The following is a 72089-nucleotide window of genomic DNA, read 5'->3' as shown; positions in this document are numbered from 1 at the left end:
CATTATAACCAAATTCCAGAATTCTCATGTACAGAAGAAAATATTGCACATACCCAGAAATAAATAATTCAAGTACAGTGGAACCATGGTCAGGATAACAGCTTCTACATTAAAGGACTAAAGTGCTTGGAATATGATCTTCCAGAGAGCAATACAGCTAGAATTACAAACAAACATCACCCATTCAGCAAAACTGAGTATAACACTTCAGGAGAAAAGGTAGAAATTCAATGAAATAGAAGCTTTTCAATTTTTGTGATGAAAATAGCATACTTTAATTTTTAAAAATCTGATTTTCAAATACAGGACTCAGAAGAGGCATAAGGAGGTAATCAGGAAAGTGATGTCATAAGGGACTTAGTAAGATTTACCCATTTACATTCCTACATGGGAGGATGATAATTATAACTCATTACAATTTTCTTATTATTGTGGTAGTTCAAGTAGTATATATAGACAGAGGGCACAGCTGTGAGTTGAATATGAAGTGATAATATCTAAAATAATGAAATTAAGGGATGAGAGATGAATGTACTAGAAGAAAGGAAAAGAGAAAAGTGGAATGGTATAAATTATGTGCCATAAAAAGAGGCCAAGAAAAGCTTTTACAGTGGAAGGGAATAGGGGAAGGAAAGGGTGAGACAGTGAACCTTACCCTCATCAGAAGTCACTAAAAGAAGAAATAACATAAACACTCAATATGGGTAAACAAAATGTCTATATTACCTTGCAGGAAAGTAGGAGAGGAATGGGATGTAGAAAGGGGGGAGGGTGATAAAAAAGAAGGCATAATAGGGAAAGGAATAGGAAAGCAGAATGAAAGAAGAGAGAGAATAGAATAAATGGGAAGATGCAGTGAGCAGTAGTAACTGTAAAAAGTAATTTGAAGTAAATTTCTTTAATAAGGCTTCATTTCTTTTTTTTTATTAAAGCTTTTTATTTACACAACCTATGTATGGGTAATTTTTCAACACTGACCCATGCAAAACCTTCAGTTCCAATTTTTCCCTTCCTTCTCCCCACCCCCTCCCCCAGATGGCAGATAGTCTAATACATATTAAATATGTTAAAATATATGTTAAACCCAATACACACACACACACACACATACATACACAGTTATCTTGCTGCACAAAAAAAAATTGGATCAAGAAGAAAAAACCTGAGAAAGAAAACAAAATGGAAGCAAACAACAACAGGAAGAGTGAAAATGCTATGCTGTGATTCACACTCAGTTCCCACAGTCCTCTCTCTGGGTGTAGGTGGCTCTCTTCATCACTGAATAAGTGGAACTAGTTTGAATCATCTCATTGTTGAAGAGAGTCGTGTCCATCAGAATTGATCATCATATAGTCTTGTTGTTGAAGTATATAATAATCTCCTGATTCTGCTCATTTCACTTAGTATCAGTTCATGTAAGTCTCTTCAGGCCTCTCTGAAATCATCCTGCTGGTCATTTCTTCCAGAACAATAATATTCCATAACATTCATATACCACAATTTACCCAACCATTCTCCAATTGATGGGCATCCACTCAATTTCCAGTTTTTAGCCACTACAAAGAGGGCTGCCACAAACATTTTTGCACATGTGGGTCCCTTTCCCTCCTTTAAGGTCTCTTTGGATATACATGACCAGCAGGATAATTTCACAGTTCCACCAACAATGTATCAGTGTCCCAGTTTTCCCACATCCCCTCCAACATTCATTTTCCTGTCATCTTAGCCAATCTGAGAGATGTGTAGTAGTATCTGAGAGTTGTCTTAATTTGCATTTCTCTGATTAATAGTGATTTCAAGCATCTTTTCATATTACTACAAATAGTTTCAATTTCATCATCTGAAAATTGTTCATATTCTTTGAACATTTATCAATTGGAGAATGGCTTGAATTTTTATAAATTTGAGTCAGTTCTTTATACATTTTAGAAATTAGGCCTTTATTAGAACTCTTGAATATAAAAAATGTTTTCCCAGTTTATTGCTTCCCTTCTAATCTTGTCTGCATTAGTTTTGTTTGTGCAAAAACTTTTTAACTTAATATAATCAAAATTATTTATTTTGTGATCAATAATGATTTCTAGTTCTTTGGTTACAAATTCCTTTCTCTTCCACAAATCTGAGAGGTTTTTTTCTGATTTCTTTATAATATTATTCTTTCTGTCTACAACATGAACCCATTTCAATCTTAACTTGGTATGTAGTATTATGTGTGGGTCAATGCCTAGTTTCTGCTATACTAGTTTCCAATTTTCCCAGTTTTTGTCAAATAGTGAATTCTTATCCCAAAAGCTGGGACCTTTAGGTTTGTCAAAAACTAGATTGCTATAGTTACTGATTATTTTGTCCTGTGAACCTAACCTATTTTACTGATCAACTACTCTATTTCTTAGCCAGTACCAAATGGTTTTGATGACTGTTGCTTTATAATATAGTTTTAGATCTGATACCGCTAAGGCTTCATTTCTTAAACATAAAGAGAATCAAATCAAATTTATAAAAAATAAGAGTCATGCCTCAATTGATAATATGATCTATTCCCAAAGAACTATAAAATCACACTTAACCTTTAGCCTTACAAAATCATTATTAAGCATGAATCCCAAAAGAGATTTTAAAAAAGAAAAAGAAAGACCTATATGTGCAAAAATATTCATAGCAGCTCTCTTCTAAAGGCAAAAAAAAAAAATTTAAGGAAACCAAGGGAATATCCATCAATTGAGCAATGGCTGAATAAAGTAAACTATGTGATTTTGATGGAATATTATTGTTCTGTGAGAAATGATGAGCAGAATGCTTTCAGAAAAACTTGAAAAATCCTCCATAAACTCAAATAAAGTAAAATGTACTATATACAAAGTAAAAGCAAGATTCTGGGATGATCAGCTGTTATTGACTGCTATTTTTTTTAGCAATACAATGATCCATAACTACTCTGAAGGACTTATGATGAAAAATCCTGTCCATACACAGAGAAAGAACTGATTATATCTGAAAGCACACCCCATTTTTATTTTATTTTTTTCCTGAGGGCTTTAAAGGGGGGGAAATCTATTTTTTGTTTTAAAACATGACTTTTATGTAAAGGTTTTTGTATAATTTTACATATGCTTTCTTAATAGGGACTATGACTAAGGATAATGGAGAGAATTTGGAACTCAAGGTTTTAAAAACAAATTTTAAAATGTTTTAAATGTAATTGTGGAAAAATAAAATTTGTTAAACTTGATTTTTAAAATAAACTTGTCTAAGAAAAAATGATATAGTGGTAAATAAATAAATTTCTTTCAGGACATAGACTTATGTGCTCCTCTGTTATTTATTCAAATTAATTCTTAGTGTCAGGTAATGAGCTTTACTATAAATAACACTTTAAATTGCTTCCTGCTCTAGAACACATGGATGAACCTACAAGTCAGCATTTGACATCAAGAGGTGTCTGCACAATAGATATAGCAGCAACATTCCTGGGACAGTTTCATCTATGAAATCTTCTATGAAATTCTATTATCTAAAATTGGATCAAACATAGTAGCACCCATAAAAATCATCTGATCATTTTTACAAGGTATTTTTTTTTACATTTTTACAGGTAAAGAAGTTAATACCCAAGAAAATTAATCTATTTGCTAACATCAGATGGCTTTCCTATGGAGGAAATGGATCTCTCATTGCAATGTTTTGTGCTTTATCCTCTTGGTTTGGGGCTTTTTAAATGGAAGTCAGGATATTGTAGTCTTTTTTTATATAGAAGCTCCCAGGGATCCTTGTTCACCAGACTCAGGACAAAGCCAAAATCTGCCTAAATGTTAAAAGCACATGCTTTTTAAGTATATATGTGTATGTGTATGTATATGTATATTTTATATATGTACATGCACACACTCATGGGAACAGGTTTTTTGAGAATAAGAAAGAACTTTTTTTTTTAAGAATAATTTAATAATTTTAAATTTTATTGCAGGCTATACTTTAATATTTTTCATTATAACAGAATCATTGTTGTTTAATCCAGTCATACATGTTGTTTATACACATGATGAGAAAGTCATTTTCTCAACTTCACTTGCAATCACATCTTAGTATCAGATCCTTTACATAACTATTACAAGCATTGAAGAAGAAGAGTGAATACGGAATAATTCTAACCTATCTCGGAGCTGCTATACCAATCTCTTCTCATATCTTGTATTTTTCATGTCTAAGTAATTGTGTCTCAGGATTCTCATTATTTATTTTTCTAACCCTTCATTCTCCAATCATGAAGGAAAAGATATCACTTGGCATGAGAAAGAGAGAAAAGGAGAGACAGTAGGTTCTCTTCTACTCTCATTTTTTCAAGTTTGGGCTCTTCTACTGGTGTGACAAGTAGAAAAAAAGAAACCCCTATTATTGCTCCTCCCTTTCCCCCAACAAATAGTAGATGCAAAGTTGTGTTTCCCCAGATCTAAGCAATGTCTTGACCTAATTCAGCTTTTCCTCTGTAAATATTAATGATGAAATTCAACAATTAAAATAAAATTAAGAACCTGTAAGATTCATCTGGTAGATACTGGTGGTCTCAATGATAGATCATGACATTATTCTTGTGTTCAAAAGGCTTATAATCTCCTCTAAGGTATGTAGCATAATGTTTGTATAGCTATAATACAAGGTATGTTAAGACAAAGACTGAGGTAAAGGTAAAAGAGAAAATAGACAAAAAAATTTCTTTTATGGTCTTTACTCCAGAGGCAAGTGTCATGACTGTAGAGCTTATATTCTCCTGGCCAAGACCCAGGGAATTACTGGTGGGTGATTTAACCTTCATCAAAAAAGTATTTTGATCAGTCACAATAAAATTAAATTATTATGTGAAGTTTGCTAACAATTTGTGCCTGAATATGCAGATGTGAAAGATATACTTGAAAACTTCTCTTCTATTATGAATTTTCACCTGGATATTTATTTTCCTTGTTAGCAATTATGTCTAAGTGAGTGGTCTCTGAAATTTGCTAATTGCACAGACCAATTAAAAAATTGTCAAACATGCTTGCCTAATGTATTTATATTTACATATTTTTTCATTGCAAATGTTATAGAGAGTATCCCAAAAATTCAATTGTAATTTTAGGCATTAAACTTTCAGCACTTTATGTACTACATAATATATGTAATAAATAATAAGCATTAAAATATACACAGAAAAATTTTAAGGAATCAGTTAAACATAGAATGACAACTATTTAAAGTTATTTGACTTTATTATATTTATTAATGGTACATTGATTTTGAGTTACTAACATTGAGAGTTACATGTTAATGGTTATATTTACATGATTACATAAATGGTATGTTTTTACTCTCACTAAAGTATTAATAGTTATAAGATCCACATACTTAAATGTACTTCATTATTTTTTTTAAAATTCTTATAAAACACTTTGTGAAACAGAGATTTAAATAAACATAAAACAAGGTAATTTGCATATAATATACATTTGCATAAAAAAGGAGTAAATAGTCTCTAAAATTGTTCTAATACCATTTGAACAGAAACAAATGTCATTCAGTTGTGATCATCAGAAAGACATCATGGAAGTGTGATACAGAAGCTATTTCTTGAAAAGGAGTAAAGTTGTTCCATATTTTCAATAAGTTTTTCCAGTGATCAGTTCTACTGGTTGAGCTTACATGAAGTTTGCAGTTACCAGGATTCACTCAGGATCTTAACATAACTATCAATCATCATTACATTTTCCAAGGGGAAAATTCTTCAAAGTTCTTCAAAAATCTTGGGTACATATTTCACAATGCAGGGTCTTGCTTTGCCAAGTAGATCTAGAATATCATGTGTTTATCACAATCTGATAGTGGCCCATTGACCTCACTGTTTCAGAAAATAATTTGGGAAAGAGCATCTCTACAATATCTCCTCAGAAAAACTGTGGCAAATAATTCATTGTGTCCCAAATCAAGGAATTTTCATTTGTTATTGTTTCACAAAAGTAAAGCTTTCTAATCTGTGCTTTGCTAAAAAGAATGTATGAATTCTTGACATCTTGGTTCCAATTCAAAGTTTCCTCTACTTCTTTTAGGCTCATTATTAGTTTACATGTGACCTGTAGGAGTTTCTTTTTTTTTTTCAGACGTAGGTATCTTATTCTTTTATAAAAATAGATTTCTCCTCTTTTGACCACTAATCACCTCCTCCCCCATAATCACATCCCCCAAAAGAGTCACATCCTCCAAAGTAATCACCTCCACAATAATCAACGCTTCCACAAGCATCACCACCTCCCCAGGAATCACCTCCTATACAATTATCACCTCCTCCCCAGGAATCATCTTCTCCAAAGGCATCACCTTCTTTCCCGGTAATAACATTTAGGCAAACATCATGATTTCTCCAGTAATCACCCCTTCTCACAACACGATGAATTACTCTTGAATTGTACTTTCGATTAGTGTTACTTGGAGTCTTACAACATAAAGCACAACACAATAAAAGGCAAAAAGTGAACATAACAAGACTACCAACAATTGCTATAATAAAAATAGGACCTATGTTCTTCATTATGTAAATCTTTCCAAATTCAAAGCAGCATAAATAAAGACAGCATAGTTTTGCCCACTTCTCCAATTAGGTGCCACAGTTTTTCTTCCTTCCTGCTATTGCTCTTTCTCGAAGTTCTCATAGTCACTTGTCCCTGGACATCATTGTTCATGAACAATATGTTTCCATTTCTTGCAATTTCTGTTATTTCACATTACTCAGAGATTATTGCCTTTGACAGAAAAATCTGAAAAACAAAACTTTAGAAATCATGTAGAAATTAGATTTGGGGAGGAAAACTTTATCAGAGAAAGATTTGTTTCCTGAGGATCTGAATTCACAAATTTCTTTAAAAGTTATTTTGGGGGAGGGAGGGCAGCGCCAAGATGGTGGAGGGTAGACATGTCTTTATCTAAGCTCCTCATACTGTCCCTCAGATCAACACAAGATCAATTTTCTGAACTGGTTGTAGAGTAACAGAATCACACATATTTGGAGTGTAACAAATTTTAAGAAGATACTGTGGAAGAACTTCAGAAAAGAATTCTTTCAGTCTGTCAAGGTAGGAGGCAGCCAAATGCAAATGTAGTGAAGTGAGCATTGCAGCATCCACAGGAGGAATCTAAAGGGAGGCTCTTAGGCTACACTTTCTTGGCTAATGGATCAGCAAATTAGCTGTGAGACATGCAAAGCAAATACAAAAGGCAAATAGTGAGCCTCTGAACCCCAGAAAAATTCCATAACATACCTGAATAGAAAAAAATAGAAGATTGTGCATGAAGACAAATTCATCAGGTAAAACTTGCTATTCTTTTAAAAAATATAATAAAGCATCATATAACTTTCTTTTCTTTCCCTCCTTCCAATTTCACCCTACAGGTGACTATCATTGGACACAAATATACGTGTGGCGTACATATGTGTAAAATCATTCAATACATGCTTCTATTTATCCGTTCTTTCTCTGATGGTAGATACTTCTTTCATAGGTCCTTTATAAGTTAATTTAGGTATTTATAATAGTCAAAATAGCTTTGTGACTGAAAGTAGTTCTAAAAACAATATTGTTATTGTAAATGATGTTCTGTTAGTTCTGCTCATTTTGTTCTTCATCATTTCATGCAATTATTTTCACATTTTTCTAAAATCATTAAGTTCATGATTTCTTACAATACAATACTATTGCATCATTATCATATACTACAACTTGTTCAACCATTATCTAATTAGTAAGAATCCCTTCAGTTTCCAGTTCTTTGCCACCACAGAAAAAACTGTAATAAATATTTTAAAATATAAAGATTCTTTTCCTTCCCCCCAACCATCTTAGGAAAGAAACCTAGTTGTGATATTGCTTGGTCAAATTTTAATAATCCTTTGGGTATAATTCCATATTGTTTCCTAAAATGGTTACAATAGTTCACAGATCCATGAACAATGAATTTGTGTTCCACGTTTTCCACACTACCTTCAATATGTCACTTTTCCCTTCTACCACTTTAGACAATCTGATAGGTATAAAATGATATATCAAGGTTGCTTTAATTTACATTTTTCTAATCAATATGATTTAGAGCAGTTTTCATATAACTATAAATTGCTTTGCTTTTTTCATCAAAAAACTGCCTATTGATATCCTTTGATCATTTACCAATTGGAGAATGACTTCTATTTTTATAGATTTGTCTAAGACTGTTATATATTTAAGATATGATGCATTAATCTGAGAAACTGTCTATAAATTCCACCCCCCAGTTTTCTGATTTCCTTCTGATCTTTACTACCTTGGTTTTATTTGTACAAAACCTTTTTAATTTAATAATTTAATTAATAATACTTAATTTAATTTAATAGTCAAAATTATCCATTTTACACCTCTCACTGCTCCTATTTCTAGTTTATTTATTAACTGTTCACCTATGCAAAAGTCCAATCATTTTCTTATAAAATCTGTCTTTATATCTAGGTTATGTATCCATATTGATATTAGCTTGGTAAATATTGTTCTAAGCCAGACTGGTTTCTGATATTCCCAATAATCTTTACCAAATAATTAAATTTCATCTTCAAAACTTGTGTTCAACACAAGTTTACTGTAATCATTTATATCTATGGCCATTAATTAAATTGATTTACAGTTTTCTTTCTTTGTTTTTACAATTCCTGACATATATCAGTATCATAGCTGTTTCATAAAAAGCATTTGTGGGTCTCTTCTTTGTCTATTATTCCAAATAATTATTTACTATTGGAATTAGTCTTTAAATTGGAATTGGTTTTTAAATGTTTAATAGAATTGACTTGTGATTTGATCTGCTTCTAGTGCTTTTTGTTAGGAATCTTTTTTATGATCTTCTCAATGCATTTTTCCTAAAATAAATCCCTTAAGAAATCCTATTTTCTTTTCTACAAACCTACACAATTTATATTTTTGCTAATATTCTTACATCTCAGTTAAATTGCTACATTTATTGGCATATGATTAGGCAAAATAACTTCATATAATTTCTTTGATTGGTATATTCACTTATTTTAATACTAGTGATTTGATTTTATTCTCCTTTTTAAAAAAAATCTTATTAACTAATGATTCCTCTATTTTATTTTTTTTTCCATCATGGTAACTCCTACTTTTATTTATTAATTTAATAATTTTATTACACTCAATTTTATTAATCTTACCTTTAATTTTTAGGATTTCCAAGTTAGTGTTTAATTGGGGATTTTTAATGTGTTCTTTTTCTAGTATTTTTAATTGCATACTTAATTAATTGATTAGCTCTTTCTCTTTTTTATTGATGTAAGCGTTCGAAGAAATGAATTTTCCTCTGGTGCTTTATTTGTATCCTATAAACTTTGATATGTTGTTTCATTATTGCTATTCTGTTTCATGAAATTATTATTTCTATGATTGGTTCTTTAACCAACTCATCCTTTAAGATTAGAATATTTAGTCTCCAATTTGTTTTTATTTTATTCTTCCATAGTTCCTCATTTAAAATGATTATGTGTTTATTGTGATCTGAAAAGGATGCATTTACTATTTCTGCTTTTAATTATAAAATTTTTATATCCTAATATCTGTTCAACATTAGTAAAAATTCTATGAGCTGCTGAGAAAAATGTGCATTGCCTTCAATTCCCATTCAATTCTCTCCAGATATCTAACTTATCTGGCTTATGTAAAATTCTATTTACTTCTTTGAGCTCTTATTTATTTATTTTTGTTTAGATTTATCTAGTTGAGAGGGAAAGGTAGAAATCAGCCACTATTATAATACTACTATTTATTTCCCCTATAGTTCACTTAACTTTTCTTTTAAAACTTAATGCCACCAATCAGACTCCCAAAAAACTACTTTGATGAATTAGAAAAAATAACAACAAAGTTCATATGGAAAAACAAAAGGTCAAGAATTTCAAGGGAATTAATGAAAAAAAAATCAAATGAAGGTGGCCTAGCTGTACCAGATCTAAAATTATATTATAAAGCAGCAGTTACTAAAACCATCTGGTATTGGCTAAGAAATAGACTAGTTGATCAATGGAATAAGTTAGGTTCAAAGGACAAAACAGCCAATAACTTTAATAATATAGTGTTTGACAAACCCAAAGACACCAGTTTCTGGGATAAGAATGCATTATTTGACAAAAATTGCTGGGAAAATTGGAAATCAGTATGGCAGAAACTAGGCATTGACCCACACTTAACACCGTACACCAAGATAAGGTCAAAATGGGTTCATGACCTAGGCATAAAGAATGAGATTATAAATAAATTGGAAGAGCATAGGATAGTTTACCTGTCAGACCTGTGGAAGAGGGAGGAATTTATGACCAAAGAAGAACTAGAGATCACTATTGACCACAACATAGAAAATTTTGATTATATCAAATTGAAAAGTTTTTGTACAAACAAAACAAATGCAAACAAGATTAGAAGGGAAACAATAAACTGGGAAAACATTTTTACAATCAAAGGTTCTGATAAAGGCCTCATTTCCAAAATATATAGAGAACTGACCCTAATCTATAAGAAATCAAACCATTCTCCAATTGATAAATGGTCAAAGGATATGAACAGACAATTCTCAGACAAAGAAATTGAAACTATTTATAGACATATGAAAATATGCTCCAAATCATTATTAATCAGAGAAATGCAAATTAAGACAACTCTGAGATACCACTACACACCTGTCAGATTGGCTAGAATGACAGGGAAAGATAATGGGGAATGTTGGAGGGGATGTGGGAAAACAGGGACACTGATACATTGTTGGTGGAATTGTGAACACATCCAGCCATTCTGGAGAGCACTTTGCAACTATGCTCAAAAAGTTATCAAGCTGTGCATACCCTTTGATCCAGCAGTGTTTCTACTGGGCTTATACCCCAAAGAGATACTAAAGAAAGGAAAGGGACCTGTATGTGCCAAAATGTTTGTAGCAGCCCTGTTTGTAGTGGCTAGAAGCTGGAAAATGAAAGGATGTCCATCAATTGGAGAATGGTTGAGTAAATTGTGGTATATGAACGTTATGGAATATTATTGTTCTGTAAGGAACGACCAGCAGGATGAATACAGAGAGGACTGGCGAGACTTACATGAACTGATGCTGAGTGAAATGAGCAGAACCAGGAGATCATTATATACCTCAACAACGATACTGTTTGAGGATGTATTCTGATGGAAGTGGACCTCTTTGATAAAGAGAGCCTTAATTGATCAAAGATGGACAGAAGCAGCTACACCTAGAGAAAGAACACTGGAAATGAATATAAACTAATTGCATTTATGTTTTTCCTCCCGGGTTATTTATACCTTCTGAATTCAATTCTCTCTGTGCAACAAGAAAACTGTTTGGTTCTGCACACATATATTGTATCTAGGATATACTGCAACCCATTCAACATGTAAAGGACTCTTGCCATCTGGGGGAAGGGGTGGAGGGAGGGAGGGGAAAAATCGGAACAGAAATGAATGCAAGGGATAATGCTGTAAAAAATTACCCTGGCATGCGTTCTATCAATAAAAAATTATTTTAAAAAAATGAAAAAAAAATGAAAACTTAATGCCATAGTACTTGATGCATATAATTTTAATATGCTTCATTTCAAATCATACATTTTATCATAGAATAAGTAAATTATCTTGTGTATCTCTTTTAATTAAAACATGTTTTAACTTTAATTTTGTCTGAGATCATGACAGTCACGTCTGCTTTTTTGCATCAGGTGAAGCATAAGAAATTCTATTCCAGTACTTTATTTTTACTCTTTATGCTTCTCTCCTTGTGAAATGTGTTTCCTGTAAACAGCATATTGTCAACTTGATTTTTAATCTATTTTGCTATTTGTTTCCATTTTACGGATGAGTTCATCCCATTCACATTCAAAGTTATGAATACTCCATCCTATTTTTCTTACCATTGTCCTTCTCAGTTTCTTCTTTTATCCTATCATTAACCATACATCTATTTTAGTTCTAATGATTACCTCCCTATTCTATGCCCTTTTAAAGAATTCTTCCTTATTCTTTCCCCTTACCCTTCTATTCCTTATCCCTACCCACCCCTCCTAGAATCCCTTTCTTCCTACCCTTCTAAAAGTTAATTCAAACACCATTCTAAATTTCTTTCCCTTATACAGGTTCCTGATCCTTATGTATTTATAAACTGAGAAGACTTTTGTACCCTTCTAGAAGTCTATATTGTTGTCTTTCTAATCCATATCAAATGAGTATAAGTTTTCAACACTTCCAGCTCTCCACCTCTTTATGCTTCCTCTGTTTCAGTTCTTCCTTTCACCTTTCATTTACATGAGATAATTGTTCCATATTTTAATCTTTTTCTACCCAAAATTATTTTTAGAATCACTCATAATATTCAGCTCAGTTCCAACATTTTTTCAAAATATTTAACTAATAAGTATAGACTAAAAAGTACTAATAACATTTTCACATATAAAAATTAAACAGTATTTTTACTGATTTTGTTAGATTCCCTTTAGATTCATAAATATGAATTTTCCATTGAGTTCTACTCTTTTTTGTCACAGATACCTAGAAGTATTTCAGTTCATTAAATATCCTAATTTTTTTATGGGTTATACTCAACTTTGTCAGATAAGTTATTTTTGGTCAAAACTACAGATCTTTTTATCTTTGAAATTTAATGTTCAAAGATCTATTTTCTTTTGATGTAGGAATTGCTAGGTCTTATGTAATTTTGATTAGAGCTCTGCAATATTTAATATTTTTCTTGTAGAAGTAATTGTTTCTCCTTATCCTGGGAACTTTAAAACTTGACTATCATTCCTGTAAGTTTTCATCCTGGTATCTCTTTCAGGTGGTGATCAGCAGATTTTTCCTATTTCTACCTTACCCTCTAGTTCTAGAATTTCAAGGCAATTTTCCTCAATAATTTCTTGTAACATTACATCAATACTCTCTTTCATCTTAACTTGAAGGTAGTCCAACAATTATTATATTGTATCACCTTGACCTGATCTTTAATCAATTGTTTTCCTGCTGACATATTTCACATTCTTTTTATTTTTTCATTATTGTGATTTTGTTACTTTTTTTGGTGTCATAAAATCATTGACTTCCACTTACCCAATTTGAGTTTTCAAGGAGTTCTTATCTTTCTTAAGATTTTAGATCTCGATGATTGTATTCTGAGGAAAGTGGATATCTTTGACAAAGAGAAGATCTAATTCAGTTCCAATTGATCAGTGATGGACAGAATCAGCTACACCCAGAGAAGGAACACTGGCAAATGAGTGTGAACTGTTTGCATTTTTGTTTTTCTTCCCAGATTATTTTTACCTTCTGAATCCTATTCTTCTTGTGCAACAAGAGAATTATACGATTCTGCACACATATATTGTATCTAGGATATACTATAACATATTTAACATGTATAAGACTGCTTGCCATCTAGAGGAGGGGGTAGAGGGAGCAAAGGGAAAAGTTAGAACAGAAATAGTGCAAGGGATGATATTGTAAAAAAATTACCCATGCATATGTTCTGTCAATAAAAAGTTATAATAAAAAAATAAAAAGAGAGATTTTAGATCTCTTCTTAAAAGAAGGAAAGGGACCCAGATGTGCAAAAATGTTTATGGCAGCCCTTTTCATAATGGCAAGAAACTGGAAACTGAGAGGATGCCCATCAATTGGAGAATGACTGAATAAATTGTGGTATATGACTGTTATGGAATATTATTGTTCTGTAAGAAACAATCAGGAGGATGATTTTAGAGAGACCCGAAGAGATTTACATGAACTGATGCTAAGTGAAATGAGCAGAACCAGGAGATCATTATACACAGCAACAACAAAATTATACATTGATCAATTTTGATGGATGCGACTCTTCCAACAATGAGATGACTGACACTGGGTCCAATGATCTTGTGATGAAGAGAGCCATCTCCACGCAGAGAGAGGACTGTGGGAACTAAGGGTGGACCACAACACAATACTCTCACTCTTTTTGTTGTTGTTCACTTGCTTTTTGCATTCTTACTCATTTAATTTCCTTTTTGATTTGATTATTCTTGTGCAGCAAGAGAATTTTATAAATATGTTTACACATATTGTATTTAACATATATAACATATATTGGATTGCTTACCATCTAGGAGAGAATGTAGCAGGAAGGAGGGGAAAATCTGAAACACAAGGTTATGCAAGGTTCAATGTTGAAAAAATTGTCCATGCATGTTTTAAAAATAAAAAAGCTTTTTAAAAAAAGATTTTAGATCTCTTTTTCCAATTGATTGACTTTCTTTTTTATAATATTTTTATTGTCCTAAATTCCTCTTTTTTCCCTAATTTGCCCTCGTTTGATTTTTAAAATCTTTTTCAAGTTCTTCAAAGAACTCTTTTTTGGGCTTGTCACCATTTGAGTTGGTCTTTGGAGAAGGATTGGAATTTTTCACTTTCAGAGGACTGGAATTTATCCTCTGTATAAGACCTGAGATTGTTACTATCTTCCTTTCACAGAAGAGGAAACTGAAGCAAATAGAAATTAAGTGACTTGCCCAAGACTCATACATTTATAAAGTGTCTAAAGCCATATTTGCACTGAGGTTGTCTTGACCGCAGGAAAGGGCTGAATTTTAAGGTATGACTCCAGGCCCTGATTACAGGATCACAATGCCACCAACTGCCTTTTCTTGAATTGGGTTCTGAGAATGGTAACCAGGATGATGAAGAAACTCAAGATCATGCCATAGGCAGATTTATTGGAAGAGCTAGGGATATTTAGTGTGAAGAAGAAAAGAATTGGAAATAAATTTTACCTGCTTTCACACATAAGTCATGAAAGAAGAAGTGGACTGGTTTTACTCAGCTTTGTAATATAAAACTAGAATTTCTGAGCAGTATGTAAAACAAGGTTGATTTTTGTTCAATATAAAAACATTGGACTTGGAGTGGCAAAGACTGCTAATAAGATAATGCCATAAGCAAATTAGGAGAGCAAGAAATAGTTGCCCTGTCATATCTATAGAGAAGGAAAGAATTTACCATCAAACAGGAGGTAGAGAACATTATTAGATGCAAAATGAATAATTTTAATTATATTATATTTTTTAAAGTTTGCACAAAGTCAATGAAATCAAGATTAGAAAAGAAGCATTAAATTGGGAAAAAAATTATAGCCAATGTTTCTGATAAAGGCCTCATATCTCAAATATATAAAGAAATGAGTCAAATTTGTAAGATTACAAGAAAGGCAGTTTTCAGATGGAGAAATTAAAGCCACCTATAGCAATATGAAAAAATGTTTTAAATCACTACTGATTAGAAAAATACAAATTAAAACAACTCTGAGGTAACATTTCACATCTATCAGATTGGTTAAAATGATAGCAAAGAAAAAGGATACATGTTGAAGAGGATATGAAACAATTGGAACACTAATATATTGTGGGTGGAATTATAAGCTGTTCCAACCATTCTGGAGAGCAATTTGGAACTATGCCCAAAAGGACTATACAACAGTGCAAATTCTTTGGTCCATCAATACCAACTACTAGGTCTATATACCAAAAAGGTCATAAAAAAGTAGAACAGGACCAACATGAACAAAAATGTTTATAACAGCTCTCTTTGTGGTGGCAAGAATTGGAAATCAAGTGCATATCCATCAATTGGGGAATGGTTGAATAAGTTATGGTACATGAATGTAATGGAAAATTATTATTCTATAAGAAATGACCAGCAGGTAGATTTTTTAAAAATCTGAAAAGACTCACATGAACTGATGCTGAATGAAGGTTAAGTAAGGTTAAGAGGTTAAGTAAGAACAAGGAAGATTTTTTGTTAGAGTAGAGCTAACTTAGAAAATAAGATAATAAGATACGTACAAACACAATAATAATCATCAGGAATAGAATTTACTAGAAAAACAAAAGTATGGCTAGTAAATATTGATCTCAGACAAAGTCTAAAATAAAGATTCAATCAAGAGAGAAATCTCCATTATATATCTATCATATTGTTTTAAATGCATGCCTATGTATGTGTATGTATACATATTCACATATATTGTGTTTGTATAAATATCTGTATGGATTTATGTATGTGTGTGCAGGTGTGTATGTGTATACTTGTATATTTGTGTATGTATGAATGTTTAGATAAATATATCCCTGCTTAACTGCTTGGTGGAGCTGGGGCAGAGGGATAAAAAGGGAAGAAAAGAATAAAGTAAAAATTACACAGAAAAGAACAAAAATATTCTAAAAGGAAGTGAAGAAAAATAGATTGTCATGAATATAATGTCTCCTATTATATAAGATTTCTGGAAATGGAGATTTGTTTATGATTACAAATTTCAAATCTCCCTTGATGTTCTGGTAGGCACATCACAATTATTTTTATTCTTCTTTTATAACATAACTAATGTGGAAAGATGGTTGTTATAACTGTACAAGGGACAGAGGGAAGGAGAAACAATAGATATCATAATCTTATCAAAGTAAATGTTGAAAACAATGTTTAAATGTAAATTGAAAAACTTTAATACTATTAAGTAAGAAAAATTTTAATTGTTCATTTGTTAAACATAAAAAAAATGTTATAAGTACAAGTTTCATTATCCTCATGGGTATTTGGAAAACTGAGATTAACCAGGAGAAATTGGCTTCATATTTTTAATCAAAAAATAAAGTAACATGTCTCATATATACTTTCAATTGGGCCACCCTTGATGTCTAACATAGAGAAGAAACAGCTTATGGGACTTTATTTTTTCTAATTCAGGTTCAAGAATTTTCTCCCCTAATTTGGTTGTCATTTTACACAGATGGTAATTATTCTCACACAATTATAGTAAAAAAAAACCTTTCAAAAAAGAAAACATATTCTACCCAGGCCCTATTATCCTTATTTGTAAGACTCAGGGATTGAATTATATGATCTCTCTCAACTGTCAAATTCTGAAAACATGATCCTATACATCACACAAATGGGAATAGAAATTGCTCCATGCAATGAAATGCTTATTCCCAGTAGCCATCACTGCTGAGTTCTTTTGCTCACTTTGACTGAGCAAAGGAGATTCCTGGTCCATAGGTCTCCAGCCTACTTTTTACATTTCAATTTTCTGGCAACTATGGACAACAGCCCCTCCAGTGAGAGAGATAGCTGGATCACCATGAAAACAAGTGGGAAGATAGATACTGTCTTACCTGCAGCAGCAGACACTCGTTCCTCAGAGTCTCGTGGAAAATAAAATATGGTTTTGAAAAAGCAAGGCTGGTGGATTCCCAGGAAATCAACTATTTTCCCAAGAAAGAGAAAACTAGGAGTACGAGCAGTTAGGGTGCATCCAGTTCCAGTATGTCTTCTTTTAGCTGATAGCAGTTAGAAAACTTCAGCCACATATGACAGATTTCTGAGATAGTTTTAGTAATGGGTGCTTCTGAGAAGGTGCCTCCTATTTGGGGCTGGAAATTACACCCTTTCTTTTTTTTCTGATTATAAAACCCACAAAGAGAAGAGCTGGTCTTGAAAGTTCCACCTCTAACATCCTTTGGTTTTTCATCCCCAAGCAAATCACTTCTCAGTTCTCTTGATACTCCAAATTTAAGACAAGGTGCTGATACACACTTGGCTGAAGAAGCTTCCTCATTGAGGAATTCCCTGTACCAGTGAAACCACAGTGGTCTAGTGCTAACTTAAGGAAACCAACAGAAACCCACAGATTCCCTCTTTCCCACATTTAAACCATGTTTTCGTCAGAATTGCTGGATGATTTCTTTCTTCCCAGAAGAAGTATGCTGTATTCTAATCTTGGAGTACGCAATCCCCCAAAATTGTGACTCATATTTGGTGAAAAGGAGAGTGCCAGTATTTATTTATTTTTCTAGGGTTTAAAACACTTAATCTTTCTCCCAGTGTCAGTGAGCTTTCCACAGCCCTGTTTTGCCTGGTTCTGTTCCTATTAGCCCAACCTATTAGGTTGGACAAAGACAAGACAAAAGGCTGGGGGAATGGGCTTAAAAATATCTTGTTGATTCTTGAATCACCCTTACTCCTTTTTTTCTTCCCTTTTTCATTATAAATGTAAGATGAAACAATTAAAAATTATCCCAGAAGAGGGGGCCTTTCTAGCTGGAATAAAGAGGGAGAGGGTTAGCAATAAGGGCTGCACTAATATTTAATGAAAAACAGTCCTAAAGTCTGTACCATTCATCCCTCCATCCATTTAATAACCAATTTCATAATCCATTTAATGTGCAGTGACTATTTGTAAGTCAATGTGCTTGCCACTGAAGGAGATAAAAAGTTGTATAAGACAAGGCCCTTAAACAAGGAGTTTAGAGTATGGCAGAGAATAAAAGAAATAATAAATATAATGCTTTAAGGTCTCCAAAATGCTTGAAAACATTATTTCATTTTATTCTTACAACAACCATGGAATTTACATGTTATTATTATCTCCATTTTGCAGATGAGGAAATTAAGGCAGTTAGGGCTAAAGGATCACCAAGTAATAATTATCTGGGGGAAGATTTCAACTCAGACCTTCCTTACTTTAGGTCCAACATCCTGTCACCTATGCCTCCTAGCTCTATGAAAAGATAGTTGGTCTGTGACTTCCCAGCCCCTCTGATTCTTTCTGTTCTTCTCTCAGTCCTGCCATTAATGTTAGCCCTGCCTCCAGGTAGTATGATCACATTACACAAAATTAGCATTTTCCTCTCTGGAGGTCTCAGATGCCATGAGTAATTATCTGGGTTCCAATAAGAGCAAAGGGAAGAAAGAAGTACCTTGCAGTCACTTTTTGCCTTAATTCTTATTATGCTTCCTCTTCTAGTTAACGAATTAAGGAATGAAGGAATACATGAATAAAATATTAAAAAACAAACATCTTGCAGGACACAGACTTGTGTGCTGCTCTGTTATTCATCCAAATTATTTCTTGATGTCAGATAAATAAAGAAAACAACAGCATTATTATAAATGATACCTTAAACAGAATTTGTGAAGTTTCATTAATTCTCTTGATATTCTTGATCTCTTTTGTTCTTTCAGATGAATGTTATTATATTTTCTAGTTTTATAACATAATATTTGACAGTTTAATTGGAATGACATTGATGTTTCTCATTTTTTCCTTTTTGATCTGATTTTTCTTGTGCAGCATAATTGTGGAAATATGTACGGAAGAATTGCACTTGATTAATATTTATTGGATTACTTGCCAACTAGGGGATGCATTTGAGAGAAGGGAGGGAGGAAAAATTTGGAACACAAGATTTTGCAAAGGTTAATGTTAAAAATTGTTGAAAAACGATCTATGCATATGTTTTGAAAATAAAAAACTTTAATAATAAAAAAGAATTTAAAAAAGAAACAGTACTCCAACAAACAAGTCTGAGTCTGAGAGGAATAGTCTGTGCAAAATATGTATTGCAACAATATTATTGAGATACCTATATAGTGACAAAAATCTTCCATTAGATAGCTGAAAATCAGACTCAGTATCACCTTTAAAGATCATCTAGTCTCATTTACATTTTTACAGGTCAAGAAATTAATGTCCAAGATTAATTTATTTACCAGCATTACATAGCTTTTCTATGGAGAAACTGGATCTCCCAGTACAGTGTTCTTTGCTTTATTCCCTTTTGTTTTGGATTTCTAAGTGGAAGTCAGGATACTGTTGTCTTTTTTATTGTTGTTTTGTATTAATTATTTTGGTATGGCAATTTGGGTTAAATGACTCTTCCAGGATCACACAGCTAAGGAATATTAAGTGTCTAAGGCTGGTTTTGAACAAAGATCTTCTTGACTTCAGGGCCAGTTCTCTATCCACTAAGCCATCCAGCTGCCCTCATAGTCTTTTTTTATATGGAAACACCTAGGAATTTTTGCTCAGCAGTCTTATGACAAAGCCATAATCTGTCTAAAGATTAGGAGCATATGCTTTTGAAATAAATATACTCATGGGAATGTGTTTTTTTGAGAATAAAACATTTTTAATAATAAATTAATACTTTTAAATTTATTGAATATTATACTTAAATATTTTAATTACAACAGAATCATTGTTTTTTAATCCAGTCATATGTGTTATTCCTAAATATGGAAAGTCTTTTCTCAACTCCACTTGAAATTATTTTAGGATCAGATCCCTTACAAAACTATTACAAGGAAATAAGGCACAAGAATATGAATTGGAATAATTTAAACCTTTCTCTGATCTGCCGGATATATCAATCTCCTCTCATCATATTTTTCCTAACTAAATAATGGTTTCTCAGGATTGTCATTATTTCTTTTTCTAATTCTTTCTTTTCTAATCAGGATGTAAATGAAATCATTTAGCAAGAGAAAGAGAGAAAAGTAGACAATACATCCTCGTATAGTCTCTCTTTTCCAACTGCAGGCCATTCTACTAGTGTGATAAGTTCAAAAAAATATCCCTGTAATTGTTCCTCTCTTCCCTCCAACCAATTCCAGGTACAAAGATGTGCTTTCCCAGATAGATCTGAGGAATGTTTTGATCCAATTCAGTTCTTATTTAAATGGTAAGTGATGAAATTCAACAAGTAAAATAAAATTTTAATTCCTCCCTTTGGGCTGATGTCCTACCAGAGACCTCAAAAAACTACTTCAAATTTCCTTTTCTTTCTTCAAGTGTCCCACATTTCTTATTCCATTCATTCTCTGAACTGAGGACACTACTTCTTACTTTAAAAACAAATTGAGACCATTTAGGTAACATCCATGTTCTTCCCTTTTCTTCATTTTGAATCCCTATAATGACAACTACCCTTCTTCTCTAAGTTTACTTACGGCAAAGATTGATATTCTAAAGATGACTCAGTAAAGTTATTTAATGAGTAGAATCTTTTCTTCCCCAAAACTTCTAATTTGCTTGTAAGACTGCCCTGTAACAGAGAAGTTTAAAATCAATTGATCTTTCAATAATTATAAATTAACCATTTTTGTTCATTCCTGCTAAGAGTAAAAAAATTTTCTCATATTATCAAGACTTTTTGGGCTAAATGGAGGAATTGTGGGTGCACAGCTCTTTAAACTTGTTAATGAAAAAAAGGTCTTGAATTCCCCTTGGAATCATTATTGATTATCCTAAAATATGAGAACATGTACATATGAAATTCATGCATAAACATACACCCACATATATATGTTTCTGCATATGTATATATTTACACACATATATATTCATATTCTAATGCTTCACATAGTGCCTCATACATAGTTAGCACTTAATAAATCCCACTTGATATTGATATTGGGATCTTCAAGAATTAATTGGCTCAAGAGATTAAAGGTTCAAGATCCTGATATTACTTCCTGGCCACAAACCCTTGGAGGTTTAGCTCACAGAACACAATGGGCAAAACAAGTAGGAAAATTTTTCCTCTGTTGCATCAACTCTCAGTATCCATAATTGTTATGGGCCAGAACTCCGTACTTGAAACAAGGATTCTTGCAAGGTGCTAACTCAGTGGAATTGATAAGACAATAGTTACCTAATTTAGCATGGTGATTAATAGTTCTCTAGTTCAGTACATGTACTTAGTACTTAATATAGTTCTACAAGATCGACACCTACGATGATGTAATTAAAATAGAGCATATAAAGTTGGGACAAACTCAGCCAGATTCATTCACTCCATCTTACACCATCTTGGTGGCTCTCCTCCTTCCCTTCTCCGCTGAAACCAAGACTCCAGAAGGCCTCGAGGAAGCAAGCTGGGGCCCAGGCAATGAGATAAGACTGTGAAGGGGACAGGCTCAGAAGGGATTGGAAGCAGACTTGGAAGGGGACTGGGATAGACTGGGGGACGACAGTGGCTGGAGGCTGGAGCACAAGCCCTCTGACTGAGAGAGACTTCAAGACAAGAGACCATCCTGATGGTATTCCTGCCTCCCCAACAGAAACCAAACACATTTCAGAGGACTTCAAGAAAGCTAGCCCAGGACCCGGGCAAGGAAACTAGATTGTGAGGGAGCTATTAAAGAATTTGGACTTTAACACCTTCTTTCCTATGGATACATAAATCTTATTTTCTTAACTGTTTAATAATTTACTATTTTATTACAATATTGGTCCTAAACTCCAAAAGTATTGATTTCAGTCAGATTAATCCTAGAGTAAAATTCATGCAATATTACAATAGTCTCCCTAAAACCATTTTGGGGGAGAGAGTATTCAGTAGCAAAACACTTTTTAAAAGCTCTTTGTTGATTAGAAGGGAAACAAACTGGGAAAACACTTTTACAGTCAAAGGTTCTGATAAAGGCCTCATTTCCAAAATATATAGAGAATTGACTTTAATTTAAAAGAAATCAAGCCATTCTCCAATTGATAAATGGTCAAAAGATATGAACAGACAATTCTCAAAGAAATTGAAACTATTTATAGACATATAAAAATATGCTCCAAATAATTATTAATCAGAGAAATGCAAATTAAGACAACTCTGAGATACCACTACACACCTATCAGATTGGCTAAAATGACAGGGAAAGATAATGCAGAATGTTGGAGGGGATGTGGGGAAACAGGACACTGCTACATTGTTGGTGGAATTGTGAACACATCCAGCCATTCTGGAGAGCAATTTGGAACTATGCTCAAAAAGTTATCAAACTGTGCATACCCTTTGATCCAGCAGTGTTACTACTGGGCTTATACCCCAAAGAGATACTAAAAAAGGGAAAGGGACCTGTATGTGCCAAAATGTTTGTGGCAGCCTTGTTTGTAGGGATTAGAAGCTGGAAAATAAATGGATGCCCATCCAACTGGAGAATGATTGAGTAAATTGTGGTATATGAAAGTTATGGAATATTTGTTCTGTAAGAAATGACCAGCAGGATGAATACAGAGAGGATTGGCGAGACTTACATGAACTGATGCTACATGATGCTTACATGAACTGATGTTCATGAGCAGAACCAGGAGATCATTATGTACCTCAACAACGATACTATATGAGGATGTATTCTGATGGAAGTGGATCTCTTCGATAAAGAGAGCTAATTCAGTTTTAATTGATCAAGGATGGACAGAAGCAGCTACACCCAAAGAAAGAACACTAGGAAATGAATATAAAGTGCTTGCATTTTTGTTTTTCTTCCCAGGTTATTTATACCTTCTGAATCCAATTCTCCCTGTGCAACAAGAAAACTGTTCGGTTCTGCACACATATATTGTATCTAGGATATACTGTAACCTATTTAATATGTAAAGGACTATTTGCCATCTGGGGGAGGGGGTGGAGGGAGGAAGGAGAAAAATCGGAACAGAAGTGAGTGCAAAGGATAATATTATAAAAAATTACCCTGGCATGGGTTCTGTCAATAAAAAGTTATTTAAAAAATAAACTAATAGACTAAAAAAAAAAAGAAAAAAAAAGCTTTTTGTTTTCAAAATATATGCATAGTTTTCAACCTTCACCCTTGCAAAACCTTGTTTTCCAAATTTTTTGTTATTCTCTATACTAGAATTATCCACAATTATTCTGCAGGACTTATAATGAAAAATCCTATCCATACTCAAAGAAGGAACTGAGTATATACATATTGAAGCATTCTCTATTTCTCTATGTCTCTCTTTTTAACATTTTTTTTTTAATTTTATCTTCATTAGGGTGGAAGATCTCTGTTTTCTTTCAAATTTTGACTTTTATAGAAATGTTTTGCATAACTTCCCAGGTAGTTTCTTAATTGTGGGTAGGAATAAGGGAGAGAACTTAAAACTCAAAAATCTTAAAAACAAATTAAAAAAAAAACACATCTGGCACTTCTTACTGCTAACCAAATACTCCTTTGCTTGGCATTCAGCATATTCACCTATTTCATCTTACTCTCCTCTACTGATTCTATGTATACTTCAATCACTTTAGAATACTTAGGTCTGAAAAGTTTTCTATTCTCTAAGACAACCATGCTTGGACTAACACTAGAAAATAGCTTAACATTTGGTACTTACTGTTATGACATATCTTTAGTTCTCATGATAAATGCTATTTATCTTTTCAATTTTCCAGTTCTCTCGAATTGTTGGCAAATTGTAGGATGCAGAAAAATAACGTCTTATACTTAATCCTTTGCTGGACCATTTCTTAGAAGAACTCAATTACTGGTCTATCAGGAATGGAAAACTATGAAGCTGATAATTACTTTTTGATGCATATATTCAGTCTAATTCCTATTAGGCTATTCCTAGCCCATGGTGTGTACATATTGAATCACTGCCAGTTCTTGGAAAAGGATATCCATTACAATATTTGGGTATTTTAACAGCTTACCTTGAGGCAAAGGCAATTTTAGTCTTTTTCTGGGCAAGGCTTTTTTTTTAAATAACTTTTTATTGACAGAACCCATGCCAGGGTAATTTTTTTTTACAACATTATCCCTTGCATTCACTTCTGTTCTGATTTTTCCCCTCCCCAAGATGGCAAACAGTCCTATACATGTTAAATTGATTACAGCATATCCTAGATACAATATATGTGTACAGAACCGAACAGTTCTCTTGTTGCACAGCAAGAGTTGGATTCAGAAGGTATAAGTAACCTGGGAAGAAAAACAAAAATGCAAACAGTTTATATTCATTTCCCAGTGTTCTTTCTTTGGGTGTGGCTGCTTCTGTCCATCCTTGATAAATTGAAACTGAATTAGCTCTCTTTATCGAAGAGATCCACTTCCATCAGAATACATCTTCATACAGTATCATTGTAGAAGTATATAATGATCTCCTGGTTCTGCTCATTTCACTTAGCATCAGTTCATGTAAGTCTGGACAAGGTTTGTTCAACTATCTGGGAAAGAAAGCTATGAGCTCTTCTTTGTTTCTGATTATCATAATTTCCTTTGCTAGAATTGTTTGTGAACCATACATATTGTTGGTTTCAAGAATTTTTCTTATACGTGTCCTTGTCAGATTAATTTTGTCAGAATTGATGTATGCATGATCCAGGATCATAGAAGTAGTCTTATAAAACAAAGAACCTGGGAATGTTGAACATTGTATGGTTTTTATTGTTCTTGATATCTTTATTATCTTTAAAACAATAAAGAAAAAAGGGAGAAAAGGAATATATTGCAGTAGAGTTATAGGAGGGAGATGGTGGAAATTATCTCAAAATTTGGATGTACAAATAGAAGACTCTATAAAGAAGGACATAGGTATGGAGGGGAGCAGAGAATATTTGAAATTCACTTTCACCTAAACTTGTTATGAAGAGGATACACACACACACACACACACACACACACACACACACACACACACACCATGTGGTACAGAAATTATAAAGATACAGAAAAGACTAAAGAAAGGATTTTTCTTGAGCAAAACAAATTGTAACCATAAAGGACATAAGTCAAAATAGAGTTTTAAAGGAAAAAATGAAAAGATTGGACTGAAGATTGGACTCTGGATAAAGCACAGAGAAAGGAAGAAGAGTAGAAGTAGACTGCATAAAAGCTGGTGATGAGCACATTTTTTTCCCTAACAACATCTTCTTTATAAAGAAGGACCAGAAAACTAATTAACACAGCAACTTGGAATCATCTCAAAAACCTCTGGATGAAACCTGCTACCCATTTCTTGAGAGATTGTAATGGATAAAGGGTGACTATTAAGATATATTATTTTGGACTTGGACAAAGTGGGAATTTGTTTCATTTGGCTATGTTTTTTTCTTAATTCTTCATTATTAGGGAGAGGATTTGATTTCTGTAAAATGATAAAATAAAATTAAGTTTTTATAAAGGCTATTTCAATAATATAATGGGAGAGATGGTCAAGAACTGAAATGAGAGGCATTTGAATGAATAGACAGAAGAATTCAAATGTGAGAGCTGTTATAAAAACATAAATGGCCAAATTTAGTAAGCAAAAAAAACAACATATTTCTTGGGATAATGAAGACATCAATTTTTTTTTCATTCATTTTCCATGTCCACTAAAATATGTAGTAAAATTTTTTAAAAATCTGTAAAAAACTAGTGACAATTGTTTAATACTGTACTATTACAAACAATGTTTTTTAATCACAAGAAACTCACAATAAGACTGTAGATTATTTTCATGTCCTCTAAAACTCAGTGACAAAAATGACATTTTAGATTGTTAATAAAAAGGGTTAAATATAAAAGAAATCAATTTTTTAATGTGAAGGAAGGCAGTTTAGAATTAATAGATTTCAAATTATATTAGAGAATTGTAATCATTAAAATAATTTGGTACTGGCTAAGAAATAAAGTGGTGAATCAGTAGAATAGAATAGATACACAATATGAAACACTAAATCATAGTTTGTTAATGTTTGATAAAAATCAACTATCCAAGATTTCAGAATTTAAAAACTCACTATTGGATAAATATTTATAGGAAAATAGGAAAGCAGTTTAACAGAAATAATGCATACACCAACATCTCATACAATACATCAAGATCAAGTAAAAATGGGTACATGATTTAAGCAAAAAGGGTGATATCATAAACAAACTAAGGAAACAAGGAAGATTTTACTGGCCAGATCAATGCATAATAAAAAATTTACATCCCAAAAAGAGATAAAGATGATAAGAAGAAGTAAAATGAATAATTTTAACTGCATAAAATAAAAACAGATTTTATACAAAAGCCATTCTCCTTTCCATTTTATAGGTCATGAAATTAAGACTGAAGGAGATTAATTTACCTGCCAACATCACATACCTTGTCTATGGAAGAACTGGATCTTCTAGAACAGTGTTCTTTGGTTGTATTCCCTTTGCCTATGGCTTTCTAAATGGAAATCGGGAAAAATTAGTCTTTTTTTATATTGAAGCTCATAAGAAAACTTGCCCAGGAAACTCAAGGCAAAGCCATAATCTTTCTAAAGATTAAGAGCTTGCTCTTTAAATAAATTTGATATACTCGTGGGAGTGGGTTTTTTGAAAAGAAGAAAACAGACTTTTTATGTTTTAAAAATAATTTAATGAATTTGATTACATATTATCCTTAAAGATATTCAATGTATAATAGAATCATTGATGTTTAATCCAATCATTTATGTTATTTCTATACATGGTAAGAAAATTCTTTTCTCAGCTCCACATTGAATCTCATGTTAGATTACTTGCAAAATTATTACAAGGCTCAAACATGAATATGGAATAATTCTAACCCTTTTCTAAGCTACTGGACACACCAATCTTCTCTTATACTCTCATATTTTTCCTGACAAAATCATAGTGTCTCAGGAGTCTCATTATTTCTTTTTCTAGTCCTTTTTTTCCTATCAGTATAGAAAAGAAATCACTTGGCAGAATAAAGAGAAAAGGAGAGACAGTAGGTTCTCTTTTATTCTCTCTTTTCCAAATGCAGGCCTAAAATCCCTATGATTCTTCTTCTCTTTCCTTCAACAAATTTCAGATGCAAAAATGTGTTTTCCTAGACAAAACTGAGCAATGTATTCACCTAATTCAATTCTTATTTGAATGCTAAGTGATGAAATTCAATAATTAAATAAAATTAAGTACCAATTAGATGCATCTATTACATGTTGGTGGTCTCAAAGATGGACCAGATAGTATTCTTATTTTTAAAAGGCTTATAATCTATGAGATGTGGAACAGCAATGACTATGTAAGTATAATACAAGCTGTGGTAAGGGCAAAAACTGGATTTCTATTCCTTTATGAATTCACATTTGGATCTTTATTTTCCTTGTTAGTTTCCATGTCTACGATAGTAGTTTCTGAACTTTGCTAATTGCCCAGCCTTATCAGTAAAAAAAAAAAAAAAAATGGCAAATCTGCTTTCCCAATGTATTTATATTCAGTCATTTTTTCATTATAAATAAATTATAGAAGAGGTCTCAAAAGTTTAAGCATAATTTTAGGCATTAATAGCTTTAACATTATGTATGTACCTGTATTATTAAAAATAAAGAGCATTATCAATATATAAATACAATTTTTTTAAGATTTTAAAAGAATCAGATAAGCATAGACTTAAAATATTTTAAAATTATTTGACTTATTATTAATGGTACGTTAATTTTACTATCACTAATGGTGAGCATTACATGTAATATTAATGGTTATATTTGCATGATTACATGTAATATTAATTGTACATTTTTACTTTCACTAAAATATTAAAGGTTGTAAGATCAATGGAATTAAATGTTCATTATTTTTTAATTATTTCATGCTTTGTGTTACAAAAATTCAAATAAGCATAATACAACTTAGAATTGCATATAATACAAGTAGTATGCATAAAATAAAAATGCATAAAGGAAAAAAAGACTCTCTACAAATTTTTCTACAACTTGAACAGGAATAGATACCTTCAGTTGCAATCATCAAAAACACTTCATGGAAGAGGAAACATGAGTATTGTCTTGAAAGAAGTATAGGATCTCAATAAGTTCTCTCTGTGATCCTCATGGTTGACTTGACATGAAGTCTGTAGCTACTAGGATTCCCTCAGAAACTATTTGTTCCCTGAATCTAGCATGTTTGCCATTTACCATTACATTTCCCAGAGGGGAAAAAAAATCTTCAGAGTCCTTCAAAAATTTTGGGTAGATTTTTTTTGATGCTGAGGCTTATTTTGCCAAATAGATCTAGAGCAGTGGTTCTCAAAGTCTAGTCCAGAGCAGCCTGGGAATCTCTGAAATCCTTTCAGAGAGTCTACAAATTCATAATTAGTTCCTAATTTTGAATGTGATCAATATCTAAACTATAACCCACATAAACAAAAACTCTTTGGACAGATCCTCAATCGTTTTTAATAGGATAAAGATATAAGTTTGAGAACCACTGATCTAGACTATCATGTGTTTATCACAATCTAAAAAGAGATTCTCTGACCTCATTGTTTCAGAAAACATTTTGGGAAAGGGCTCTGTACAATATCTCCTCAGAAAAACTGTAGCAAATAATTCATTCTATCCCAAATGAATAATGTTTTATTTCTTTGTTCCTTCAAAAAAAAATAAAGCTTTCTATCTGCTTTGCTTAAAAAGAGTGTATGGATTCTTGATATTTTGGTCACAATTCCAAGTTTCCTATAGTTCTTTTTGGCCCATTATTTGTTTACATGTGATTTATCACAATGTAGGAGTTTTGTTATTCTTCATACTTAGATATCCCATCTTTTTATAAAAATGGATTTCTCCTGCTCAAATGGACTCTTTTGACTTGATACTGAATTTTCACCCCAGAAGAAAATAAGAACCAAAGAAAGCTCATTAGGTACAAGATGTGGGCCACTGGTAGACAGAAGGTAACATTTTGTTCAAGTCAGTCAGCTATAATAATCATTTCCTTCCCCTGAATTACTTTTGTTCATTAATCATCTCCTCCACAAGCATCACCTCCTCCCCCATAATCACATCCTCCACAAGAATCACCTCCTCCAAAGGCATCACCTCCCCCACAGTAATCTATTTCACAAGCCTGACCACCTCCCCAAGAACCACTTCCTGTACAAGCATCATTTCCTCCCCAAGAATTATTTCCTCCACAAGTAATATCTCTTCCATAGGAATCATCTATTGTACAAAAATTACCATCTCTCCTGGAATCATCTGCTTTATAATCATCATCTCTTCCCCAGGAATGAGCTCCTCCAAAAGCATCACCTCCTCCCCAGTAATCAACTCTTCCACAAACATTATGTTCTCCCCAAAAATCATTTCTTCCCCCACGACTACAAATTCCTGATGAATTATGCTTCTGACTGGTATTATGTGGAGTCTTGGGGCACAAAAAACAACGCAATAAAAGACAAAAAATAAATGCAGCAGGAATAGCAATAACCATTATAATAAAAATAGAATCCATGTTCTTCAGCATGTAACCCTTTCAAATTCAAAGAAACATCGATAAAGAGAATATAGTCTTCTTGCCCACTTATATAATTAGGTGCCAATTTTTTTCTTTCTTCCAGTTGTAGTTGTTTCTCAAAGCCCTCATCATCACTTGTTCCTGGACTTCATTGTTCATAACCAGTATGTTTCCATTTCTTGTAAATGCTCACATTTCACATTATTCAGAGATTCTTCCTTTGGTAGAAGCAACTGAAAAACAAAACCACAGAAATAATATAGAAATTAGATTTAGGGAGAAAAATTTGTATCAATATATAAAAGTTATTTGAGCATCTATATTAATAAGTTTCTTAAAATGTCATTTTTCAATCTAACAAGCACGAACCAACATTTGCTTTCCAATTTTTGGTCCAACTTATTGCTCAATCTACAAAGGAAAAATGAAATTTAGCCCCTGTCTTTCTGAGGGGAAATCATAAACAAATATAAATGGAGATAAAATACAAGTAAATTAGATACTATTGTAATAGGAGAAGGCAGTAGAAGCTTAGGGTTGTAGTGATGGGCAATATTGTGGTTGTAGAAGAAGGGAAACTAACTACTAAAGTTTTTAAACTGCAGGTGGCATTTGATCTAAGGCTTAAAGGCAAACCAGAGTTTCCAAGAAAAAAAAGAATTAAGTGGAGAATCCATTCGAAATACAGGGCACAATTAGTGTTTAGGCACAGATTTGGGAGATGAAATGTCAAGTGTGAAGACGAGCACAAAAGTCAATATTGCTGGATGGTAGCGTATATAGAGAATACTAATGTGTAATAAGCCTGGACAGGTAGGAATGCAGCTGGAGTGCAAAGAGTTTTAAATGTCACATTTTACTTTTTAAATATTTTCTATTTAATGGTATTTTATTATTTTTCCAATTACATTCAACATTGTAAGATTTTGAGCTCCAAATTTTTCTCCTTCTTTCTCCTATCTCCAAGTCAATAAATAATCATATATGCTATAAATATACAATCATTATTAAACATATTGCCACATTAATTGTGTTCTCGGAACAAAAGAGAAAATCCTAAGAAAAAACAAAAGACAAAAAGAAGGTGAAAATAATATACTTCAAACTGCATTCATTTTCCATAGTTTTTTTCTCTAAATATGGTCAGCACTTTCCATCATGAGTCTCTTGGAATTGTCTAGGATTATTTCATTTCTGAGAAAAGCTAAGGCTATCATAGATGAACATTTCACAATATTGCTATTACTATAAACAATGTTCTTCTGCTTCTGAAGAACTGTAAATATCAAAGGATGAGGTGGCATCAAGATGGGAAAATAACAGGTAATTTTGCCTTGACTCCTTCACATCTTCCTACACAATGATTTATGAAGTGCATGCACCAGGCTGAATACATGTAAAGGGGGAGGAGGGTTCAATAAAGAGTTTAAACTACAAAGGGGAGAATGAGAGCAAATAGGAAAAAAAAATGAACTTCATTTTCACCTAAATCAGTTTGAGAAGGGAAGAACATACACAAAATTGGTTAGAGAAATTCATCTTACCCAAAAGGAAGTATCCTTACCCAACAAACAGGAGAGAACGATTACAGGGAAGGTATTTTGAGGAAGACAGTAGTCAAAACATAGCAGGAACTAAATTTCATTTTTTCTTTGTAGATTGAGCATAGTCAGGAAGGTCAAAAAAAATAAACACAGTCGAGTGTATAAGCGAATAGGATGGAGGAAAATTCAAAATAGCAATCATAACTTTATGAGTGCAATAAATTAATTCATAAAATGAAAGAGAACAGCAGAGTGGAATAGAAATCTAAATCTAACAATGCATTGTTTCTACAAAGCAGTCCTGAGGCAGAAAGATACAGAGTTAAAATAAAAGGCTAGAGCAGAATCAATTATTCTTCACAAAAGAAAAAGGGGAGTAATTATGATCTCAGGCAAAGCAAACCCCTGTCACCTTCCAAAAAAACCACCTTATCAAAAGAGAAAACCAGGGAAACTCTATCTTAGTAAAAGGTACCACAGACTAAAAATTTATATCAATATTGAACATATATGCATCAAATGGCATAACATCCAAATTGGGCGGGATGGGGAGTTAAATGAGTAATTTAACAGTAGACAGTAAAACTATATTAGTGGAAAACTTCAATTTACCCCTCTCAGACCTAGATGAATCTAACCATAAAACAAAGAAGAAAAATGTTTAGGGTAAAAATGCAATTTTAGAAAGCAGATAGTCCTCTGAAAGATACATACATGGAATTTAAAAGGAGTAAACCTACTATCCATTATACAGGATATCTAGACAAAAAATAGTGCTATATGAGAGTGTAAAAACCTCCAAAAATGCCCGAGTATAAATATTAAATACATATTTTCCTGACAATAAAAATTACATTCATACAACCCTTTGAAATATAATTGGAAACTATTTCATCCAATGAATGAGTAGGTGAAGGAAATGATAAAAAAAAAATCAATAATTTCCATAAGGATAATGCTATCAACAAGAAAATCTTCCAGAATTTGTGGACTACAATCAAAGCAAGACTTAGGTATTTTGCTAAAAGCTTCTTTGACAGAGAGACAGACAAAGCGGAAGGAGGGAGATGGAGAAAAAGAAAAGAGACAGAGAGAGACAGAGAGGGAGAGAGACAGAGGGAGAGGGAGAAAAGGAGGGAGAGGAAGAGGGAGAGGGAGGAAGCAGGGAGGAAGGGAAATTAAATTGAAGAATTGGCCATAGAGCTAAAATTATTGTATTAACAACAAATTAAAAATTCCCAGAGATTCAGTAAGATAGAAAACCTGAAAATCAAATAAGACGCTAATAATAATGCAAGTTAAAGGAGACAAATGATTCCTTGATAAAACTCAGAAATAATAAAATAAATTATTGGCTAATTTTTTTTAATTTTTAGATAAGAAAACCAAATTATTAGCATCAAAAATTAAAAAGGTAACTTTACAGCTGGTGAAGATAAAAACCATTATTAGAAGCCATTTTTAATGACTAATATATTTATAATATATCTAATATATCATTAAAATTGATCATCTAAATAAAATATGTAAATATTTATAAATATATAAATTTCCTAGATTAGGTGAGCAGGAAAAAAAATAACATTTATTTATTTATTTATTTCTACTTTAGAAAAAGAGTATTAAGTCTGTAATAAGTCATTACAAAGCAACTGCAAATCTATTAGATACCACTTGCTACTCTTTTTAAATATATAATAAAATATTGCATAACTTTTTTTTTTCCTCTCCTTCCAACTTCATCCTAGAGGTGACTACATTAGGCATAAATATGTATGTATGTATGTATGTATGTATGTATGTAAAACCATTCCAAAAATGCTTCCATTTATCAGTTCTTTCTCTGGTTGTAGATATCATCTTCCTTCATATGTCTTTTATAGTTAATTTGGATATTTATAATAGTAAAAATGACTATTTCACTGAAAGTTATTCTTAATACTGTTGTTACTGTAAACAATGTTCTATTGGTTTTGCTCATTTTGTTCTTCATTATTTACTGCAATTCTTTCCATGTTTTTTAAAAATCATTAAGTTAATAATTTCTTATAGCATGGTATTAACCCCTCAATTAGTTCAGCTATTACCCAATTAAAAGGAATCCCTTCAGTTTCTAGTTCTTTGTCATCACAAAGAGAACTGTTGTAAACGTTTTAAAATATAAAGATTATTTTCCTTTTTCTCTAATCATCTTAGGATAGAGACCTAGTAGTTGTATTGTTTATTCAAGCTGTATGGGCAGTTTAAAAATTCTTTGGGTATAATCCCAGATTACTTACCAAAATGGTTGGAATAGTTTACAACTCTGCTAACAACAAATTTGTGTTCCAATTTTCCACACACCTCCAATATTTGCCATTTTTCCCTTCTACCATTTTAATAAATCTGATAGGTATAAAATGATATCTCAAAGTGGTTTTAATATTCATAACTCTTAATCAGTGATTTAGAGAAGTTTTTTCATATGACTATAAATTGTTGATTCATTGTCTATCAATGGGACAATGACTTTATCTTACAGATATCTATAAGATATGAAGTCTTCATGTGAGAAACCATCTATACGTTTTACCCTCACCAATTTTCTGCTTTCCTTCTGTTCTTTCCTACTTTAGTTTACTTGCACAAAACCTTTTATTCATTATGCAAATGAATAACATATTCAAAATCTGATAGGCAGTATGTTCATTGTTCTTCACATTTCCTTTATAGCCAGGTAATGTTTCCAATTGGACCTTAGCTTGGTGTAAGATGTTCTGTGCTAATACCTGCCATACTAGTTTCTGCTATTTCCAATAATCTTGACAAATAAATGAATTTTTATCCCCCAAACTTATTTTTATATTTGTCAAACACAAGTTCATTATAATTATTGGCTCCTGTGAATTGTACGTTTACTCTGTTTGATTTAGCTATCTTTTTATTTCTTAGGGAGGACCAACTAACTTAGTAACTACTGCTTTATAATTTGGTTTAAGATCTGTCACTGCTAAACTTCCTTCCTTTTCTTTATTTCCTTTGCCAATCTTCACTTTTTGTTCTTTCAAATGAATTTTATTATTTTATAGCATAAAAATGTTTGGTAATTTGGTTGGAATTGCTTTGAAAATATATGTTAATTTAGTTAAATTTTTCATTTTTATTGTAGTATACTGCATATTTTATTGCATATTCAGTATTCTTATATAATTATATTTTATTATATTTACATTAAATAGAATAATATTGATGACAGTAGACATACTTTTTTTTTATAACTGATCTTACTGAGAAGCTTTCTCTGTTATCCTGATCACATATAATTCTTGCTGATGGTTTTAGGTAAATGCTTTTTATCAATTGAAGAAGACATCTTAATAAAATGTATGTATACTTTTATACATTGTATTAATAGAAATGGGTGTTGTACTTTATCAAAAGCTTTTTCTGCATCTATTAACATAGACATGTGATTTGTTACTTTTATTGTTCAAATCAATTATGCTAATAGTTTTCCTTACATTGTCATCACTGCATTCCTGGCATAAATTTCCCATGAATATAATGTATTATCTTGAACATTTATTGTACTCTCCTTACTAGTATTTTATTCAGGATTTTTACATCCACATGCATAAATGAAATTGATCTACAAATTTTCTTTCTCTGTTTTTACTGTTCCTAGCTTAGATATCATTATCATATCTGTTTTATAAAAAGTAGGTTGACACCATAAGCAAATTAGGAAAACAAAGAATACTCCCTCTTTATAGAAAAGAAAAGAATTTATAATGAAAGAATAGGTAGAGAAATTATGAAATAAAAATGTGTAATTTTGATCACATCAAATTATAAAGGTTTTTTGCACAAAGTCAGTGTAATCAAGTTTAGAAGAGAGGCAGAAAGCTAGGCAACATTTTTTACAAGCAGTGTTTCCAATAAAAGTTTTATTTCTCAACTATACAGAGAATTGAGTCAAATGTATAAGAATATGTCATTCCTCAATAAATAGTCAATGATTATGAGCAGGCAGTTTTCAGATGAAAAAATTAAAGCCCTCTATAATTATGAAAAATACTCTAAATTACTATTTTATTATTAATGAAATGCAAATTAAAACTATTCTGAGATATCACCTCATATCTATCAGATATAACTAAGATGACAGAAAAGAGAAATTATAAGTGTTGGAGAGAATGTACGAAAATTGGAACATAAGCATTGTTGCTGGAGTTGTGAGCTGACTCAACCATTCTGGAGAACAAGTGGGAACTATGCCCAAAAGACTATAAATTTTGTATTATCTTTTATCCAGTAAAACCACTATTACATCTCCATCCCAAAGAGATCATAAAAAGTAGAAAAAATCCACATGAACAAAAATTTTTATAGCAGCTCTGTTTGTGGAGCAAAGAATTGGAAAATGAATGGATGCCCATCAACTGGGAAATGGGTGAATAATTGTGATACATGAATCAATATGTGATGATGGAATATTATTGTTTTATAAAAAAAAAAAAACAAACAAGGTAGGCATGCAAATTTTTAGGGGAAAAAAAACCTGGAAAGACTTATATGAACTGATGCTTAGTAAAGTGAGTAGAATGGAAAATGTTGTATACAATGTCAGCAACATTATGTAATGATCAGTTTTGATAAACTTAACTCTTCTCAATAATGCAATGATTTAAGATAATTCCAAAAGACTCATGATGGAAAATGCTAACCACATCCAGAGAAAGAAGTATGGAATCCGAATACAGATTGAAGCATACTATTTTCACTATTTTTTGCTGATTAATGCAGAATATGATTAATATAGAAATGTATTTAATATGATTGTACATGTATAACTTAATTCTGATTAAATGCAGTCTTGGAAGAAGGGAAATGGAGGTAGAGAGAAAAAAATAGAAACCAAAATCTTATAAAAATAAATGTTGAATACCCTATTTACATGCATTTTGAAATAATAAGTACTATAAAGTGGGAAACATTTTATTTGTTCATTTGTTAAAACAATGGAAAATGTCATAAAATAGTACAAGTTTCATTATCCCCATGGGCATCTGGAAAGTTGAGATTAACCAGAGAAAAAATGATTTTATATTTTTATTTTTAAAAACGTGATATATCGCACTTATGCGTTCACTGGGGCCACACAATGCCAAACATAGGGGATAAACGGGTTACAAGAATGTGTTTGTTCTTACTGTGCCTCAAGCATTTTTAACTCTTTTCTCCTGTGTTTTACACAGATGGCAAATATTCTCACACGGTTACAGTAAAAACCCTTTTAAATAAGTAAAAACAAAAAAGAAACATATTTGCCTACCCAGACACTAATTTCCTTATTTGTAAAACTCTAGGATTGAATTATATTATACCTTCAACTGTCTCAGAAATGGAAACAGAAATTAGCCTATGCAATGATGTCCTTATTTCCAGCAACGCTGTCCACTAGGTTCTGTTCAATCACTTTGGTTGACTCTGAGCTGAGGAAAGTCCTGGTGCATGCTTTTCCAGCTTGCTTTTTGCTCTTCAGTTTTCTGGCAGCTATGGACAACAGCACCCCCAGTCAGAGAGACGGCTGGAAAGCAAACAGGAAGCTAAGTACTATCTTACCTGCAGCAGCAGACACTGGCCTCTCAGAGTCTGGCAGAAAGCAAAATACGGCTTTGAAAAAGCAAGGTGTATGAGGAGGGAGACTCCACGCCTGGTTTAAGTGTGACTTCTTTTGGTTAATTAATAGCAGTTTAAAAACGTCAGTCACATATGAGAGATTTGAGGGCCTGTTTTAGTAGAAGGCCTCAATCAGCTTTTGTTCCACCCCTTCTGAGAAAGGTGCCTCCCATTTTAGGCAGGAAATTGCACTCTTTTTTTTTTTTTTTTCTTTTTTTCCTGATTATACAACCCACAAAGAAATGGGCTGGTATTAGAGCCAGGAAATGCAGCTTTAAGTTCTGCTTTTAATATCCACTAGGTTTTTATCCCTGAGCAAGTCACTTCCCAGTGCTCTAGGAAACTGATAGACGTTTTTCAAGGGAGTTTCCTCATCTGGGAATTCCCTGTACAAATGAAATCACAAGTCTGCTGCCACACTCAAGAAAACCAACAAAACTTACAAACTCCCTCCTTCCCAAATGTCAAATAAAACTGAATGTTTCTGTCAAAGTTACCTGATGATATCTTTTCTCCCAGAAAGAGTTTAACTGTCTTCTTTTATTGGATAGAAGGAAGCAGGTTTCTCTGAAGGTACTTGATAGAATAGGGTATTGGGGTACACAGAAATCCCCCAAAATTTTGGCTTATATTTGGTGGAAATGAGAGAGATAGTATTCATTTGCTAGGGTTTAAAACTTGCAAACCTTCTGCCAGTGAGCCTTCTGCAGTCTTACTTTGCCTGACTCTGCTATTAGCATTTTGTAAATTGGACTGAAAGAAAAGACTGAGGGAATAGGCATCAAAATAATATTTTATTTATACTTGAGTCACTTCTCCTTTTTTATTTCCTTCACCATAAATTTATAAGATAACTAAATTGAAAATTATCAATATAAATAAAATAAATTGTTTAAAATGATCACTAAAAACCACAAAAGAGAGGGCTTCTCTTACTTGAATAGAGAGAGGGTTAGCAATAAGGAGTGCACTAATATCTAATGAAAGATAGACTTAAAGTCTGCATCATTCATCTCTCCATCCATTTCTCAAACTATGCATTTGACTATTTCTAAGGTCCATTGAAGAGATTAAAAAAGATGTATGAGACAAGACCTCTGAATTCCAGGAGTTTAGAGTGTGGCAGAAAAGATAAGAACTAATAAATATAGTGCTTTAAGATCTCCAGAGTGCTTTGGAAACATTATTTCATGTATTCTTATAACAACCAAGGTGCTATTATTATCCCCATTTTATTGATGAAGAAGCAGGTAATCAGGGCTATGGGCAGGATCATCCATTTAATAAATGTCTGAGAGCAGATTTGAACTCAGATGTTCCTGACTATTTCCAATGCCCTTTTTCTTGTGCCTCCTAGCTGGCTCTGTGAGAAGAGAGTTGGGCCCTGTAATTCTTTCCATTCCTCTCTCACTTCTGTCACCACTCTTAACCCTGCCTCTGACGAGTCTTTCCCAGTCATTTCTGCTGTTTTTTTTGCAATGTGAGAGGTCAGGGGAGACCAGGTAGCAGGGTCACATTACACAGAACTATTATCTTCTTCTCTGGGTGTCTCAAATGGGGAACTACCTGGATTCTAGTAATAGTAAGGGGGAAGAGAGTCACTTTTTTGTCTTATTTCCTATGATACTTCCTCTTCTAATTCATTGGTAGGTTTTTTGTTTGGTTTTTGAGGCAATTGGGGTTAAATGACTTGCCCATCATCATACAGAAGGTAAATATCTGAAGCTAGATTGGAATGCAGGCAGGAATTCCTGGTTCCAGTACTCTGTCTACTGTGCCTCCTGGTTGCTCTCTAGGTCTTGTTTTCACTGGTCACTTTTTCGAAATATCTTCCCCTTTTTATAAACATTTATATACTAACAGGTTAGTGGCCTAATTCATCCAACAATAATAATTAATAATAATTAGCATTTGCATATTATTAAAAATTTGAAAAACACATTAAATATTATAACAAACCTGTGGGTTCAAAAATAGAGAATTACCCACAAAAGTACAAAATATTCAGACTAACTGAACATGAAACAATACAAATAAAGCCACAAAGATGACATGAAAGAGAAAAAAATTGTGTCCAGATGTTTTTATAGGTGAAACTCATCAAATGTTTAAAAAGCAAATAGTATTTTCTGCTACTCGTATTATTCTCAAATATTGATAAGGAAAACATTATACCAAGCTTCTATTAGGAGAACACTAGACAACAATCTAGTCAGAAAAACATAAGACAGGAAAAAAGAGAATTAAAAGGTATTACTACTAATGAATTATGATGAAAAAAATTAAAGAAAAGACTAATAAAAAACTACAGAAATATTTTTAAAGTATCATTCAAAGTTGGATTTATTCCAGGAATGAAAGAATTTTTCTACACGAGGAATATAAATTAATATAATCATATTTAAAGCAAAAACACTCCCAGCTACATGGAAATTAAGTTATAAAAATATCTTTAAAAACAAGTTCATAGTCCTCAGGTTAAGAACTCCAGCTCTATACTCTTCTCCATCATACAGCTGCCAAATAGTAAACACCAGTATAACCATGCCTTGTCCCAGCCTCAATATCCTTCTGTGAGTCGCTACTGACTCTAGGGGAAAAAAAAAGCAAAGTTCTGAACTTGGTGTTTAAAATCTTTCTCCATTAGCCTCCCACCTACCTTCCTATTCACTTCATATTATTCCCAGTAATAGTCTTCAATTCTCTTCAAACTGAGCAGATAACTCTTTCCTTCATACAACAGTCCATTTCTGCCTCTATATATCTGCATAAGACTTTCTCTGCAATTCTGGAATGCATTTTCTCTAATATAGTTGCTTTCAAAGGACAGGGAGGGGCCATACAATTCTTTCTAGACTGGTGACTCCATCATGTTATAAAACTGAGGTGGCCCAATCTGCCTGGTTTTCAGAACATACTTCCAGGAACTCTTTTGATTTAAAAAAAATCAGAATCTCTTTTCTTGCTGTATTGAAGAAAGATATAATCACTAGAGTTTTTCCCAGTTGAATAAACATTTAATAAATGTGGAATTGGATTGAGTTGAATCCATCTCTCCTAGAAAATAAGTAAACTCTTGTTTAGCTTCCATTATCACTTAATCTTGTAATATTAGGGAAAAAATGTCAGTGTTCAAAACTCTTAACAATATATAGGACAATTGTTGTGATTAATGGAGAAGTCTAGCCAAGTACAATCCATCTGATAATTCCATAATGTCCTCCAAAGTAGGGACTCTGTTTTCAGCTCCAGGGTCTCCTCCTTTATGACAATTGGCTGTTCCATAGACATCAGAAGGGATACAGATGAATTCTGAATAATCCTGGATAAGATGTCACATAAAGGAAAAGAAATTCCTTTGGTTGGGGGATGAATGGGAATTAGAATGCTGACCAGTAGGTCTTACAATAAGAGAAGCTTCCCTGTGGAAAGTGGCCAAAGTAAAGTTTGGGATACTCTCTTGGTGTTGATTCCATGGGGTTTTGTTGTAGCTAGACCAGCAGAGAATACAAAAGGTAACTAATATAATAGCAAATAAAGTCAGAATCATCCCCATTACCATGGTTTCCATGGTTTCTGAAGTACAGGATTTCTTGGTATCAATATGATCTCATTAGCTTTCTTGCTTTGTTCTGCAGCATGTGAATTAATGGAAAACACTTTTATCTTTCCTCACTGCGTGTGCTCTTTTATTGGCCAGTGGTTCATCTGCTTCCGAGATCCCACAACTCACTGCTGCTCTATTTCCGTTGTCTATGTCCAAAAAATCCAGAAGAGCTTCATGAATACTGAGGTCAGTTTTATTCAGCAGGGTAAAAGAATCATCTGTAAAAAGACATCAAAATAGTCATCACATTCAAATTGGGTATACTGGTTTATAACAGCATGTCCATGTTTGTTCTCATGGCTCAGGTTAAAGCAATTTCCTGGGTGGGGGATTTGTAGAAAACTGGTATTCAGGAAAATTACATAACCACTAGATTTATTTTTATACAACACAGCAAACAGGTCAAACAAAACCACACAAATATACAGTATCAATATAAATCCACAGAGGTTCATTCCCACATACAAGAAACTTTCCCCAGCCTAAAAAAGAGAGAAATGCTGGGGAGGAAGGAAACAACCCAAGTTGCTATTTAGGTGGCAAGGTAGTAAATCCAATCAACAGAATATAATCCTTATCCACCTGACACAGAGTCAATAGTGAAAAAGTACAAACTATGGTCATTAGGACCACTTAGACTAAATGACTCCTCTCTATTGGAGTACTATTATTTTAAATGTAATATCAAACAATATAAAGTATACAATTATTACACAATGCTCATTTACTGCCATAGTACTATGATTTCTTTTTCTTAAAAAAGGGCATATCATTTTTACCCTTTTTTTGGGAAAGAGTATTGGGCTGGAAATAAGGAGATCTACACTGTAGCTTTAGATTGCTTGTTAAAATGACTGAGATGAGCCACTTCATATGTTCCTCCCTTCCACACTGGCTGCCTTGCTAGATGCTGGTGCCTCAGTCACAAATTACTTTGTGTTTATTTCTATACCGAGACACATTTGTGTGTACAAGTTCATTCATCTCTTTCTCTCTCTCTCTCTCTCTGTCTCTCTCTCTCTCTCTCTCTCCATATATATATATACACACACACACACATAGATATGTATCTTTATAGAAATGTTTTATGTATTTATGTATAAATGTATATTTATATGTATGTATTATTTTATTATTTATATATTATTAATTGAATATTAAAATGTATTTATGTATAAATGTATATATATACATATTTATGTTTGTATGTTACTCCACCCAATAGACAATGCTTCGCTTGTTGATTTTATCAGCTCCCATGATTTAATTACCATCATAATATTGATGATTCTCAAATCTAGCATTCCTGCTTCAATCTCTTTGCTGATCTCAAATCTCACATCTTCAAATGCCTTTTAAACATCTCAAACTGGATGTTCACTAAACAGCTTAAACTCAAAATGTCTGAAGCAAAATTCATTATCTTTCTCCCTAAACTTTCTCTCTTATTATCCCTATTGCTATAGAAGGCAACACCATCTTTCTAATCCCTCAAAGCTATAGTCAAGGAATCATTCTGGATCCCCTCATTTTCTCTCACCTCCCGTATCAAAGCAATGGCCAAGGCCTCTTTTTGTAACTTCTCTCAAATATATCCCCTTCTCTCTTTTGACACAGGCAGAACTTCAGATTATCATGACCTTCTGCCTTGATTTTTACAACAAATTGCCTTCAGTCTTCCTCAGTCCAATCTATCTTCTATTAAACTACCAAAGTATTTTTCTTGAAGTACAGATTCAATCATTCTACAACTCCATTCAAAAAAACTCAATGGCTCTCTATAACCTCCAGAATCAAATACTAAATACTCTATTTGACATTAAGAGTGCTTCATAACCTTGTCCCCTCCTACTTTTCCAGTCTTTTTTAAGTTTTACTCCCTCCATGCACTCTCTGATCCAGCCTCCTGGTTGTCCCATAAACTATAGACTCCAACTCTGAGTACTGAGCATTTTCTTTGTCCATCCTTCATGCATGCCTGGAATCCTCTTTCTTCTCAATACCAACCATTGACATCATTGGTTCTTTTAAGAATCAACTAAAATTCTACTTCCTACAGAAAGCCTTCTTCATCCCTTCTTAATTCCAGTGATATCTCACTTTTAATTATTTCCTATTGCTTGCTTTGTATATATTTGTTTTCATGTTCAATCCTACATAAGAGTATAAGCTTCTTGATGTTTTTTTTACTTCTGTTGATATTCTCAGAATACCAACTGGTATTTTTTTATTTGTTTTTTTTTTTTTTTTATCCTCAAAGCTTAAAGCAGTGTCTGACACATATACTCTATAAATGTGTATTGAATTGAAATTGAATCATTGAGGTCAGGAATTGTTTCATTTTTGTCATTCATCAAACACTCCACATAGTACCTGATACCAATGATTATTAATTATCTAACTTAATCCCATCAGAATAGAACTAATACTAGATTAGAACTAATAATAAATTACAACTAAATGATCACATAATATCACAATGTGATAATATCATACTGTGATTGAGAAGGGCTGAAATGGCTTCTAGACTTGTCACTGTGAAAATTGGGGAAGAAGATAAAAGATGATATAAAGAAAATATTATTTTAAAAATGCAGATAAATCTCAAGAATATGTGGGCTAAAATAGGAACAAAACATAAGAGAGAGAAAGACAGAAGAAAACAACCAAGACAATTTGCCCTAAAGCTGAAAGTCGGAATAGAATTAGAAGTAATTGTTATTAGAACTTTATGATAGCCATTGAATAATCAGATTTAGAGTTATACTTTAAGGAAGCAAGACCTAAGAGGAATAAAGTTGAATCACTTCAAAACTGAGCATAGAAGAAGAGTTCATATGTTTATGTAGTTGCACTAATTACCATTTTGCAAGTTATTATAAAATGGATGATTGTGAAAGCTTAAAATAAAAGAAGCACATTAGGAAAAAAGAAAGATGTGTGACTTAATTAATGACCCCCAAGGAAACACCATGAAGTAAACCACAGAAAGAAATATCCTTCCTTCTGCATGTTTTTATCTCTGTGTGGTATCAATCACAAGAACTTTTTTTCATTAGCTAAACACAAAGTCAGATAACTTGAATATCCAATAGTTAGGTTTTATGCTTTGACTTAAGGACCATTCACACTTAAGTCTGAAAAAAATCCATGTTTTTGGTGGCTATATTCCTTTGAGGAATTCTTAGATGAAGTGGGGGGAGGACAGTGATAAGGAAGTGTAAACTGAATATCCAACTTCTGAATATTAAGAGGCCTGAGCCCTTGGAAAAACCATGGTTAGCCAGGACTTTTAAGGGAATTTCTAACTCTGGAAGAGTGAGATAACTCTTGATAGACTGTGATTTCCCTGAGTTAGTTTAGGAATTTTGTGACACACAGAAAGAGTTCAATTTAAATCAAGATTTGACATAGAAATTAAAAGATGATAATTATGTTAAGCTGAATCAATGGAAAATATAGTTTCCAAGAGAAGGTGACAGCCCCACTGCTCCTGCAGGACAGACCATTTCTAGAATGTTGTGTTCAGTTCTGAGTATTGCATTTTAGGAAAGATATAGTGTTTGACACCAAGTAAGCACTTGAGTTTCTTCACTTGACTGGATATTGACAAGCTGGAAGATTCCCAGGGAGTGGACTCAGATGGAAAGAACTTGAGACTCTTCATTATCCTGACTGCCCCCTCTAAAGATGAAGCTAAAAAAAAAAAATCTTTTCTCAAATATCATACATTGATAATTTCTTTTTTAACTAGTGAGCCCAGCAGCTAGTTAGTAGTTAAGTGGTGAAATTGATAGATGCCTGAGCCTAGAATCAGAAAAAAATTAAGTTCACAGCCTGACCTAAAGTCACTTGCATGACCCTGTTCAAATGATGTAACTTCCTTAGTTTCTTCATCTGTAAAATGGTGTAACAAGAACACTTGTTTCTTGGGATTATTGTGAGAGCAGAATAAAATAATATTAGAAAAACCTTTAACAACCTTTAAAATACTAGCTATCATTACTATTATCATTATCGTTATTCTAACAATTACTATTTGCTTTCTAACATGAGAATCTGCAGAATCTAGAGTTGAGGTGGAAAGGATCTTAATCTGTCCTTATATTGACTAACAAATATTTCTGACTTTCCCCTCCTTTTGCTGGTGTGCTCATGATCATAAGTTCCATAGCGGAAATGACTATTCTTCTTTTCTGACAGAGCCCAGTATCTATCACTGTACTCTGTACAGAGATGACACATAATATTTATTGAATCTTTAACACTTCATGGAAATTTACGTTATCTTTCTTCCAGAGGCCCCAGATTTTCTGTCAAATCTGAAAAAGCTTACTTTAATATTTTAGTGTATATTTAGGCATCCCAGTACCCAAGACAAAATCCAATGAAATGCTTAGCCTAGTGTCTGCCATATAGCTAATGAGGTTCTGCCTGGCTGGTTGTGGCTGGCAAAGAAAGACTGAAGTATTACCCTAAACAAACAGGGAAGAGCACTGATAGGGATCAGTTTAAAGTTCTGCCCCACCTTGCTGTGTCCAGCCAAGAAATCCAAATTAGGTCAAACCCCTGAGACCTATCCTTTGTAGAGATCATGGGTTGCCCAGATATGACAGGATATATCCTGTCAGAAATTCTACTCATGTGTCTGAAGTTAAATTTCCCCTATAAAATCTGAACATGGCTCATGTCAGCTTTGCTGAACTCCTTGGTCAGGCTATCATGGCACATTGCCTTGTGGTGTTTCTCTTTTGACCCCTCACCATACTTCATAGTGTCTCTCTTCTCAACTGCTCCCACTTCCTATTTTCCATTTCTGGTGTCTATTGTATCTCTGCATTTTGTCTGTAACCTCTTCTCCTAAATAAACCCTACCTTTTGCCAAGAAGAATGACCATGGTGAATTCTTCACATTATCAGACCCCAATATTTGGTGCTTTCCTACAACAACCACATAATTTACTGCATCAGCCACATTATAGTTATCCCTTAATAAATGATGCTAATGTAAAGTACATGGAGATCCTCAAGAACTAATTGACTCAGGAGACTAAAGACTCAGGGCTTTGATAATACTTTCTGTTCAGCAGAATGCAAACAACATTGAAAAGCTTCAGATTCCCTCTGAGTTTTGGCTGATACAACATGCAACAGTTGTTGCACAACTCAGGAAGGAAATATTTGCTCAGTTGTATCAACTCTCAGTGTCTTTTATCATTCTTTTTCTTCTATGACTTTGCAAATCTGATTTTGTTAACTATTAAATGACCTACCAGTTTTTCATTTTACTGAAATATTGACAGAAAATTTCAAGAGTACTGACTTCAGTGAGGTCAGTCCTAGAATAACAATACAGAAATATTACAATAATCTCCCTAAAACCATTCCTTCAAAATTGGATGCTGGAAAATTATGATCACCAAACTTGGCCCCTAACAAATAGCATAAAAATGAATCTTCTTCCATTTCATCTAAAAATTATGTGTGTATGGAACATAGCATTTAATGTCAGACTTTTCAAGGAGTTAGTTTGCTGAATTGTTTGTTCCTCCTTTTGTTCTTTCTTATATGATATTGTCCTCAGAATGGAAGAACACATTGGGAAATGTAGGTGATGTAAAAACAGAAAATATCAACAGAATGTTATGTGTTTCTGTCTTCCCATCTTAATTCTTTTGCTCCTTCCAAAAAATCTTTCACATAGCTATTGGTGGATTCTTTATTCCATATAGATCTTGTCATCTCATTTCCTACTTAAACACCTTCCAGGAGCTTCTGATTAGAACCAATCAGATTGGACACCAAATATAGTCCTTTGCTTGGAATTCTGCATCTTTCCCAATCTCATATTACTTTCCATTCTTTCTATTTTCCAATCACATTGGAATAACCCGTTTCAAGAAGGTGTATCATACTCTAATACTTCTGTGCCTCTAAGAATGGCTAGGGAATAGCCTGACATTTGGGACTTAATAAATATTGTTATGGCACATCTTTCAGTTTTCATGACACATATTTTTCTATGGTCTCCAATTGTTGACAAATTGTATTAAGATACAGAAGGGTAATTTTCCACTTTCTCTGGACTTTGCCTTTGAGAGACAAACTTACTGGCCTACTAGAAATGGAAAGCTATAAAGTTAATAGTCACTTTCTGATGCATACCTGCAGGCTAATAATAGCAATATTTCTAGTTCATTGTGTTTGCATGCTGACTTCCTTCCAGTCCTTGGAGCAGGATATCCTTTAAAATCATTTCTGTGTTTTAATCTCCTGGCCTAGAACAAAAGCAATCATAACAATTTCTAGACAAGATTTGTTCAGCTATTTGGGGAGAAGTGTAGATCTAGGAGACTATGAACTGTTCTCTATTTCTGATTATCAAAATTTCCTTTATATGAATTGTTTGTAAATCCATATATATTGCTAGTTTCAAGAATTTCCCTTTACACTTGTTCTTGTCAGAATAAGTTTCATCATAATTAGTGTGTTTAAGATTAGGGATCATAGAGAGAGTCTTATAAGACAAAAAGCCTGGCAATGTCACATTTTATGTTTGTTTTGGTTTTTTTGTCTTTTGTGCTTTGATTATCTTCAAAATAAGAAAGAAAATAAAGAGGGAAAGGAATACACTGAAGTGGGGAGGTGAAAGGGAAAGGAAAGTGGTGGAAATTATCTCACATAATTTGGCCAGATAAGCAGAAGACTCTACAAAGAGATGGAAGGGAACAGGCAACACTTGAACCTCACTTTCATGTGAACTAGTTAAACAAGAGGAGAATACACACACACACACACACACACACACACACACACACAAACTCTCTATGGGATATAGAAATATATTTCACTCAATAGGGAAATAGTAAGGAAAGGGGAGAAGGAATAGAGTGTAATGAGAGGAAAAGTAGATTAAAGATTAGGATTAATTCCTAAATACAACAAATTCTAATCCATTAGAGGATATAATTCAAAGAGAAATTTGAAAAAGAAAAAAAAAAGACCTTGACTTTGCACTCTAGACAAGGGAAAATTAAAAGACAATAAATAAGTAGAAGCAGATTGCCTCAAACCCAAAGCACTAATACTGAGCATGTTTCTCTCTCTCATCACCTTCTTCTTCTTTATAATGAGGGATCAAGAAAGTGACTTTAACACAATGATTCCGGAAGCCTTTAGATGAAACCTTCTACTCATCTCCTGAAAGATAGTCATGGATTCAGAATGAATATTGAGACATTATTTTGGACATGGAAAATGTGGGAATTTGTGTTGCTTATCTTTGCAAGAAGTGTTCTTTCTCTTGATTCTTCTTTGGTTGAATGAAAGAAGTTGGAATAGTAATAAAGTGGATTTTTCTTTAACAGAAAGGCTACTTCAATAATCTAGGGGAGAGATGGACAGAGACTGAAATGAGGTGATAATTGTATGATTAGAGAGAAGGATTCAAATGTGAGAGCTGTTGTGAAGGCAGAAACAGCAAGATCTGGCAAACAAAAGGCATAACACAAATAAATATTTTTGTACTCATTTTCCTCCACAACTACTGACAAAAAGAGTTAAGAATACCAAAGGATCTGTAAGCATGTGAAGCTGAATTATTTTATCCTCCATTATTACAAACAATATGGGCAAGGTTTTTTGTTTTTTTGGTTTTTTGGTTTTTTTTTTTAAGTTACGGGAACCTGGCAATAAATTATAAACTATTTTCATATCCTCTAAAAGTCTTTGACAAAAAACGTATTTTAAGACAGTTCACAGCTTTCAGTTTGAAAAGTCCCCTGGGCAAGGCTTGCTTATAAAAACTATTTTCATCAACTAAGAATGCCTATGATTCTTTTCACATTGTGGCATTAACCCTATAAAAGGAAAGCACTTTTTAAACAGAGTGAATACTTAATTGAATTCATTTCAGCATTCTCCTTCACATTTAGAGCGAGACATTTGAGAAATAGCATCCTGATTGAATACTGACACACTCTGGGTCTTTCCTCATGGATACAACCTTTCTGTAATTTGGAATTCATATAGGCAGCTTACAGAGATTGGATGATTGGAGGCTTGGAGAAAGAGAAAGAATAGGCAAAGCAAGAGATACGAATAAGCATTTGTCATAGAGCTGATGACAAAGGACTTTTCCAGCAGAGATGTCCTAGTCAAGGGAATGAGTGAGTGTGTGTGTGTGTGTGTGTGTGTGTGTGTGTGTATAGATAAGAAATAGCATAGTGGAAATTATGCCTATTGATAAGTGATTTCCATATGACCAGCTTTATATTTATAATATATTTATATTTAAGGTTACAAACCTAGAAATCTATTTTAATGAGATTCTTCCAAATCTAAAAGCATGTGTTCTAATCACTTGATATCCTGATTGTATTTCTTAGCTCATGATTTCCTTTTCCAGGCCTTTAGAAAGAACGGGGTCATAGGCCCTTGTGCAGGCAGTGTAAAACGTTCACAAATAACAGCATTTATTACTCAGAACTTTATTAATGTTTCTGCCAGAACTTCTTTACAAAACATACATGAGACAGGATTTATATGCTGGCTATTCAGTCAGTTTATGGTATTTGCAAAGACGAGGACTCACTAATTTGAGATACGAGCATTTCCATTTTCTGTTCCCAAACTTAAATCTAGGCTTTTACCCTATACCATTTCCTGGCACTGTGTTTGTGTTCCCATGGCCCCGCTACCACCTCCCCATAGCCCCACTGGACTTACTTTTGGCATCACAGATTGCAGCCTATTCCAATTCACTATCCTGGCTGTGCCACAGGGACTGCTGGATGGGATGGCTTGTTTTGTGTTTGTCTGTTCCCAGTGTCCAGGCACAGTTCCCTGACTCAGCTTCCAGGATTTCCAGCTAGTGTATATTTTGTAGCTTGACCCCACCCTTATTTGAATAGCAGCCTGCAAGAAGCATGGCCAGTTGCTAGTACATTCCTTGAAGCCTTTCCCCTAATTGTAAAGGGAGCAGCCTTCTAGACAGTGACTGGTTCTTATTCTGGTTTTTCCTTGTCTAAGTGTCTTACTCTGCCATCATGTACTTATCATCATTGGCAGCTTGGTGAAGCAGAGAGCCAAATTAGAGTCCTAACTCTGTTTACCAGCTATCTGACTTTGAATATGTCATGAAATGTTACTTACTCTCTCAGTTTCCCCACCTGTGAAATGAGGATAGCTTTCCTTATATTAGCAACCTTGTTATAGAAATTATTAGTAGTATAATCATCTCCTAGTACATAACATTTTCACCAGTGATTAGGGGATTTATATTTGAACACCTGGATGCTCCTAAAGCTTAGCTTCTTAATCAATATACTCAGAAACTGCTGTGACCAAAAATAAAGGCTAACTTCAATATCATTTAACATTTATGAAATCAGAAATGTTGGGAAAAGTCACTGGTCATGTGAAGAAAAAAATTCTATATTTTAATATATCAAAGGCAAATTGATCTAACCAGTCTGGAAAATAAATAATAATTATGCAAGAAAAGTTAAGTGAACTTCATATTCTTTGATGTAACAATCTCACTACAGAAATCTAAAATAATCAAAAAAGTACAATTTATTATATAAAATGCTAAAAAAAAATCATGTGCCAAATGATTGATCAATGACTGAACAGATTATGGTAATGGAGGATTGTTGTGCCAGAATATTAGAATATGAAGATTTCAAAGAAATAATGGAAGATTTGTGTGTACTGATACACACCAAACACAGCAGAATAACATATACAATGATTATAACAATATATGGTGGGACATATGTAATCTCATCAATATGGATATTCCTACCAATGATATGTAATCAATTAATCAATGAGTAAGCACTTAATAAGCACTTACTATGTCCCTCCCACTAACCTAAGTGGCAAGGGATATAATAGCCCACCCATACTTGCATATTCTATGCAACTCTTATCCAGGTATTCCTATAAATTCATCATGTGTGGTATTGCTTGCAATAGTTCAGCTGGGGTTTACCCAGAAGAACAGAGAAATGGGTTTCATTCTGCATCCTCCAGCTCTGAGGGTAGCAACACTCCACTGACCCCGCATCTTTTTTTTTCCTTTGCTAAGGCAATTGGGGTTAAGTGACTTGCCCAGGGTCTCATAGCTAAGAATTGTTAAGTTTCTGAGACCAGATTTGAACTCAGGTCCTCCTGACTTCACAGCTGATGCTCTATCTAAAGTCTCACATCTTACCTGAAATTTTGGGGTACTTTTAAATCCCTGCTTGTGATCCTCCACTCTATACATCTTCTCCTTGAAGATCCTGATTTAGTCTCATCTTTTCTTAAGAATTATTTGCTACTTCATAGTTCAGCTTAAAAGTGTTAATACATGGATCCACAACTCTGGAATAAAGTGTAGTCAGAACTGTACTCTACACAGAATATAGTATAGTCAAAAGGAGATTAATATGTAATTGGGGAATGTATAACAAAATAAGTAAAATGTAATAATGATAATGTTAATTTGTGGTATTCTAACTATGATGCCCACTGATATTCTCAAGGTTGGTTTAGTGGCCCTATTTTTGTATGATTTTTGACACCACTGGTTTAATTTATTAGACAATTTACCCCATGTAGACAAGCACCTTTTTCCTCTCTTCAGAAAGAAAACTAGCAGATGAATTTTCTTGTCTGTAAAAATACAGAACCTGGACTACATGAGCTCTTGAGATTTCACCCAGCTTTAAATCTATAATCCAATGAATATGACAAACTATTTTGACCTATGGTGTTATGCATGAACATCCTTGCTTCTGTCTCCAACCTTCTCTTCTGATCCACAACTCTGGAATAAAGTATAGTCAGAACTGTACTGTATACTGAATACAGTCAAAAGAAGATGGATATGTAATTGGAAATTTATGATCTAAAAGTTTTCATAGGATTAGAGGTCATCTCATCCAACTCTTCCATTTTACAAACAAAGAAACTGAATCCCTGAAAGTTCAAATGACTTGTCCATGATCATAAGGAAGGAAGAAATAAATTGGGGATTTAGAATCAGGTCCTCTGGTGTTATTGCTCTATAAGAAATGATGAGCAGGCTTATTTCAGAAAAGTCTGGAAAGACTTATATAAACTGATTCTAAGTGAAATAAGCAGAACCAAGAGAATGTTTTACACAGTAACAAAATTATGTGATGGTCAACTGTGATAGACTTGGCTGTTTTCAACAATTAGGTCATTCAAGCCAATTTCAATAGACTTGTGATGGAAAGTGGTATCTGCATCCAGAGACAGAACTGTGGAGACAGAATGTCGAACAAAGCATAGTTTTTCACCTTTTTGGTGTTTGTTTGCTTGCTTGCTTTTTTTTTTTCTCTTTCTCATGTTTTTCATTTTTGATCTGATTTCTCTTGAGCAGCATGAAAAATATGGAAATATTTAGAAGAATGGCACATGTTTAACCTATATCTGAATGCTTGCTATCTTGGGAAGGGAGGGAGAGGGGGAGAAAAATTTAGGACACAAGGTTGTTGAGATATACAGTGGAAAGGTACATCAATTTGGAAAAAATATTATTTTAAAAATCAGGTCCTATGATACTGAATTCTTTGTTCTTTTTTGCTAAACTACACAGTCTTTGCCTATAGGTGGTAGTGATCTTATACATATGTGCAGCATCAGGACCTGTGGAGTATGGAGGTATCCCATGAAAGCAACAGTCCTCTGGGCATTTGAAGATGAACTCCATCAAGTACATGATTTAGTACAGTGGTTCTCAAACTTTTGCTTTCAGTATCTTTATCCTATTAAAAATTATTGAGGATCTCTCCAAAGCATTTTTGTTTATCTGGGTTATATTTATAGACATTTACCATATTGGAAATAAAAACTATTTTTGAATTTGTAGACCCTCTAAAAAGGTTTCAGAGATCCCCAGGATTCTCTAGACCATACTTGAGAACCCCTGATTTGGTATATCTATTACATGTCTAGGTCGAGGCCTAGACATCTCTGTAGTATTAAATTTTATAGCAGTGTTTATTTTGGATTATTTAGGACCATTTTCAGAGGCAGCATAGCATAGTGGACAGAGAGATGGCTTTGGATCCAGGAAAATCTGGGTTCAAGTCCCATCTCTGACACATATTATTTATGCAATTCTAGACAAGTAATTTTTTTTCTCTGCCCTAAATAATCTCTAAGACTATTAAATTGAAGAGAAGGCATTAATTGATAGAGGGAGTTTCCTCACCCCCATCCTATAATAATAATTTAATAATTATTATTACAGATTGCTCCTCTCCACTCCCTTTATAGCCCATTAAAACTAGCCTTCTGGAGTTCCTAAGAGATAACATTCCATTTTCATCTTCATGCCTTTGCACATGCCTCTTGCCTGAAATGTATTCCCTCCTTAGTTTGTACTCTTAGAATGACTGTTCTAAAGCTCAGGTAAAATGCCATCTCTCCTACATAAAGCTTTTTTTGATCCTCTCCAAACTCCAGCTCCCTATACCCTATCCTTAATGATCTTGTATTTACTTTTTATAATGTATATTTATGTCACCACAAACACGTATATACATATTGTTTCTCCTAATAGAATGTAAGTGTCTTTTAGGAAGGGATTTTTTTTTTCATATTTATCATTGTATCCCAATGTCTGGGCAGTGGTGACCTGTGAGCCATTGTTGTAATTCAACAGTTTTTCATGCCATAGATTATGGTTAGAGTCCATACTAAAACTATTATGGAAATGATGATAATTTTTTATTGTCTTTGTTATTGATCTTTGGATTTATTGCTTTTGCTTCTAAGCCTTCTCCTGTGTATGGAGGTTTGGGTCTTGTGGCTAGCAGGGGTTTGGGTTGTGCGATTGTTATGAATTTAAATAGTACTTTTTTGGGGTTGATTGTATTTTTGATTTATCTGGGAGGAATATTAGTAGTGTTTGGCTATACTGAAGCTATGGCTACTGAGGAGTATCTGGAGAGTTGGATAGGGAATTTGGTGGCTTTTAGTATGTTGTTACTTACTTTGTTAATAAAAGTAATTTGGTTTATGATGTCTGGTGAGATTGAGATCATTACAGTGTAGAGATATCTAATGGAACCTATATTGGACCAACTAAAGCTGGAATTCAGTTACTTCAAGGCAAGAAATACAGTAGAGAATGTTGGTGGGTCAGCCAAAGCTCTAAGCTACTTTGTACTGATGCCAGAATATTCATTCTTGAAAAAAAAAGGGGGGGGGCAAATATTCTACTGGTATAGAAACACTTTAAAGCATAGGATAACAATTTAATTTTTTCCCCAAAGGAAAGGAACCTAGTATAGAAATTATTAAAAAAAAAACTCTATTCCTTCATTCTACTCTGAATTAAGAGAGAGAGAGAGAGAGAGAAAGAGAGAGAGAGAGAGAGAGAGACAGAGAGAGAGAGAGAGAGAGAGAGAGAGAGAGAGAAAGAGAGAGAGAGAATGAGCACAAAAGGAAAAACTAAATATACTAAATGAAAACATTCTATTCCTATGAATCACTGCAGCATGAAAGTTTTTCATTTCTCATTCTGGCTTGCTACTAACTCCTCTCTGTTCCACTTAGATTGTGCTGTCCTACAAGTCAACACTTGTGGAATAGCAGTAAATAAGTGACTCAGCTGACAATCTAAAACAGATTGAGAATTTCCATCCTTTCAGCCAGAAACGTGAAAATGAACAATAACTTTATTGTAGTAGGGAAAAAAAAACCAAACTAAGAGTCATTCTTTTAGAGAACATTATGAAGGCTCTATTCTATGGATAGCACAGCTGCAAATGAGTTCAAAACATCTTTTGTTCTAGCTTACTACCTTCAGACCAACAATGCCTTGTAATGCCCCCTTTTTGGTAGTAACCAGGAAGGCAGAGAGAAGTTACCTTATCTAAGATCCCAGTTAGTAAATAGTAGGTGAAGAGTTAAAATGGAGAGGTCCTGCTTCCTGATGCTTTGCTCTTTTTCCTATAATCCAGTGTCTTTTGGCTCCCTTTAAAGAAAAACTGAGGAAAAGTTGAGTGGAGACATAAGGTTTAAATTTGGGTTCTGCAATGAAGTCAAGTTCTAAGTGCCAAAGGGAAGGAAATTCTGGAAACTTTCTATTGAATCTAAAACATTTATGAAAAAAAAAACAGAATAATAAATATTTTAGGAGAAGAAATCACTAGTGGCCAGGCCAGTAGGTGGGGAGGAACATAGGCCCTTGAGCTAAATTTTTGCATTGCCTCCTCTTTTTTTTATAAACCAAGAATGCTAGAGTAAGGAATCAAAGAACTAGAGATTTAAATCTGGAAGGGACTTTAAAGTCTCTTCAATTTTATAAATAGGGAACCCCTGAGTTAGGGAGTTGAAATGACTATAGAGTCACACATGTGGGAAGTAGCAGAGCTGGAATTTGAACCCATGTCCTAAGAATTTGAATCAAGTGTCCATTCCATTAGATTGCACTGCCTCTAAATAAATAAAAACAAATATTTTTCTAATAAATAAAAATATACATGATTATTCCCCATACCATATTCATACTATTAAGTAGTATTATCTACCTATTTCACCAATGCCAGTTTCAGTTCCATCATAAACCACCAGATTTTTAAAATTAGGGATAATCTAATCCTTAATATGTCAATTACTTGAGTAAATAATAATTTGTACTACAAGCCTGTTTTGCACTGTTATAGAGCTCTCTACTCTCTTTTTCTCTAATCAATATGATGGAGAAAAAACTAGAGTGATGCTATCTATTCTTTGTTCCATAAAAGTTACAGCCAATATGACAGAACAGATTTAATTAGTTTAGTTGTTGGTGTAGATGGTTTAGTAGATGGTAATCAACTGCCCATGAGGGAAAAAAAAAAAAAAGAGAGAGAAAAATACTTTATGTCCCTGCTAGGTGACTCGTAGGAGAGATGCTCCTCCTTCAGATTGGTACAGTCTTCAGCAGAGGGGCTAAGAAATAGAAGACAACTCCTGGCTAAAGAAGCATCTCTTCAACTACAATCCAACTCCAGAGAGCATATGTTTTGGGTCTCTAGGATTTCCAGGGATAGGTCTGGGTGAGACAAAAACCTTTTTACTACCTTCTAGCTGGGAAGAAAAGTACAAAAGCTCCTGAATAGCCTATGGATAGCCATCAAGCTAGGAATTAGCTCCCAAATGTGACATTCAAAAAGTTCTAAAAGAAAAAGTTTCTGGGTAAATGAAAATCAGATTTGTTGACTATGTCTGGAAAACAGTCAACAAAAACAGGAATAAACCTGGTGAACCTTCAATATTTATAAAGTCTTTTGAAAGAGGAGCAGACCTGATGGTGAAAATCAACTCTAATTGGCCATTAAATAATAAGAAAGAATGAGTATTTTAATAGGAAATGGTCTATATTAAAATGAGGGTCTTGGGGTATAAGATTTGAAACACCTGGTCAAAGAGACCTATCAATTTCCATATTATCTGTCTGACAAAAAGGAAAATTCACATTTTCCCAGATCTGCCTGAGTAAACGCAATGAGCAAAAATCTATTCATTAGCCTAAACTTAGAATTTATTTTACTGTTTTTGATTTAGATCTTTAGGTAAGTCTTTGAGAGAGATTTCCCACACTGGTTGATTTCTGGATAAGGAAGTGGAAAAAAGGGAAAATCCTTGGCCCTGATTCAATAATTATTAAAACAAGTGAGAAATTATAATTTTTCTTACTAAGGTAACCTCTTCCCATGAACAGTGTTGGTCAAGGGTTCTCGGAATTGTGCAGGGGAATGTGCCCCTATACCACAATTAGGCAATAGAATAGTATAGCACGGCTAGATAATAACCTATGATCAAGTAGCAGCATGGGAAGTGGTCCAATGACCAGTGGCCACTCTCAGATGCATTTACCTCAGGTGGTAAATGCCCTAATTATGGTTCTAACCATAGAATTTAGAGCTGAAAGAAATTTTAGACATTCTCTAGATAAAGGTAGATCCTCTAGATAAAAAAAAAATTCTTAATATGGAGTCCATAAACTTGTTCATTTTTAATATAAATTGATAACCATAATTCAATATAGTTTCCTTTATAATCCATTTAAAATTATTATTGAATGAAAGACTCCATAGGCTTTACCAGACTCCCAAAGGGGTCAATGACACAAAAAAGATTAAGAACTCAAGGCTAGACCAACTTCCTCATTTTATTGACAAAGAAGTTAAGTTCAACGATGGCCATACAATTCTCTTATGTCAGAGCTCAGTTTATAACCCAGGTCTTTTGGCTCCCACTAGAATTGCTCTCCACTGCTCCATTCACTATACCACAAATTCCTCTATCTGACTTAGCAGTTGATTATTTATGTGACTCTATGCATATAAGAGAGGCCAAAAGCAATGGAGATCGAGCAAGACTAAGAACAAAAGAGAAAGTGTAGAGAGTGGTTCTCAAAGTCAAGTACAGAGATTCTCTTGTGGTCTCTGAAACCCTTTCAGAAGGTCTGCAAATTCAAATTAGTTTTTTCTCTGATATGGTAAAGATCTATCAATATAACCCACATAAACAAAAATTCTTCAGACAGATCCTCAACAGTTTTTAAAATAGCATAAAGATAGTGAGAACAAAAGTTTGAGAACCACTGGTGTAGACCATAGAATTTTAGCCAGGAAACTAAATAGTTTTCATTTGAATTATCTGAGAAGATTCTGAACATCACCTGGCATGATAAGAAACTAAACAGTGAGATCCTTTCTCAGATTAAATTGCCAAGCATTCTCCGGGCAAGTGCTCACAAAATGGTCAGAAAATGGACATTTTCAAGGTCTCTGTTAAGAACTTTAGAATTAATTGTATGACATGGGAGACACTGGCACAGGACTGCCCAGCATGGCAGGCCCTCATCAGAGAAGGTGCTGTGTTCTATAAGGAAAGCAGAATTGAATTAACTCAAAAAAAATATGAGATGGGCAAGGTTAGAGAATCAACCCCAATGTTCTCAAGAACTGACCCATGGCAGAGTATTCTGATCTCATGTTAGTCTGATCAGCCACATTTGGACACCCTGTAACTTGACCTTAATATAGTGATGTCATTTTGGTCCTATTCCAAAATGGACAACAACCACATTAGAATCCCCCTCATTTGGGGGATGAATAAACATTGACCCATAGAGCTGAAGTTATTTATCCAAAATTCTCAGAAGGTTAATGGCAGAACTGTAACTTTTCTTCCTCCACTAATTTAAATGCTATGTAGATAATTTCTATATCAAGACACTAAAAACTGGACCAAAGCCATAACTATATCATAGAGTGAATAAGGCTTTTCCCTAGGATGCCTATAAACAGCAACTTCCTGAGATAACCTTTATGCTTTGTCTCAATATCTTGTTGCCCCAGAACAATGCCCTTTGGACAACAGCCCCCCAGTCCTTCAACTCGTAATAAATGTCTCCTAAAATAACTGCATCTTCAGTCAAGCTGTCTTCTTGGCAGACAATTTCCTTACCCTTACTATAACTTTTTTTTTCAAATAATGACAAAAAATGATTATTTCAAATGAAAATTCCTATATAAATAATAACAGGGAAGAGTAGCTATGTGACACAGGAATAGAGTATCAGGCCCGAAGTTACGAAGATAAAATAGCTATGTAACCCTAGGCAAGTCACTTAACCCTGCTTGCCTCAGTTTCTTCATTAGTAAATTGAACTGTACAAGGAAATGGCAACCACTCCAGTATCTTTGCCAAGAAAACCCCACATGAGGTTGCAAAACATTGGACATAACTGAAACTACTGAACAATAACAACAACAGCAATGGAAAAGGGACATTTTTGAAGAAACATTTCTTTTTACTCTAGATAAATGTCAATGAAACCTATCTAACATTGTTGAACCAGATTGATAGCTTATCAAATTTCCCAATTTAAAATTTCCCAATAGCAAGTTTGCTCACTGAAAGATTTCATTTTTTACATACATCTTCATCATTTTCTTGAAGGATTACAAAATTTTTTCAACTAATTCTTCATTTCAATTGACCAGCTATTAAATGTCATCACGAAAAAACTTCCTATTTCAATAACAAAAAATGCAGATCAAAATTAAACCTTCTTAAGAGATTAAAAGTTATAAAATATTTATGGTGTTTTTTATGAAAGCCTCCAAAATAAACAGAAAGGCAGGTGTTTACCACTCTACAAGGCCCTGTATAGTTTTTGTTTAAAATTTTAATCCAACTGAAGATTGATGATCCTTTTTCCTGCCCAGATATAAGCAATATCATATTGTTTATGCATGTAATAGATCATTATTCAGAAAGTAAAGAGAAAAACATATAAGGATATTTGTGTGTACATGTGTAAATATATATACATATACATGTGTGTATATATATGTACAAATAATACACACACACACACACATATATATATAATGTTAGAAGACATTTCAGAATACAAAATGTTAGAATTGAAAAGAATAACAGGAGAGAATATTAGGGCTAGAAGAGACCTCTTAACACAGAAATATAAGAATAGAGCTCAAAGATACCTTAATATATATCCTAGTAGAAAGAGACAGAGAGAGAAACAGAGACAGAAAAACAGAGACAGACAGAAATGAAGATAAGAGAGAAGAAAAACGAAGAGAAGAAAAAAAGAAAATAGAAACAGACACACAGATAGTCAAAGACAGAGATACACAGTATAGCTTTACAGCCTATATAATAAACTATTAACAGATAACGCTATTAATCAAACACTTCCAATTGTCCTTTTCTTATGGGTCCTGAGGTTCTTGCAGAAAATCAAACTGTCCTTTAGAAATGTCTCATTTTCAGAGGAAGGCAGGACTCCTCAAACTGGTAAATCCACAGAGATAGATTCCTTTCTTAATCAAAGTCATCAGCGGTGAGCCCGGTGACCATGGTGATGACGATGAGGATGGTGATGATGGTGAAGATGATGGTGATGGTGGCCTGCTTGGAGAGGGTGGAGACCATGGAGGTTTCGGTGGTTATGGTGAAGGCGTCCAAGGGGGCCACCAGCACGTAATGGCCAAGGATGGACCCACCTGACACGGTTTCTGCCCACGTGTCTATAGTTCCTCTCTATGTCAGGTTCATGAGCACCGGCTCCATTGTGGTGGATGCACATAGCTACCAACAGCAGGAAAAGGACCACCAAGGCAATTCCAATGACAGGGATCAGTAGGCTGAAGCCACCTGAAAGATTTAGCATCTTTGAAATGGGAGAGACTGCAAGAATCCTAACTTGCAATACTCTCACCTGCCAGAGAAGACGAGTTGATGACCCCAAAGCAACCCAAGAGCCAGTGGGTCTAGAGCCTGCTAGCTCTATTCCCTGTTGCTGTGGCTCTTTCTCAGCTCGCTGTGCTGCAGATTTTGTTCTCTCAACTCCTACAATCTGGAGATGCTCCAGAGAATCTGAGGACGGCCTCTTTTGGCTCAGAGTCCAGGAAAATAGAAATAAACAGTGAACTGTTTTAACTCTGAGATAACTACCAGAAGTCTGACTCAAGGCCAGAATCACAGAATTTTAGAGTTAGAAAAAAATTCAGTGTCCACTTAGTCTAACCAGTATTTGAAAAAGAATCCACTCTTCAATACACTTGTCAAATGGTCACCAAGATTCTGCATAATGACTTGCCAGTGGAGAAAATGGGATTATCTCCCAAGGCAGCCTGTTCTTCTTTTGACTAATAATTTTAACAAAAACAACAACAATGACGACAACAAATGCTAGAGCAGGAAGTGGACTAAAGGTTCCCATGCCCATCAAATATTTGAAGGCCTTAGAGAGATTAAATTATTTGCTGGTCTAGCTATAATTATATTTATACCTAGAGCAACAAGATTTATCTTAAATCAAACTTAAATATTTTTGAGACAGAGAAAGAAAGAAAGAAAGAAGAAAAGGGAAGAAAGAGAAAAGGAGATAGAGAAAGTGTGAATTTATTGCTCTGTGCCAGGCACTATGCTAAGGACAGGGCATACAAATACAAGCAAATAATACAAACCCAATATTCAAGGAATTTACACTCTAGTGGAGATAGAAAACACACAAGGGGAAGCAAAACAGGAGAGTATCCAACTGTGGAGGGTGCTGCGTTGAAGGGGTGGAGAGGAAGTCTGGAAAGGGAGTCAAGAATGAAGTCAGAATGACTGGCACTCTTCGTGAAATAGTGAATTGGACTAGAGACGTATCAATTAGAAAAATGAGTGAGGATGAAGAAAAATTCCAGCATGGGAGGGTACTGATTGAGAGATAGAAAGAAGGTCAAAATAGTACTGGATATCGGCTGCTTTAATCCAGGCAGAATTCAGGGTGAAATGATTCCAACTCAGGTGCCCCTTATTTTACAAAAGACAATTTCTCAATAAAATAAGGAAGCTATTAGTTTTTATTTATTTATTTATTTATTTTAACTTTATGGAATGGAATTAGACCTAAAGAGTTATTAAAATGCCTGTAGCCTTTGACCCAGCAATGCTGCTATTAGGTTATTTACAAAGATGATTAGGGAAAAAAAAAGAAAAAAAAACTATATGTTTTAAAATGTTTATTGCAGCTCTTATTGTAGTGGTAATGAAGTCATTAGTTTTACAATGAAATAGCTCCTTTCTGCCATTCCTGTATAATTTAGTTAAAACTAGTGCAAGTAGATAAGCTGGGTATAAAAACCTCTCTACCTTCTCTCTCCCCCATCTCCAACCCTTCCATCTAAGTGCTAGGTAGCTGAAAGGGAGACTGAAGGCCTTCTAAAAGAAACTGGGACTTTATAAGTCAGCTAGACATCTACATAGCTCAATGGATAGATCAATGGACTTGAAGTCAGAAAGACTTCAATTGCCTCAGACATTTACAAGTTTGTGTGACTCTGGCTTGGTCTCTCATCTGCTTAGTGCCTTAGTTTACTCATCTCTAAAATTAAGATAATAATAACATTTACTTCCCAGAGTTCTTGTGAGGATTAAATGAGACATGTAAATTGCTTTGCAAACTTTAAAATATTGTGTTATTGTTATTTTGATATTTATCAATAATTTTTTCTGGCATTATTGTCAATAAGGTACCGAATATAGGGCTTCTTGGAAAAAGATAACAGTTCATAGGGAAAAAAAGCAGGTGCTTGGAAACCACCTTCTCTCCTGCGCTTCCTCTCAGTCACTGGCTCCGTTGGAGTCCTATTCTTCACCACAAAACTGAGACTTCAGGAAAAAAGTCTCCTAGAGGCAGACAGTCTTTAGGAAATTTCACAATCTTGATCTCATTCACTGAGAAGGATCCCAATTTTCCTCCAGTCCAGCCTAGTGAGTGGAACGACAATAGCCAGGCAGCTCTTGACATAAAATCCAAGGATACCTGAGACCCCCACCCAGTGTTCTTGATGCTAGAGCAACCCAAACAGTGACTCCAGGTTCCATGAATTTCCTTTCATTTCTAGTGCTACCTGGGATTTAATAGTGATTAAGGTTTACAGAAACTGTGTTTCTTGGAGGCAGCAAGAGTCTGGATCCACACACAATCACCAATATTTCTGCTGACTTAACTTAGATAGCCACCATGCAGATGTGATAGTTGTCCATTAGCTTTTTGAGATTTGCTCTTTGACTCCTGGTGCTACACTGCCCTTGGTAGTGTTGCTGTTCAGTCATTTCAGTCATATCCTACTCTTTGTTACCCCGTTTGGGGTTGTCTAGATAAAGATACTGGAGTGGTTTGCCATTTCCTTTTCCAAATAATACAACAGATGAGAAAACTAAGGCAAGCAGGATTAAGTGACTTGCCCAGGGTCACACAGTCAGTATTTGAAAATCGATTTGAACTCAGTCCTTCCTGACTCTAGACTTAATGTATTATCCACTGCACTGCCTAACTGCCATTTGTTCTAGCATGAATGCAAAACTCGAATTCAGGGACCACTCTTTTGGTCTGTGTGATGTTATTTGGGCTCTAAATCACATTTGTAACCTTTCACATTTGTGAATATGATTTTTCAATACCTTCTACATTTGGGAGAATTGTATAATTTAGTAGTTGACCATAACAGAGAGCTTTAAAGTTTGCAAAGCACTTTATATTCATTATCTCATTTATGTTCACAACAACCATATAAGGTAAGTATCATAATTATCCTCATTTTGTAGGTGATAATGTCAATAATTTACCCAAATTACAAAGCTAATAAATACCTAAAATATGATTCAAATCTAAATCTTTCTGACTACTAGCTCAGAATTCATGAGATTCTACTTCCCAATAACCTGGTGGCATCCCAGTCCCCTCCAAAGGCCATTTGCAACACATCCAGATGATACACAGCCCTGCCATGACTTCACATATTAATTAAATGCTCAGTTAGGAAAATTTTCTTAGCTAGTAAAAATTATAGACAAAATAATAACAAAGTATTTGAAGGAACAAAAGGTCTGGAATTTCACAAGAAATAATGAAAACAAAAAATTTTTAAAGGAAGTCTGGTAGTACTAGATTTGCACCTAAATGTTACAAAACAGGGATTATCAAGACTATTTAGTTCAAACCCCCACCAGACCCATATGACTATGGGAAAATCACTTTACTTCTCTCAGCCTTAACTTCCTTTTCTATAAAATGAGGATAATAACAGGGTGGTTGGTAAAGATCCAATTAAAGAACCTATGTATAATACTTTGCAAATCTTATAGTGCCACTTAAGTGCTAATTATCATTATTAATATTGGTGTTATTACTGATTAAACTAAGAAAGGTTAATGAATTGAAGACATTAGTAAGCAAGACCTAGGAACAAGCAAACAAAATACTCCTATGTTCAACAAATCCTCAGACAAAAACGATAGAGAAGAGACTCCCCATTTGACAAAAACTACCAAGAAAACTAAAATGCAATTTTATAGAATTAGGTTCTGGCCTGCATCTAATGACCACATTAATTAATGTTATTTGTTAGATACTTGATGGAAAGAGTTGTATTATACCATACACACAAACAAAAAAAAAATTAGCTCCAAAAAGATAAAATAACCTTAAATATGAAAGGATATGAGACATACACAGAGAGAAACATGTGGATCATACAAAAAAAAGTTATACAAAATTTAAATATTTTGTACAATCAGAATATGAAAAGATGCTATTAATTAGTAGAAAATTCAAACATTTCTAATTCAAGTTTGACATTCAAGGCATAGAGAAAATTGATAAATTTATAAAGTTAAGAGCAGTTTCTTACTAATTAATAGTCAAAGTACATTTTGCAAGAGAATAAATCTAGTAGATAGATAAATAGATAGATAGAAAGAAATAGATATGTATAGATATATAAACATGTTCTAAAACATGATTTATAATACAAATGTTATAATTAATTAAAACTAGCAATTTTTATGGCCAAGCAACTCAGTTAAATTAAATGGAGATGTGAGATAACAAGATGTGGGATGATGCAGGATCATTTCTGGGATGAGGCAGTTATCTGCCACTGAGATAAGACATCCCAGAGTACCTTCTCTGGCTCTAGCCATAATAAGAGAAGAAATACTTTTGGCAGTTCTTTTAATAATCTTGCTAAACTTGGTGCCAAGTTCAGGTGTTTCTATGAAGCAGCAGAAGTATAAATGTTACCAATGATTCTGGAATAAAGTTCTACATCTTCCTTCTCTAACTGTTGAAGTAGTTGTAGCAAGACATACACACTAACCAATAAAACTCTTGTGGAATTATAAATTAAGATAAAACTGTTCTGGAGGTCAGTTTGGAAGTATGTAAGACATAGTACTATGCAAATCATACATTTTGACTTAGCAATTCCACTTCAAGAAATATACCATCAAAAATTCAAAAATAGAAAAAAACAAAGATGATAGAAAGAAAGAATAAGAAAGATGACGCTATGTAGATACTGATGTTAGTATAGATTTGGATATATTCAAATAATCATACCAACACTTTTTGAAGTAAAAAAAAACTGAGAATAAAGTGGGTGTCCAGCAATGGGAAAAGGCTAAATAAATTGTGGTGTTTGAATGCAATGAAAATATACCACAAGGATCAAAGCATATGAGGAATTTAAGAGAAAATGGAAATACTAATATGACCTGATAGCAAGTCATGTAGAACCAAGACAACATTGCATACAATGTCTATAAAAATGCCATGTAATGTAACATTAAAATATTAAAAGGCTATCAAAGACATGCAGCTATTCACTGGGTATCATGAATATTGGTTCCAGATGGCTGACATGGAAGCACATCTTTTTTTCTCTTGACAGAGAGATGTACAACAGGTTTGGAATATTATGTAGTTTGCTGGAGACCATTGTTACACTCAATGGTTTTGCTTATCTATTCACATTTCTGTTGCTATAGGTCAAAGTAAAATGATGTGGATAGAAAGCAAATACAGTCTAAAAATCCCATTTGCATTAACAAAATGTTAAAAAAGAAAAAGAAATTTTATCAACTTCCTAAATATCTTGACAATCTAAAAAAACAAATAGACATTTGGACCACATGACTTCTCAGGTCCCTTCCAGTTTCAAGATTATTTATTCAATAAGCTCCCTTTCAGATCTTATATTTCTGAATCTGTGAGAATCTCCAAAGTATAGTAATGTATGGACAAAAATGTCAGAAAAGTGAAGAGGCAATGAGTGTACCCCATTGCCATTTCTCCCCCCACCCCTAGACTTTGAAGATATCAAAGGAGTTTTGGCATTTTCCAGTAAGAAAATGAAAAATGTTCTAACATTTTGGATATTGGACTCCCAATGGTTATGGTTATGGGAGTGGTCAGGATATAATGATAATCATTTCCTATTCATGAAATCAAGATTGCAATAAGAAAATGTGTGCACTGGCTCTGCCAAGAAAAAGGAAATCCCATAACACCAAAAGATGCCCCTTGAGACCTAATTTAATTCTGACTCTTAAATTTGAACTAGGCAAAAGAACACTTAGACTTCTGAGAGGATCGGTGTGATTGTAGAAAGCAACAAAACAATGTCATTTGATACATAAAATTAGGCAGAACTATAGCAATAAATGCTATAGCAATAGTATCACCTATTTCTCTATCACTTATTTCCTTCAAGAATGTGTTTTAAAGATACCAACTCTCAATTAATTGCTTAGAATTAGGAAATCAAGACCTTTAAAGACTAAATTTCCTAACAATTAGATCTAATGATGGAAAGGCCTGCCTATGGAGATAATAACTTCCCCTTCATTAGAAGTAAAGCAAAATTTGTATAATCATTTTCAAATATGTCTTACAGTCAACAAGCATTATTTTGGCATTTTCTATCCAAAGTTTATTGGGATTGTTTTGGATCACTGAATCACTGAGAAGAATTGAGCCTTTCCTAGTTGATCATCACACAATTTTGCTGTTACTGTGTACAATGTATTTCTGGTTCTGCTTGTATCACTCAGCATCATTTCATGTAAATCTTTCAAGGCTTTTCTAAAATCAGCTTATTTGGGGCAGAGCCAAGATTGTGGAGAGCTGACAAGATTTTCTGTGACCTCCTCTGACCTTCTCTCAGACCAATAGCAGATTAAACCTTTAAACTGGTTTTGGTGTCAAAGAACCCACAAATATCTGGAGTATAACACATTTCTAGAAGAAGATACCTTGAAAGAACTTCAGAGTAGGTCTGTTTCAGGTAGGCAGAGGAACACTCAGCCCAGCTCAGACTGCAACACAGGGAGCCCAGACAAAGAGCTGGGGCAGGGAGTCAGAGCATTGCAGCTTCTATGGACCAGGGAAACTTCTGTGAGTCTCTTAGGCTACTCTGCCCTGATTGCAAGCAGGTGATTTATAAGATTTGCTGCAAGATACCTAAAATCCAAGGCAAATGGCAAATTATAAATAGCTGAGCCCTGGAAGAACTCAGTGCCTGGCCTTGATTACCCAGCAATGCAAATCACTCAGAAACACTAGCCCCAGGGCAAACTAAAACAGCTGCCTCACCTTTGCCTTAAGAGCAGATCTCAACCCTTAAAATATGAGCAAAAAAAGTCAAAAGATTCTGACCATAGACAACTTTTATGAAAAGAGAGACTAGATCTCAAACCCTGAGGTTCTCAAAACCATATCAACTCCAGAAGAAGCTGCAAAGAAAGATATGAGTTGTTATCATTTCACAAGGCCTTCTTGGAAGATCTCAAAAAGGATTTTAAAAGAGAGTTAGAAGAAAAATGGGGAAAGGAAATAGGATCTTTGCAAGAGGATAGGGAAAATAAAACACAGAAATTATCTGAAGAAAACTCCTTAAAATAGATTTGATGAAATGGGAAAAGCATATACCTTCCTACAAAATAGATTTGATGAAATGTGAATGAGAGGAACTCTCCCATAAAACAGAAGCAGATAGCAGACTGGATGTAAAGCCAGAATTCCATAATATGTTGTTTACAAGAAATACCTTTAAAGCAGAGTGATACATATGCAATAAAGGTCACAGGCTAGAACAGAATTTATTATGCTTGAGCTGAAATAAAAAAAGTAGGGGTAGGAGCATCTAGGTGTTGCAGTGGAGAGAATACCAGCCCTGAAGTTGATCTAATTAAAAGAAATAAAGAAGGAAACTATTTCTTGCTAAAGGATATCATAGATAATGAAGTAATATCAGTACTAAACATATATGACCAAGTAGGATAGCATCCAAATTCCTTTGAATATTGGAGGGGATGTGGGAAAACTGGGACACTCACACATTATTGATGGAATTGTGAACAGATCCAGCCATTCTGGAGAGCAATTTGGAACTATGTTTTAAAAAGTTTTCAAACATGCATACCCTTTAACTCAGCAGTGTTTCTATGGGGCTTATATGCCAAAGAATAGTATTTTTCTATAAAAAGAGATTAGTTGGATGGTTTCAGAGAAGCCCAGAGAGATTTACATGAACTGATGCTAAGTGAAGTGAACAGAAGGAGATCATTGTACATGGCAACAACAGCAATCAATTATAGTGGACATAGCCCTTTTCAACAATGAGATGATTAAGGTCAGTTCCAATAGTCTTGTGGTGAAGAGAACCATCCGCACCCAGAGAGAGGACTGTGGGAACTGAGTATGGATCACAAGATAGCATTTTCACTCTTTCTGTTGTTATTTGCTTGCATTTTGTTTTCTTTCTCAGTTTTTTTCCTCTTTTGATCCGATTTTCCTTGTGTAGCAAGATAATTGGATAAATATGTATACATATATTGGACTTAACATATATTTTAACATATTTAACATGTATTGGGTTACCTGCCATCTAGGGGAAGGGGTGGGGGTGGGAGGCAGGAGGGGAACATTTGGAACATAAGATTTTGCAAGGGTCAATGCTGAAAAATTACCCATGTTTATAGGTTTTGTAAATAAAAAGCTTTAATAAAAAAAATCTCTTAAAAATGATGCACACACAGATTTCAGAAAAATCTAAAAAGACTTAAAATTAACTGATGCTGAATGAAATAAGCAGAACCAGGGAACATTATACAAAGTAATATCAGCATTGTGGGATGATCAATGATGAATGACAACTATTTTCAGCAATACAATAATCTGAAACAATTCTAGAGTTATTTTAGCAATATAATGATTCAAGACAATTTCAAAAGATTTATGATGGAAAATGCTATCTACATTCTGAGAAAGAACTGATGAAGTCTAAATGTAAATTGAAGCATAATATTTTAACCTTTGAGTTTTTTGGTAATGTTTTCCTTTTGTTCTGTTTTTTCTTTCACAACATTACTAATGTAGAAATATGTTTTATATGATTATAAATGTATAACCCATATCAGGTTACTTGCTGTTTTGAGGAAAAGGAGGAAGAAAAAAAATTGAGATCTCAAAACCCTATTTTAAATGAATGTTCATATGTAAGAAAAATAAAATACTATTTACATTTTAAAAAATAAAATAAAGTCAGCTTATTCATCATTTTTATAAAACAATAATTTTCCATCACCTTCATATACCACAACTTCTGCAGCCATTTCTCAATTGATGGGCACTACTCATTTTCTCATTTATTCATCTAAAACCATTTGGCTAAGAAGCAGAATAGTAGACCTGTGAATAGATTATTAGACATAGCTAACACATTATCCAATGACTATAATAATCTAGTATTTTAAACCCCCAACTTCAGCTTCTGGGATAAGAACTCACTATTTCACAAAAAAAAAAAAAATCATGGGAAAACTGGAAAAGAATATGTCAAAAGCTCAGCATAGACCTCCATTTGATACCTCACACCAAAATAAAGTTAAAATGGGTACATGATCTGGGCATAAAATATGACATAATAAGCAAATTAAGATAAATTATCTATCAGATTTTGGAGAAGGGAGGAATTTGTGACCAAAGAAGAACTAATGAACTTTATGAAATACAAAATGGACAACTTTGATTACATTAAATTAAAAAGGTTTTGCACAAACAAAACTAATGGCAGAAACAAGATTAAAAGGGAAATATGAAACTGGGAGAAAAACCAATGTTTCTGATAAAGACCTCATTTCTAAAATATATATAGGACTGTTGTCAAATTTATAAGAATACAAGTCATTTCCCAATTGATAAATGGTGAAAGGATATGAACAGACAATTTTCAGATGATGAAATTAAAACCAACTGTAATCATATGAAAAAATGCTCTAAATCACTGGGTTAGTAAAATGCAAATTAAAACAACTCTGAATTACCACTTCACACTTCCCAGACTGGTTGATATGACAGGAAAAGCCGATGCTAAATGTTGGAAGGAAGGTAGGAAAACTAGGACAATAATGCATTGTTGGAGGAGTTGTGAAATGATCCAATTGTTCTAGAGAGCAATTTTGAATTATTCACAAAGGGCTATCAAACCTATCAAATCTAGCAGAGCCATTACTAGGCCTGTACCCCAAGGAAAACATAAAGGAGGGGAAAGGACCCACATATGATGTTCAAAAATGTTTGTAACTGCTCTTTTTTTGTGGTATCAAAGAATCAACAAGCATTTTTAAATCTCTATCATGTACCAGTCACTGTACACTAAGTGCCTAGGATGAAATGAAAGGCCAAAAAACAAAAAGGTCCTCATTTCAAAGAACTCAAAATTTAATCTTGGGAGAAAACATGTAGACAGCTAAGTACAAACAACAACAAAAAAAGATAAAATGAAGTTCATCTTATGCTTTTGCGCCCCTCCCCCCCCACCCCCCACCCCCCACCCCCGCCAAAGTTTTCCTAGGATCAATAGATTTTACTTATATCTCTCGAGAAACTCTTGGGTCCAATGTAAGAATCTGAGCTAATGACATACTGGATTTAAGACAGATTTTATTTTCCCCAAAAAGTTTCTTTCCAAGCCTCTTGAAAACCAGGAAAATTCTCCTTCACTTTTTGGAGGGAATAAAGCAACCTTATCCTCTGGTAGGTTCCATCTTCCCTCTGCACCAATACAGGCAACTATTAAGTGACCTGATTCTTCCATCCCCCCAATTCACCTAAGAATTAATTCAATTCATCACACATTCATAAATGCCAACTCCATGGTAGCACTGCTGGGGATAATACAGAGTTGAATACAAGACAGTCTCTGCTTTCAGAGAACTTCCAATTCAATAGGGTAATCACACATATACCAATCATTACACTATGAAGTATTAAGTCATAAGTACTTTTACAAAAGATGAAGTGCAATAAAAAATCCTGGAGTAGGGGTGAGGAGGGTCAACTCAAGGAAAAGGTTGAATTTGATATAGGATTTTTTAAACCATTTTTATATTATTGATATCTCTATCAATGGTAAAATCTATGGGCCTCTCAGAATCTTGCCAGCTAAGGACATGTCCCAAACCTCATGAGTGCTCCCTTTCTCCTTCATAATTGTGAGTTCCCCTGAGGAACCTGTCTTTCGTTCTATTTTTTATTTAACATTCCCATTATCTATTGTATTCCTTCGTTTTGTCTGTAATCTCTTCCCTAAATAAATCTACCTTTTGTCAAAGAGAATGGTCAATGTGATTAAAACCCCCAACTTTTGGTGCCTATATATATATATATATGTATGTATACTTTTGGTGCCTATTATATATATATGTATGTATTTCCCATCAATGTTTACAGGGGACTTGAAATATATCAGGTTAAGAATTTCCACTTTAAAGAATGGATAGATTTCAATAGGTAAAGAGACGGAAAAGAGGATGTTTTAGATATTGCAAATAACAAAGGCATTGAAAGGAAAAAGTTCATAGATGGTTTGTGATATAAAATTTGGCCTGCTCAGTGAAAGGAATCCCACCTAGTAATACTAACACTTTTCATTCTCAAATCCAGTGGACAGGATTTTCTCCTTTCCTCTCCTTCCCTCTCCCTCCCCCCCTCTCTCTCTCTCTCTCTCTCTCTCTCTCTCTCTCTCTCTCTCTCTCTCTCTCTCTCTCTCTCTCTCTCTCTCTCTCTCTCTCTCTCTCTTTCCCTTTCTCCTTCTCTGCCTCTCTCTCTCTTACTGTCTGTCTTTCTCTCTTCTTTAACTCACAAGCTCAAGGCCACCACTTACAGATTTAGGGAAAAGGACTGAAATAAACACACAAAAAATTGTCCTACCCAAATCTTTTTTCCCAGGGAAAGTGATCATTTCCTTAAGAGATTAAATGTGCAGACATAGTTGGAAACAGCAATGAAAGAAAAAATTTGGAGAGGAAGGTCTTAGCTGTGCTAAAAAATTATTATAAATTTGAGGAATTCTGCCATGTAAGGGAGGAGATCCTAATACTTAGGGATATATTTCAGGAATCTTTTTTTCATTTTAATGCTATCCACTGTTGCTTGGTATCAGAGTGGGCATGGGATTACAGAGCTCTGTAAAGGCAGTGTGATACAATAAAAAGGACATTAAACTGAAAAGCAAGTTATCTGGCTACTAGATCCAAATCTGCTGTGAATAGACTTTGAGTTATTTAACCATTTTGAATCAGAACTACTTCGGATCTGTGTCCCCTATGTTACTTTGGGTAAAATTTCTCTTAGTCTCAGTTTACTCAAATCTAAAATAAAGTGATTGAAATAAATGACCTCAAAAATTCTTCCCAGCTCTAAATTTATGTGTAATCTTTTGACCTGGTTTCTTATCTATAAAATGTGAAGGTGGGGTTAAATAATCTCTAGCATCTTTATCAAGTCAACATTTCTTGGATGTTAATAGTTGAATCACACAGTACACTCTGAAAGATTCTGTTGAAATTTCTACAACTTAGTATACAACCAAGTCATCTCACACTTCGGCTTCTAGGCACTAAGAACAGTTCATAAGAGGCTTCTAAATTCTAAATTGGGTTCTCAAATCCCAAACCTCAGGACACCTAGGATAGCATTAAGGACCTTTGCTTCCAGGTTCT

The 72089-nt window shown here is 33.7% G+C and overlaps 1 protein-coding gene and 2 long non-coding RNA genes across 3 annotated transcripts; all 3 read right to left on the bottom strand.

Annotated features, from left to right (window-relative positions):
- Positions 1-27001: 27001 nt before the first annotated feature.
- Positions 27002-39312, bottom strand: LOC127541811 (uncharacterized). Its single transcript, XR_007948475.1, has 2 exons — positions 37037-39312; positions 27002-30121 (listed from the first exon to the last, which is right to left on the bottom strand). It is a non-coding gene; the product is annotated as an uncharacterized LOC127541811 (long non-coding RNA).
- A 97-nt stretch (positions 39313-39409) lies between these two features.
- LOC127541806 (uncharacterized) lies at positions 39410-50229 on the bottom strand. Its single transcript, XR_007948474.1, has 2 exons — positions 49428-50229; positions 39410-40918 (listed from the first exon to the last, which is right to left on the bottom strand). It is a non-coding gene; the product is annotated as an uncharacterized LOC127541806 (long non-coding RNA).
- An 8280-nt stretch (positions 50230-58509) lies between these two features.
- HRCT1 (histidine rich carboxyl terminus 1) lies at positions 58510-60229 on the bottom strand. Its single transcript, XM_051967046.1, has one exon. It carries the CDS (start codon positions 59917-59919, stop codon positions 59584-59586), a length of 336 nt encoding a protein of 111 aa, XP_051823006.1. The 5' UTR covers positions 59920-60229; the 3' UTR covers positions 58510-59583.
- Between the last annotated feature and the right edge of the window lie 11860 nt (positions 60230-72089).

The sequence above is a fragment of the Antechinus flavipes genome, chromosome 1 (assembly GCF_016432865.1).
Source record: "Antechinus flavipes isolate AdamAnt ecotype Samford, QLD, Australia chromosome 1, AdamAnt_v2, whole genome shotgun sequence".
NCBI lineage: Eukaryota > Metazoa > Chordata > Mammalia > Dasyuromorphia > Dasyuridae > Antechinus > Antechinus flavipes.
This window is presented reverse-complemented; position numbering and strand designations above follow the sequence as displayed.

Coding starts and splice junctions, on each gene's coding strand:
- HRCT1 (XM_051967046.1), bottom strand. CDS start 59,919: ATGCTAAATCTTTCAGGTGGCTTCAGCCTACTGATCCCTGTCATTGGA.